The sequence below is a fragment of the Rutidosis leptorrhynchoides genome, chromosome 2 (genome assembly GCF_046630445.1).
Source record: "Rutidosis leptorrhynchoides isolate AG116_Rl617_1_P2 chromosome 2, CSIRO_AGI_Rlap_v1, whole genome shotgun sequence".
Lineage (NCBI taxonomy): Eukaryota > Viridiplantae > Streptophyta > Magnoliopsida > Asterales > Asteraceae > Rutidosis > Rutidosis leptorrhynchoides.
This window is the reverse complement of record NC_092334.1, coordinates 660,511,606-660,583,694: the sequence shown is the minus strand read 5'-3', so window position 1 is coordinate 660,583,694 and position 72,089 is coordinate 660,511,606. Positions and strand designations below refer to the sequence as shown.

The 72,089-nt window shown below is 35.7% G+C and overlaps 3 protein-coding genes and 1 pseudogene across 3 annotated transcripts; 2 read left to right on the top strand and 2 right to left on the bottom strand.

Moving 5' to 3' along the window:
- The first annotated feature begins 29,287 nt into the window (after positions 1-29,287).
- On the top strand, positions 29,288-48,440 carry LOC139893846 (cytochrome P450 CYP72A219-like; annotated as a pseudogene).
- A 2,513-nt stretch (positions 48,441-50,953) lies between these two features.
- On the top strand, positions 50,954-52,202 carry LOC139893845 (uncharacterized). Its single transcript, XM_071877029.1, has one exon. The coding sequence runs from the start codon at positions 51,016-51,018 to the stop codon at positions 52,048-52,050; it is 1,035 nt and encodes a 344-aa protein (XP_071733130.1). The 5' UTR covers positions 50,954-51,015; the 3' UTR covers positions 52,051-52,202.
- Positions 52,203-53,729: 1,527 nt separating this feature from the next.
- On the bottom strand, positions 53,730-56,234 carry LOC139890204 (G-type lectin S-receptor-like serine/threonine-protein kinase SD2-5). The gene has a single exon (XM_071873100.1). It carries the CDS (start codon positions 56,232-56,234, stop codon positions 53,748-53,750), a length of 2,487 nt encoding a protein of 828 aa, XP_071729201.1. The 3' UTR covers positions 53,730-53,747.
- A 7,262-nt stretch (positions 56,235-63,496) lies between these two features.
- On the bottom strand, positions 63,497-65,787 carry LOC139890203 (G-type lectin S-receptor-like serine/threonine-protein kinase SD2-5). Its single transcript, XM_071873099.1, has 2 exons — positions 65,096-65,787; positions 63,497-65,039 (listed from the first exon to the last, which is right to left on the bottom strand). Exons 1-2 carry the CDS (start codon positions 65,785-65,787, stop codon positions 63,647-63,649), a joined length of 2,085 nt encoding a protein of 694 aa, XP_071729200.1. The 3' UTR covers positions 63,497-63,646.
- Positions 65,788-72,089: the final 6,302 nt, after the last annotated feature.

The following is a 72,089-nucleotide window of genomic DNA, read 5'->3' as shown; positions in this document are numbered from 1 at the left end:
ATAGTTTTTACAAGTTTTAACGTTCGTGAATCACATGTCAACTTGGGTGGTCAATTGTCTATATGAAACCTATTTCAATTAATCAAGTCTTAACAAGTTTGATTGCTTAACATGTTGGAAACACTTAATCATGTAAATAACAATTTCATTTAATATATATATAAACATGGAAAAGTTCGGGTCACTACAGTACCTACCCGTTAAATAAATTTCGTCCCGAAATTTTAAGCAGTTGGAGGTGTTGACGTATCTTCTGGAAATAAATGCGGGTATTTCTTCTTCATCTGATCTTCACGCTCCCAGGTGAACTCGGGTCCTCTACGAGCATTCCATCGAACCTTAACAATCGGTATCTTATTTTGTTTAAGTCTCTTAACCTCACGATCCATTATTTCGACGGGTTCTTCAATGAATTGAAGTTTTTCATTGATTTGGATTTCGTCCAACGGAATAGTGAGATCTTCTTTAGCAAAACATTTCTTCAAATTTGAGATGTGGAAAGTGTCATGTACAGCCGCGAGTTGTTGAGGTAGCTCCAGTTGGTAAGCTACTGGTCCGACACGATCTATAATCTTGAATGGTCCAATGTACCTTGGATTTAGTTTCTCCCGTTTACCAAATCGAACAACGCCTTTCCAAGGTGAAACCTTAAGCATGACCATTTCTCCAATTTCAAACTCTATATCTTTTCTTTTACTGTCCGCGTAGCTCTTTCGTCGACTCTGGGCGGTTTTCAATCTTTGTTGAATTTGGATGATTTTCTCGGTAGTTTCTTGTATTATCTCCGGACCCGTAATCTGTCTATCCCCCACTTCACTCCAACAAATCGGAGACCTGCACTTTCTACCATAAAGTGCTTCAAACGGCGCCATCTCAATGCTTGAATGGTAGCTGTTGTTGTAGGAAAATTCTGCTAACGGTAGATGTCGATCCCAACTGTTTTCGAAATCAATAACACAAGCTCGTAGCATGTCTTCAAGCGTTTGTATCGTCCTTTCGCTCTACCCATCAATTTGTGGATGATAGGCAGTACTCATATCTAGACGAGTTCCCAATGCTTGCTGTAATGTCTGCCAGAATCTTGAAATAAATCTGCCATCCCTATCAGAGATAATAGAGATTGGTATTCCATGTCTGGAGACGACTTCCTTCAAATACAGTCGTGCTAACTTCTCCATCTTGTCATCTTCTCTTATTGGCAGGAAGTGTGCTAACTTGGTGAGACGATCAACTATTACCCAAATAGTATCATAACTACTTGCAGTCCTTGGCAATTTAGTAATGAAATCCATGGTAATGTTTTCCCATTTCCATTCCGGGATTTCAGGTTGTTGTAGTAGACCTGATGGTTTCTGATGTTCAGCTTTGACCTTAGAACACGTCAAACATTCTCCTACATATTTAGCAATATCGGCTTTCATACCTGGCCACCAAAAATGTTTCTTAAGATCCTTGTACATCTTCCCCGTTCCAGGATGTATTGAGTATCTGGTTTTATGAGCTTCTCTAAGTACCATTTCTCTCATATCTCCAAATTTTGGTACCCAAATTCTTTCAGCCCTATACCGGGTTCCGTCTTCCCGAATATTAAGATGCTTCTCCGATCCTTTGGGTATTTCATCCTTTAAATTTCCCACTTTTAAAACTCCTTGTTGCGCCTCCTTTATTTGAGTAGTAAGGTTAGTGTGAATCATTATATTCATAGATTTTACTCGAATGGGTTCTCTGTCCTTTCTGCTCAAGGCGTCGGCTACCACATTTGCCTTCCCCGGGTGGTAACGAATCTCAAAGTCGTAATCATTCAACAATTCAATCCACCTACGCTGCCTCATATTCAGTTGTTTCTGATTAAATATGTGTTGAAGACTTTTGTGGTCGGTATATATAATACTTTTGACCCCATATAAGTAGTGCCTCCAAGTCTTTAATGCAAAAACAACCGCGCCTAATTCCAAATCATGCGTCGTATAATTTTTCTCATGAATCTTCAATTGTCTAGACGCATAAGCAATCACCTTCGTCCGTTGCATTAATACACAACCGAGACCTTGCTTTGATGCGTCACAATAAATCACAAAATCATCATTCCCTTCAGGCAATGACAATATAGGTGCCGTAGTTAGCTTTTTCTTCAATAATTGAAACGCCTTCTCTTGTTCATCCTTCCATTCAAATTTCTTCCCTTTATGCGTTAATGCAGTCAAGGGTTTTGCTATTTTGGAGAAATCTTGGATGAATCTTCTGTAGTAACCAGCCAATCCTAAAAATTGACGTATATGCTTCGGAGTTTTTGGGGTTTCCCACTTTTCAACAGTTTCGATCTTTGCCGGTCCACCTGGATACCTTCTTTGTTCACTATGTGACCGAGGAATTGAACTTCTTCCAACCAAAATGCACACTTTGAAAACTTAGCGTACAGTTTTTCTTTCCTCAATACTTCTAGCACTTTTCTCAAATGTTCTTCGTGCTCTTGATCATTCTTTGAGTAAATAAGTATGTCATCGATGAAAACAATGACAAACTTGTCAAGATATGGCCCACACACTCGGTTCATAAGGTCCATGAACACAGCTGGTGCGTTAGTCAATCCAAACGGCATAACCATAAACTCGTAATGACCATAACGCGTCCTAAAAGCAGTTTTTGGAATATCATCCTCCTTTACTCGCATTTGATGATATCCAGAACGTAAATCGATCTTCGAATAAACCGACGAGCCTTGTAGTTGATCAAATAAGTCGTCAATTCTCGGCAGTGGATAACGGCTTTTGATGGTAAGTTTGTTCAACTCTCTGTAGTCAATACACAACCTAAATGTACCATCCTTCTTCTTGACAAACAAAATAGGAGCTCCCCATGGTGATGTGCTTGGTCGAATGAAACCACGTTCTAATAGTTCTTGCAGTTGGCTTTGCAGTTCTTTCATCTCACTGGGTGCGAGTCTATAAGGAGCACGAGCTATTGGTGCAGCTCCTGGTACAAGATCTATTTGAAATTCAACAGATCGATGTGGAGGTAGTCCCGGTAATTCTTTCGGAAATACATCAGGAAATTCTTTTGCGACGGGAACATCATTGATGCTCTTTTCTTCAGTTTGTACTTTCTCGACGTGTGCTAGAACAGCATAGCAACCTTTTCTTATTAGTTTTTGTGCCTTCAAATTACTAATAAGATGTAGCTTCATGTTGCCCTTTTCTCCGTACACCATTAAGGGTTCTCCTTCTTCTCGTACAATGCGAATTGCATTTTTATAACATACGATCTCTGCTTTCACCTTCTTCAGCCAGTCCATGACAACTATTACATCAAAACTCCCTAACTCTACTGGTATCAAATCAATCTTAAATATTTCGCTACCCAGTTTAATTTCTCGATTCCGGCATATATTATCTGCTGAAATTAATTTACCGTTTACTAATTCGAGTAAAAATTTACTATCCAACGGCGTCAATGGACAACTTAATTTAGCACAAAAATCTCTACTCATATAGCTTCTATCCGCACCCGAATCAAATAAAACGTAAGCAGATTTATTGTCAATAAGAAACGTACCCGTAACAAGCTCCGGGTCTTCCTGTGCCTCTGCCGCATTAATATTGAAAACTCTTCCGCGGCCTTGTCCATTCGTGTTCTCCTGGTTCGGGCAATTTCTAATAATGTGGCCCGGTTTTCCACATTTATAACAAACTACATTGGCATAACTTGCTCCGACACTACTTGCTCCGCCATTACTCGTTCCGACACCATTTGTTCCTTTCGTTCTGTTAACCCCTGGTCCGTAGACCTCACACTTCACCGCGCTATGACCATTTCTTTTACACTTGTTGCAAAATTTGGTGCAGAACCCCGAGTGATACTTTTTACACCTTTGGCATAGCTGCTTCTGATTGTTGTTGTTGTTGCGGTTGTTATTGTTGTTGGGATGATTGTTGTAGTTGATGTTGTTGTTGTTGTTGTTGTTGTTGGACCGTTTGTTGTAGTTGCGATTGATGTTGCGATTGTTGGGATAATTGTTGCGATTATTATTGTAATTGTTGTTGTTGTTGTATTGGTGATTCTTATCACCGTTTTCCTCTCACTTTCTTTTGACTTGCTTCACATTGGCCTCTTCAGCCATCTATTCTTTAATTCTTTCCTCAATCTGGTTCACTAGTTTGTGAGCCATTCTACATGCCTGTTGTATGGAGGTGGGCTCGTGTGAACTTATATCTTCTTGAATTCTTTCCGGTAATCCTTTCACAAACGCGTCGATCTTCTCTTCCTCATCTTCGAACGCTCCCGGACACAATAGGCACAATTCTGTGAATCGTCTTTCGTACGTGGTAATATCAAATCCTTGGGTTCGTAACCCTCTAAGTTCTGTCTTGAGCTTATTGACCTCGGTTCTGGGACGGTACTTCTCGTTCATCAAGTGCTTGAATGCTGACCACGGTAGTGCGTACGCATCATCTTGTCCCACTTGCTCTAGATAGGTATTCCACCATGTTAACGCAGAACCTGTGAAGGTATGCATAGTGTACTTCACTTTGTCCTCTTCAGTACACTTACTTATGGCAAACACCGATTTGACCTTCTCGGTCCACCGTTTCAATCCGATCGGTCCTTCGGTTCCATCAAATTCCAAAGGTTTGCAGGCAGTGAATTCTTTGTAGGTGCATCCTACACGATTTCCTGTACTGCTAGATCCAAGGTTATTATTGGTATGTAGCGCAGCCTGTACTGCGGCTATGTTTGAAGCTAGAAAAGTACGGAATTCCTCTTCATTCATATTCACGGTGTGTCGAGTAGTCGGTGCCATTTCCTTCAAAATAGTCAAATGGAACAAGTTAATCATACAGAATATTAAGAGTAGTTAATAGTATTTCGTAGCATAATATGAACTCATTTATAAAATCTTTTTCTTCATATTAGCGTTTTATAAGTTTAAATTCGGGTAGTACCTACCCGTTAAGTTCATACTTAGTAGCTAATATACAATTCAACTACTACAATTCTATATGAAAAACTGATTATAATAATATTTCGCGTTCAAACTTTTATACAATATTTTACAAACTTACAATACCGCTTATTTTACATAAAGCATGAAATATAGCACACAATAACTTTGATACAAGATAGTTGTGAAGATAATTCTAGCTAGTACACAAGTCGTTCAGCAAAGGCAATAAAGACACGTAATTCATACGTCCAGAAACAAGTCATGCATTCTGGTTTTACTAGGACTACTTCCCATCCTTGGTCTTGTGGAACATAACCGTTATGGCCGTTGATAAGACAGCGTGTTGTAACGTCGTCAAAGGGACGAGGGTTACGTAATGACCAACAGTCTCGTAATAACCTAAAAACCTCATTTCTTACCCCAATTACCGACTCCGTCACTTGTGGGAATGTTTTGTTTAATAGTTGTAGCCCGATGTTCTTTTTCTCACTTTGGTGAGAAGATAACATTACTAACCCGTAAGCATAGCATGCTTCTTTATGTTGCATGTTAGCCGCTTTTTCTAAATCATGAAGTCCTATATTCGGATACATTGAGTCAAGATAATTTCTTAACCCGTTGCGTAAAATAGCATTTGGGTTCCCCGCAATATATGCGTCAAAGTAAACACATCGTAACTTATGGGTTTCCCAATGTGATATCCCCCATCTTTCAAACGAAATTCTCTTATAAACCAAGACATTCTTGGAACGTTCTTCGAATGTCTTACAAACTGATTTCGCCGTAAATAGTTGTGCTGAAGAATTCTGACCGACTCTAGACAAGGTTTCATCAATCATGTCTCCGGGTAGGTCTCTTAAAATATTGGGTTGTCTATCCATTTTGTGTTTTTATACTGTAAAATAGACAAGAGTTAGATTCATAAAAAAAAATACTTATTAATACAAGCAATTTTTACATATATCATAAAGCATAAGCACACTATATTACATATATTACACCACACGAATACAACTATCTTATTCCGACTCGCTCGTTTCTTCTTCTTCGGTTTTGGTTCGTTTTGCCAAGTTTCTAGGGATATATGATGTTCCCCTAATACGAGCTGTCGTTTTCCACAACGGTTTAGAAAAACCTGGTGGTTTAGAGGTTCCCGGGTCATTGTTACAACTTAAGGGCTTCGGGGGTTGACGATACATATAAAGTTCATCGGGGTTGGAATTAGATTTCTCTATTTTTATGCCCTTTCCCTTATTATTTTCTTTTGCCTTTTTAAATTCAGTTGGGGTAATTTCTATAACATCATCGGAATTCTCGTCGGAATCCGATTCATCGGAGAATTGGTAATCCTCCCAATATTTTGCTTCCTTGGCGGAAACACCATTGACCATAATTAACCTTGGTCGGTTGGTTGAGGATTTTCTTTTACTTAACCATTTTATTATTTCCCCCACCGGTTCTATTTCCTCCTCCGGTTCCTCCTCTTCCGGTTCTGATTCTTCTTCCGGTTCTGATTCTTCTTCCGGTTCTTCTTCGGGAACTTGTGAATCAGTCCAATATATATTCGACTCTTCGTTATTATTAGGTGAGTCAATGGGATTTGTGCTAAAGGTAGACATCTATCACACAATATCAAACATGTTAAGAGATTAATATATCACATAATATATACATGTTAATAATATATAGTTTCCAACAAAAATGTTAAGCAATCATTTTTAAAGAAAACACTGTCGAAGTCCAGACTCACTAATACATCCTAACAAACTCGATAAGACACACCAATGCAAATTTTCTGGTTCTCTAAGACCAACGCTCGGATACCAACTGAAATGTCCCATTCTTATTGATTAAAAACGTTCCATATTAATTGATTTCGTTGCGAGGTTTTGACCTCTATATGAGATGTTTTTCAAAGACTGCATTCATTTTTAAAACAAACCATAACCTTTATTTCATAAATAAAGGTTTAAAAAGCTTTACATAGATTATCAAATAATGATAATCTAAAATATCCTGTTTACACACGACCATTACATAATGGTTTACAATACAAGTATGTTACATCGAAATCAGTTTCTTAAATGCAGTTTTTACACAATATCATACAAACATGGACTCCAAATCTTGTCCTTATTTTAGTATGCAACAGCGGAAGCTCTTAGTATTCACCTGAGAATAAACATGCTTTAAACGTCAACAAAAATGTTGGTGAGTTATAGGTTTAACCTATATATATCAAATCGTAACAATAGACCACAAGATTTCATATTTCAATACATATCCCATACATAGAGATAAAAATCATTCATATGGTGAACACCTGGTAACCGACATTAACAAGATGCATATATAAGAATATCCCCATCATTCCGGGACACCCTTCGGATATGATATAAATTTCGAAGTACTAAAGCATCCGGTACTTTGGATGGGGTTTGTTAGGCCCAATAGATCTATCTTTAGGATTCGCGTCAATTAGGGGCATATTCGATTTTGATAATTCAACCATAGTATGTAGTTTCACGTACTTGTGTCTATTTTGTAAATCATTTATAAAACCTGCATGTATTCTCATCCCAAAAATATTAGATTTTAAAAGTGAGACTATAACTCACTTTCGCAGATTTTTACTTCATCGGGAAGTAAGACTTGGCCACTGGTTGATTCACGAACCTATAACAATATATACATATATATCAAAGTATGTTCAAAATATATTTACAACACTTTTAATATATTTTGATGTTTTAAGTTTATTAAGTCAGCTGTCCTCGTTAGTAACCTACAACTAGTTGTCCACAGTTAGATGTACAGAAATAAATTGATAAATATTATCTTGAATCAATCTACGACCCAGTGTATACGTATCTCAGTATTGATCACAACTCAAACTATATATATTTTGGAATCAACCTCAACCCTGTATAGCTAACTCCAACATTCACATATAGAGTGTCTATGGTTGTTCCGAAATATATATAGATGTGTCGACATGATAGGTCAAAAAATTGTATACGTGTCTATGGTATCTCAAGATTACATAATATACAATACAAGTTGATTAAGTTATGGTTGGAATAGATATGTTACCAATTTTCACTTAGCTAAAATGAGAAAAATTATCCAATCTTGTTTTACCCATAACTTCTTCATTTTAAATCCGTTTTGAGTGAATCAAATTGCTATGGTTTCATATTGAACTCTATTTTATGAATCTAAACAGAAAAAGTATAGGTTTATAGTCGGAAAAATAAGTTACAAGTCGTTTTTGTAAAGGTAGTCATTTCAGTCGAAAGAACGACGTCTAGATGACCATTTTAGAAAACATACTTCCACTTTGAGTTTAACCATAATTTTTGGATATAGTTTCATGTTCATAATAAAAATCATTTTCCCGGAATAAAAACTTTTATATCAAAGTTTATCATAGTTTTTAATTAACTAACCCAAAACAGCCCGCGGTGTTACTACGACGGCGTAAATCCGGTTTTACGGTGTTTTTCATGTTTCCAGGTTTTAAATCATTAAGTTAGCATATCATATAGATATAGAACATGTGTTTAGTTGATTTTAAAAGTCAAGTTAGAAGGATTAACTTTTATTTGCGAACAAGTTTAGAATTAACTAAACTATGTTCTAGTGATTACAAGTTTAAACCTTCGAATAAGATAGCTTTATATGTATGAATAGAATGATGTTATGAACATCATTACTACCTCAAGTTCCTTGGATAAACCTACTGAAAATGAGAAAAAATAGATCTAGCTTCAAAGGATCCTTGGATGGCTTGAAAGTTCTTGAAGCAGAATCATGACACGAAAACAATTTCAAGTAAGATTTCCACTCGAAATAAGATTGTTATAGTTATAGAAATTGAATTAAAGTTTGAATATGATTATTACCTTGTATTATAAAGATAACCTACTGTAAGTAACAAAGGTTTCTTGATCTTGGATGATTACTTGGAATGGATTTAGAAAACTTGGAAGTAAACTTGCAATCTTGGAAGTATTCTTGATTTTATGAAACTAGAACTTTTGGAATTTATGAAGAACACTTAGAACTTGAAGATAGAACTTGAGAGAGATCAATTAGATGAAGAAAATTGAAGAATGAAAGTGTTTATAAGTGTTTTTGGTCGTTGGTGTATGGATTAGATATAAAGGATATGTAATTTTGTTTTCATGTAAATAAGTCATGAATGATTACTCATATTTTTGTAATTTTATGAGATATTTTATGCTAGTTGCCAAATGATGATTCCCACATTTGTTTGGTGACTCACATGGGCTGCTAAGAGCTGATAATTGGAGTGTATATACCAATAGTACATACATCTAAAAGCTGTGTATTGTACGAGTACGAATACGGGTGCATACGAGTAGAATTGTTGATGAAACTGAGCGAGGATGTAATTGTAAGCATTTTTGTTAAGTAGAAGTATTTTGATAAGTGTCTTGAAGTCTTTCAAAAGTGTATGAATACATATTAAAACACTACATGTATATACATTTTAACTGAGTCGTTAAGTCATCGTTAGTCGTTACATGTAAATGTTGTTTTGAAACCTTTAGGTTAACGATCTTGTTGAATGTTGTTAACCCATTATTTATTATGACAAATGAGATGTTAAATTGTTATATTATCATGATATTATGATATATAATATATCTTAGTATGATATATATAGAGTTAAATATCGTTACAACGATAATCGTTACATATATGTCTCGTTTCGAAATCATTAAGTTAGTAGTCTTATTTTTACATATGTATTTCATTGTTAATACACTTAATAATATATTTACTTATCATTTAACATAATTAACCAAGTGTATCAATATCTTAATATGATTCATATGTACCTAGTAAGACGTTGTTATAACGATAATCGTTATATATATCGTTTTCGAGTTTCTTAAATTAATAGTCTCATTTTTATGTATATAACTCATTGTTAAAATACCTAATGAGATACATACTTATAATAAAATCATGTTAACTATATATATAACCATATATATGTCATTGTATAGTTTTTACAAGTTTTAACGTTCGTGAATCACCGGTCAACTTGGGTGGTCAATTGTCTATATGAAACCTATTTCAATTAATCAAGTCTTAACAAGTTTGATTGCTTAACATGTTGGAAACACTTAATCATGTAAATAACAATTTCATTTAATATATATATAAACATGGAAAAGTTCGGGTCACTACAGGTTACTCCGATAAGTCCTCGCATATCTCCTCCTCCGAGGATCAACTTTAGTGAGCGTGTAATCCGAGGGGTACTCTTTGTAGATTGCGTGAAGTAATGTTTTGATCTCTGGAACGGTGGAACAGTAGTAACAGGTGGATTACATCACTAGTCCTTAGGGTTAGACGAGTTGGAAAGGGTTCAGAAAAATATCTGAACTAGGAAGGATAAATTCTCCAAGTCGGTACAGCGAAAAGCAGACGGGTAGCAAGCATGTAATCAGGCTTAGTAACTACAGCAGCCTAGATCGTCTACAGCAGTACATAGCATGGTAGTAATATTAGTATGAACAGAAGTATCATGCAAAAAGCAGATAGTAGCATGCAGTAGCGAGAATAAGCAAAAGCATACAGCAAGTTTACATAGCAGTAAAAGGAAACAGTAGCATGCAGCAAGTTCATACAGCAGTAAAAGTAAACAGTAGCATGCAGTGAAATCATATAGCAGTAAAAGTAAACAGTAGCATGCAGTAAGTTCCGCAGAAACAAGTAAACAAGCAAGTTGTAGATTAGTCCTATTAGTAAATCCTACTCGGACTGGTCTAGACTCACTAATGCAACCTAATTCCCTACAACCAATGCTCTGATACCAAATATGATGCCCCGTACGAAACCATCGTGTACGGATCATCAACAACAGGATCATTACAAGGTCAAACACTATATGCTGTTTGAAAACCAGTTTTGCATTCATGAAAAGATAACGTTTTACAAAAGATAACGTGCTTCCTATGAATAGAAGCATAAACATAAGTATGTGACCCAAAGGTCGTTACGAAGACATTGTTTGAAAATAACATAAATTACGAATGCAAAAGAAAAGTTCCATGATTGAGACATCTCTAAGTAATCCAGTGGAAATATAACACAGCAGGTCCGTAACAGCAATTCTATAACAGCAAGTTTATAACACCAAGGCAGCAAGTCTAATAGTGGAAGCAACAACGTCTAATCACCTGAGAAATACATGCTTAAAAGTCAACACGAATGTTGGTGAGCTATAGTTTGTTTGTAATCAGTAATGTAATGTAGGCCACGAGATTTCAGTGCTTCAACCAGCATTTCAAATCAGTATTTCAAATCAGTATGATAACTTATATGCTTATCCGTGGGCACCCGGTAACTAACTTAACGTAATATCACCCCTAAAAGTACACTTGGCGAGTACGTAAGTTTACGAAGTATTAAACACCCGTTAAATGCTAGCGCGACTAGCCCGAGTGGGGATGTCAAACCCTATGGATCCATATCTAAGATTCGCGTTCACCGGTTCAAAAACCAATGACTAAACGTTACCGAGCTAAGGGGAAAGTTTATGCCGTTGTATAACCCACATATATATAAAGTTTAAGTACTCGTGCCTAGTAAGTAAAACATAAAAAGTGCAAGTATTCTCAGTCCCAAAAATAGTTTAAGTAAAAAGGGATGCTATAACTCACAGTGTATAATCAGTAAAAGTTGATACGGAAAGTATGCAAGTAGTAAGTCGGTCCGAAAGGTCGTCAACCTAAGTCAAAGGTCAATAGGTCAGTATGTTATTCTCATAATTTCTAATAGTGTATAAAATAAGTTTAAGTGTCATCATCATCATCATTCATCATCGTAAAAGCTAAGTAGGTTTAACAAGTGTAGAGATTGAAACAATAAGCTGACTTGGATCAGATGCTACGACCTCTACGTAAATCGAAAAGACGCGTAATCAGTGGCTATGGCTCCGTATGGGAGTCCTCTACTTGCTGACCAATTTTTAGAACCAAACTCGTCTTCGTTTGACCGTGGCGACGGTTTAAGTGCGAGTAGGTCAGAATTTTCAGCACAACGTTACAAGGGTGTAGTGATTTTGAAAAGGCCATAAATCCCAAACCGTAACTCGGATTGAGACGAGTCTTAAACGGAAAGTCATCTACTCGAACCAGGATATATGAAAATCAACTTTTACAGTAGCCCAGGAGCCTGATCAGATCCCGAAAACAGTAAGCAAGGTGCTCCGGTGGGGTTCTTAGTACTTGATGCTCATCACGGTTCTCATCCTTGATGCTTGTAGCCTCAAGTGTACAACTCGTTGATGGGTTAGCATCACCTTGACCAAGATTCTACCATAAACACACAATATGTTAAGACCAAGTAAGAACACAACTCATTTAAGAGTCTTAGATGGATGATGAACCAAGGTTACATCATATCCTTAGTCTTAACACAATTACAAGTTACATTTACAACTAAAGCTACAAACTTTACTTCAATCAAATAAGTATGAACATAATATAAATTAAATAAAGTGATGGAACCCTAAGCTAGAGAGCTTGGATCCCTTTCACACAAGTTATAAGGTCACAAAGCTAGAAAGCTTGAACCTTTGGTGTTCTTGAAGACCTTGAAGCATAAAGCTTAGATCTTTAAGTTATATGAAGACCATAAACACAAGTTTTGATCTTTTTAACAAAATAATGAGATCATAAGTTAGAAAACTTAGATTCAACAAAAGATATGAAGATTCAAGCTAGAAAGCTTGCATCTTAGTTGTTCTTGAAGATCTTGAAGCATAAAGCTTGGATCTTTAAGTTACATGAAGATTACAAACACAAGTTTGAATCTTTATAACAAAATAGCAAGATTAAAGTTAAAAGATTTAGATCTACAAAGTAGGTGAAGATTCAAAGCTAGAAAGCTTGAATCTTCCATGTTCTTGAAAGATTCAAATCCAAGCTTGAATCTACAAGATATAACAAGATCAAAAGCTAAAGAGCTTGATCCTTTAATGATGATGATGAACACGTGAATGATGAAGGAGGAAGAAGAAGAAATATCAAAACTTACAAGTTTTAGAGTGAGAAAGACCAGAGAGGAAATAAGAGAGTAAGTGTGTGTGAAATAAAAATGAGAGCAAATGTAAAATGGATGAGCTAAGGCTTGTATTTATAGTGAAAATGGGTGTGGTAAGGCTCCTTGGTCGTTGGTTTTGGTGGGGGGGACAAGGGTGACAAACTTTTGCTTTTTGGTTAATGGTTGTCTAAAGTTGGTGCTTATGTTAGGATCTCATGCAACATTAAGAATAATACTTGACAAAAATGCTAGCATATTCCCTCTAATAAATGGGCATTTGTCTTACTTATTAATGGGTCACTAGTTACTTATAATTGGACTAATTAAATAGTCCACTAACTAGTGTAGGGTGGGCTAAAGTCTAACAAGGTAGAAAGTCCAACAAGACTAACTAGTAAGCATAATTAAATTACTAAGCGTAATTAAGCATCCAAAAACCCAAGTAATTGCTAATATAAAATAACAATTAATATTTCGTAGTCATAATATTCCGATTACGACAAAAGTTAAACGTGTACGCAGTACGCAGTTTGTTCGAAACGTCAAGTGACACTAACGGTCATAAAGGCTTCCGGTGATCAAGTTAAATAACCTACGTACTTAAAGGCACGTTTTAACATATAAATGAAAGTAATCCACGTGTAGTAAGATTCCAGAGTAAAAATAGCACAGTACGCACAAATACGCAGTTTCACGAAAGCACAAAGCACAAAAGCAAGTCGAAAAAGCCGGGTCGTTACATTTTTAGTATAAATTTAGATATATAAATAAATCTATGCATATTTATATGCATTATTACGAGATTTTACAAAAAAAAATACGAGAAAAAAGTGAGAAAGTCTCAGAAATTACGAGATCTTACGAGAAAATCTGATAAATGAGCAAAAAAAATTCGAGAAATCGTGGCTTTGACCAAGTTTGACCCCGTTGACTGAAAAATCTCGGGAGATGGACATATCGTCTCGGTTGCCTACCAACACATTTTTTAGTGCGAACTATGAGTCTTAAACATCATGATCAAGTTTGTAACATCCCGCGTTTTTCCGTTAAATTTATTTTAACACCGTCTTTTTTTTTTGTAATATCTTTCGTTACCTAAATTCGTATCCTTCGTTAACTAACGTTCATAATATTCCCGTTATTTAATTATAACATCACTCGTTTACTCGAGCGTTTTTAAAATATTCGTTTGGTTAATTCCCGCACCCGCTTTCAAACTTGAGGGACCAAAGTTGCAAAGGGGCCAAACTAGTTGACTAGGTCAACTAGTCAAACCCCACTCTCCACCATTCATTCACTCCATCCTCCACCTCCCCATTTTCTCTCTAGTTCCATTTTATGAACTCAAACACCCAACTCACAAAATCATCATCTAAATTCGAATCAAGAAGCAAACATCAAAACAAATTACATTTTCGTGATCCTCTCTTCATCCTCTACATTTTGGTACCAATTTCATCACATTTGGGTAACATTTCTAAAACTCTAGATTTCTATAAATTCGTGTTTTTGACTTGAAATGGTGTTAGTTAGTGTCTATGGCTCGTGTCTAGCATGAATATATGTTTTGTTTGCTCGATTTATTGTTTTTGGTGTAACTAGCTTGGACATGAAAAGTGCTTGCTTAATCTTTGATTTTGGATGAGTTAATGTTGTTTAAATGTTAAAGTTCATGTATTAAAAGTGTTACTAGCATCATTAGCTTCAAATTGATGTATAGGTTGATTTAGAAAAGCTTCATTTAAAAAATTGTTGAATTCATGATTTTGATTAGGGTTTGATGAACTTTAAAATGGGATTTTGATGCATTGAATGCTTGTTAATGTTGTTAGTAAGTGTTTAATTGTATTATATGTTTCATTACCTTCAAAACGATGTATCGTATGTGTAAATTGGATTCCCGAGTCAAGAAATGCGTTTTGTGAACTTGAAACTTTCATTTTGAACGTTTAATGATCATTTGATGAGGTTTTCATTGTTGTTAGTGATGGATTTGATTCATGAAATGTGTTTAGTTGTATTCCTCTTTAATTACCTTTCCAACGATATAAGATACGTGTTTTGAATGTTAACGAGTCAAAAGTTATGGTTGTTTGAAGTTGAAATCGTATAAGTGAAAACTGCCCCAGAATTGCTGATACAGCTGCAGATGCGGCGCATCTGCCTCAGATGCGGCGCATCTGAGGCAGACTGCCCATTTTGGTCAATTTTTGTTCAATTCTAAGCATGCTACACACCCCCGATCAACATGAAACTTGGACAACATGCTCATATATGATTTCTAAGCTCAGGAAAATAGTTCGGGACCCGACCCGACCCCGTTGACTTTTTCGTTGACTTTGACCAAGTTTGACTTTTAGTCAAACTTAACAAAACACTTATGCAATCGTTCTAATCTTATTTTATACTTGATTCTTGCATGAAACTTGACAACGTGATTCACATGCTACATAATCGAGTCGTAACGAGCCATAGGACTAATTGAACACATTTCGCCCGACCTTGTGTCGTAACCGGTTAATTGATACAACTTACTTATTTAGGTCAAGACTAAGCAACTTTCATGCACACGTTTACTTTGTGAAGTACATTTATACTCGTGCACTCGAGGTGAGATCATAGTCCCACCTTCTCAACAACTTTTTATACTTTTAAATTGTGGGCTGAGAAACATATACTTTGTTACATTTTGTACTACTTACTTTTATACTTTGAACACAAGTACGATGAAACAAACATTCCACATTGAGTTAGAACAAAAATCCTCAATTCGATTATCATTAGTTACACTTGCAGGGTGTAAGCGAGAACTTATATTGTGTGGCCATACGGGTTTGACAAACCCTCATTTCGGACGGTTCGCTACCGTCTACGGATGAAATATATTTTCGAGAAACAGTGTATGTTCTAACACTATTGTGATGGGGTTCTATGGAAGGAAACGTTAAGTCTTGATAATTGGGTGCTCGCGAACAAACTTTTGGAATGCAAACGATTTGGATAATCAATATATTGGAAATACTAAATCTTGTGGTTCAAAATATAACGTTTACAAATACACCTATGATTTCACCAACGTTTTTCGTTGACAGTTTTCTATATGTTTCTCAGGTTCATACTCAGCTACTTGATACATGCTTCCGCACACTTTGATTACTTGCTTGAGGTCAAGCATACATGCATACGCTAGTGATAGCACTTTTGGATTCAAACTTAAAGCATACATACTTACGCTATTTATAGCAACTGTGATTTTCAACTTATATTATGTCGCAAGTTATTTCATTTATACTCTACAACTTTTGTAAACTTAAACTTGTTTGTCGAACCGTTTGGTAAACTAAACTTTGTAAGTCTTGTACGTTTCAAATGAATGCGACATAATTTTGGTCAAACGCGTCTCATATAGGGACTATGACCACGCAACGGGACCTAAGTTAACGGCGCCGTCAATGACGATTTTGCCGGGTCGTTACAGATGGTATCAGAGCGTTGGTTGTAGGGAACTAGGATATGCATTAGTGTGTCTGACAGAGTCGTTAGGACGCATTAGTGAATCTAGACTACAACCGGATAGTTAATCATTGCATTCTGACATACATTTGCTATAGATAGCACTTACTTGACTACTTGTGCATTATACTTGAATCATTCTTAGGCAAACTTTTTAATGGTACCAAGTTTTCATCATACGAACTCGTATTCTGCAACTTTCTGGTAACACGCGTAAATTCAAGATTCATACATGTATGGATGACGACGACTTCATTAGTCACACTTGTTGGGGAACTCTGTCTCCCGGATTGTTATTCGCCACCGTTTTAACTTACTATCGGTTTCCCACCGGTGTTTCTTACTATCTACTATTTCGTGTTACTACCATCACTACTCTAGGTGAGTATCGTCGTCACTACTTATCACTACGGTTGCGTACTATTCGTTATCATGATGCATTACTCTTTTAGTACCTAAATGCATTATTGTTTGACTTGAACCACATTGACGTGAACAATCATTTATACACTTCCCTTGGGGAACGCTTCTTTAGAGTTGCACTAATTCTTTCGATTCAATACGAATCACGTTAGAGACGTCGTTACACTTTGTTTATTTTAAATTTTCACGATTACACGAACTTGATTCTATGGAGTGATGTGGGAATGGAGGTATGAGTTAGCGTAATATAACGTCATTTGATCAACGTAGTTATATTACGGTAAGTCATACCAAAGTTCTAATGACACGTGATGGTGGTTGGACTCGATCAACCTAATCACCACCATGTGCCATGTACATGACTTCACTTTTCTTGTTTGGATATCCGAAAACTCTGAGAATATTGATAACAACCATACCCGGGACACATCTTCGATTATTGTTGAACCATATTTATGCTTCCGAATGAATGGAAAATTCTTTCAACTTCAAACATATGTTATACGCGTATACTATCTCGTCTTCGCACGGTTTCATCGAAGAACTACAATATGCTTGATATGCCCACATCGAGGCGGAAATTTCTCTCGTATTACACTCGTACTTCCGTTTAAGGAAAATATTTTATCTAAATTCTCAATGGAGGGAGAGACTCTTCACGTTATACTAGTATTCGCCACGAGGGTGAATAGTCCTAATGAACGTTTTCGGAAACCGATAAATCTTTCGCGGCGTGAAATTCTCGAGAAACAGAAACTTGTTCTAACAAATGTTTTTAAGTCCTAACAAACTTGTTCGAATATACCTTACAGAAATGTACCTCGTCTCGGATCGAGATTCTCGTTTCACTTCTAGATTTTGGAGTGCCTTACAAAAAAAAAAAGCCTCGGGACCACGTTTAGACATGAGCACCGCGTATCACCCACAAACCGACGAACAAAGCAAATCTTATGTGACCGGAAACGTCATTCTCCTTTTGTAGAACCAAGTAAATGATAATCGAATCACCAGACCCGCACTCATTCATGAAATAACAGTTAAAATCGTTCAAATCCAAGAAAGACTCAAGACGGCTCGTAGTCGCCAAAAGAGCTATGCAGATGTTAGACGCAAACCTCTCAAATTCCAAGTGGGTAACCGCGTAACGTTGAAAGTCGCACCTTATAAAGGTGTAATCCGTTTTGGGAAACGTAGAAAGCTAAATCCGTGATATTTTGATCCTTTTAAAAATCTTGGGGTGTTTTGGACCCATTGCTAGCCATTTAGATTTTCCGATTCATTTGAGCTCCGTTCATCCTACATTCTATGCATCAAACTTGAAGAAGTGTCTTGCCGAACAAGAACTTGCTATTCCTTTTGATGAACATACTATCGATGACAAACTTCACTTCCTAGGAGAACCGGTTGAAATTTTGAATCATGGAACCAAACTCTGAAACAACGTAAAACCCCGACTGTCAAAGTTCGTTGAAATGCCCGAGGAAGTACCTTCACTTATTCGTAGAATTACGCAAGGTTTCGAAGAAGAAACAACGACTACTACTTCCAACTAAATTTCGGGACGAAATTTCTTTTAAGGTGTAGGTAATGTAACATCCCGCGTTTTTCCGTTAAATTTATTTTAACACCGTCTTTTTTTTTTTTGTAATATCTTTCGTTACCTAAATTCGTATCCTTCGTTGACTAACGTTCATAATATTCCCGTTATTTAATTATAACATCACTCATTTACTCGAGCATTTTTAAAATATTCGTTTGGTTAATTCCCGCACCCGCTTTCAAACTTGAGGGACCAAAGTTGCAAAGGGGCCAAACTAGTTGACTAGGTCAACTAGTCAAACCCCACTCTCCACCATTCATTCACTCCATCCTCCACCTCCCCATTTTCTCTCTAGTTCCATTTTATGAACTCAAACACCCAACTCACAAAATCATCATCTAAATTCGAATCAAGAAGCAAACATCAAAACAAATTACATTTTCGTGATCCTCTCTTCATCCTCTACATTTTGGTACCAATTTCATCACATTTGGGTAACATTTCTAAAACTCTTGATTTCTATAAATTCGTGTTTTTGACTTGAAATGGTGTTAGTTAGTGTCTATGGCTCGTGTCTAGCATGAATATATGTTTTGTTTGCTCGATTTATTGTTTTTGGTGTAACTAGCTTGGACATGAAAAGTGCTTGCTTAATCTTTGATTTTGGATGATTTAATGTTGTTTAAATGTTAAAGTTCATGTATTAAAAGTGTTACTAGCATCATTAGCTTCAAATTGATGTATAGGTTGATTTAGAAAAGCTTCATTTAAAAAATTGTTGAATTCATGATTTTGATTAGGGTTTGATGAACTTTAAAATGGGATTTTGATGCATTGAATGCTTGTTAATGTTGTTAGTAAGTGTTTAATTGTATTATATGTTTCATTACCTTCAAAACGATGTATCGTATGTGTAAATTGGATTCCCGAGTCAAGAAATGCGTTTTGTGAACTTGAAACTTTCATTTTGAACGTTTAATGATCATTTGATGAGGTTTTCATTGTTGTTAGTGATGGATTTGATTCATGAAATGTGTTTAGTTGTATTCCTCTTTAATTACCTTTCCAACGATATAAGATACGTGTTTTGAATGTTAACGAGTCAAAAGTTATGGTTGTTTGAAGTTGAAATCGTATAAGTGAAAACTGCCCCAGAATTACTGATACAGCTGCAGATGCGGCGCATCTGCCTCAGATGCGGCGCATCTGAGGCAGACTGCCCATTTTGGTCAATTTTCGTTCAATTCTAAGCATGCTACACACCCCCGATCAACATGAAACTTGGACAACATGCTCATATATGATTTCTAAGCTCAGGAAAATAGTTCGGGACCCGACCCGACCCCGTTGACTTTTTCGTTGACTTTGACCAAGTTTGACTTTTAGTCAAACTTAACAAAACACTTATGCAATCGTTCTAATCTTATTTTATACTTGATTCTTGCATGAAACTTGACAACGTGATTCACATGCTACATAATCGAGTCGTAACGAGCCATAGGACTAATTGAACACATTTCGCCCGACCTTGTGTCGTAACCGGTTAATTGATACAACTTACTTATTTAGGTCAAGACTAAGCAACTTTCATGCACACGTTTACTTTGTGAAGTACATTTATACTCGTGCACTCGAGGTGAGATCATAGTCCCACCTTCTCAACAACTTTTTATACTTTTAAATTGTGGGCTGAGAAACATATACTTTGTTACATTTTGTACTACTTACTTTTATACTTTGAACACAAGTACGATGAAACAAACATTCCACATTGAGTTAGAACAAAAATCCTCAATTCGATTATCATTAGTTACACTTGCAGGGTGTAAGCGAGAACTTATATTGTGTGGCCATACGGGTTTGACAAACCCTCATTTCGGACGGTTCGCTACCGTCTACGGATGAAATATATTTTCGAGAAACAGTGTATGTTCTAACACTATTGTGATGGGGTTCTATGGAAGGAAACGTTAAGTCTTGATAATTGGGTGCTCGCGAACAAACTTTTGGAATGCAAACGATTTGGATAATCAATATATTGGAAATACTAAATCTTGTGGTTCAAAATATAACGTTTACAAATACACCTATGATTTCACCAACGTTTTTCGTTGACAGTTTTCTATATGTTTCTCAGGTTCATACTCAGCTACTTGATACATGCTTCCGCACACTTTGATTACTTGCTTGAGGTCAAGCATACATGCATACGCTAGTGATAGCACTTTTGGATTCAAACTTAAAGCATACATACTTACGCTATTTATAGCAACTGTGATTTTCAACTTATATTATGTCGCAAGTTATTTCATTTATACTCTACAACTTTTGTAAACTTAAACTTGTTTGTCGAACCGTTTGGTAAACTAAACTTTGTAAGTCTTGTACGTTTCAAATGAATGCGACATAATTTTGGTCAAACGCGTCTCATATAGGGACTATGACCACGCAACGGGACCTAAGTTAACGGCGCCGTCAATGACGATTTTGCCGGGTCGTTACAAAGTTGAGCGATAAATGTTTGGAGAAGACAACAGACTACGTCATGTAGGATAGTGGATCTATTTGTAGGGAACAAAAATCAATAACCTAAATTACTTATATTGCTGCTCTAAGTAATTTCAAATTTTAGGTTTTTATGAGGCCTGGGCCTTGGTGAGTACCATATTACTTTTAGATGGATGGATTAATCCGTATAATAAATTTAAGGGACTAATTTAAAGGATGGTACATAAGAAAACCAAATTAGGAGACTTGTTTAATTTGTTTAAGGCTTAGGGAACAAATAAGGCTATTTGATAGACGATCGGCGGGTGATACCTAATAAGCTTTTGGTTGATTACATTAAGGAGGAACTGAATCTTGCTTTTGCGTAGCATGAAATGACGAGTTTGCAGTCCACTTGTGATCATCCTCGTTTTAACCTTGAGTGCCGTTTGAGGGCATCATGAATATTGGTAATGTACTAATCTTAGTCATTGTTGTGTTATTTATATTAATATTAATAAAAACTGTGTTACATAAATAAAAGCCGTGTTAATCAATTTCACTATTTGATTGATTAATACTTTTTCAATTCAAGAAAATTTGTCCACCTCCTATTTTTGTTGATCCTAAAATCATTGTCTCTTAATTTAAACTAATGAAATGACCCGTGGAAACACGGGTTTTTTAAACGAAACAGTTTAATGATATATTTGACGTATTAAGTGAATGTAAATGTTAAAGTCATTTAGTTTATTACCCCGTGGAGTCACGGATTCCGACTAACAAACTTGTCGTTGATTTTATCAACATAAAGTTCGATCAAAGTTAAGTATTTATATTTATATTTTTGATAATAATAATAATAATAAATGCCTTTTAAATTTTTTTAGAAAAAAAAAATTACACTTTAAGATAGATTATGTTATAAAATATCTAGATTGTGTTATAAAATATCTAGATTGGATGTTAATTTTATTATTATTATATTTCTTGCATAGTAATATTTTATACTATAAATAGACATGTATGGTAACCATTTAAGGTGCACCATTTCTCTTGAAATATCAATATCAATATTTCTTCTCTCCTTCTTCTCTCTTTTTCTCTCTTTGTTCTTATAACCATTAAAGGTAGTTATAAGCCTACTGAATTATAACACGTTATCAGCACGAAAAGCTTAGTGTAATTAAAAGATATCTCAAACGATCACGAATCACTAATCAAGGTATGAAATTATTAATAATTTTCAGACTCGAATATATCAAATTTTGGACTACTAACATTTATATTTATGTTATTTAAGTTATATATGGTCGGTTATACCACCTGAATTATATTTCTGTAATCTAACTTTTACTAACTTCACTAACATTTATATTTATGTTATTTAAGTTATATATGGTCGGTTATACCACCTGAATTATATTTCTGTAATCTAACTTTTACTAACTTCACTAACATTTATATTTATGTTATTTAAGTTATATATGGTCGGTTATACCACCTGAATTATATTTTCTGTAATCTAACTCTTATTAACTTCACTAACATTTATATTTATTTTAATAAGACCTCATGATTGTACGCAACACGTCATTTGACAACACGGTACATTACGTACGCAACACGTCATTTGACAACACGGTACCATGGGTCGAGATTAATTCCGATCAATACGAATACGACGGGGTCTTTATATGTTAACTAACATTTATGATTACTTATGCAATTAATCATTATTTATTTCATGCATACTAATGTTTATTCTTAAATTTATAATTTTAAAAGTTAAAATAAAAAAATAGTTTGTATTTTTATTAAAAGTAAATCTTAAAAGTTAAAATAAGAAAAAGTAGTTTGTACTTTTATTAAAAGTAAATCTTAAAAGTTAAAATACAAAAAGTAGTTTGTATTTTAATTAAAAGTAAATCTTAAAAGTTAAAATAAGAAAAAGTAGTTTGTATTTTTATTAAAAGTATATCTTAAAAGTTAAAGTAAGAAAAAAAAGGGGATGGTAAAATGGAATAGTTTTTTGTCAAAAATGAAGTATTGAAAATGAAGTGGTCTCCTTCTATAACTAAAAAATATATATATACTTTTATCAAATGAATTTTTTTGTGGCCGACAATTTCAAACACGAGTCCGTGTTTAGTTTATCAAGAATATCTCTTGCTTTGGTGAAAGGTCACGATCACGATATCAGGTGTTGTGAAAGAATTAAAAAATTGGTCAAGTGGCCTTTTAAAAACTAGAAAAAAAATTTAAACAAAAAGTTTTTTTTATATATTTATAATTTACGGGTAACGTAAAAAAAAGGAAGTTTTTAAAAAAAAAAATAAATAAAGAAAGTGTTTAAATGAGTTTTACAGAAAGGGGGAAAGCAAAGTAAAAAAAAACTTTTTTCCAAACAAAGGTAAATGAAAGTAGGACTTAATACAAGAAAAAAGTAAACATCTCCTAGACGTGATAAAATCTATCAATGATAAGTATTAGACTTGATGAGCTAAATGTGACAAAAATGTTTCAACATGTCTTATGTTAATTTTCTAAAATAAGTTATTATTATTCCGAGTTTAACACATATACATATGTTAATTAAAAACAACCTTTTTGTTCTTATGTAGTGTTGGGTTGCAATTTTGGTTGTATGCCATAATTCCATCCAGTAGAGTGACAATAGAAAACTTTTGATGATAATCAATAAAAAACTTTTTTCCAAACTTGCCAAATGTTTTGTTAAAAACGTGACCGTTGAAAAAAGGAGGTTGAATAATAAAACTTAAAAAACAAATTATTTTTTTAAGAGTGTGCATCAAAATGGCCCGTTTAATAATGGGGAGTAAAAATATAGTCAAATTGTTTCAACGAACAAGGGTTCAATTGGATGTCTCTTAAAAAAAATCCGCGGGTACGGGTGATGGATCTAATGGATCCGCATCCACGACCCGCGGGTGCTATCCCTAATTGTGACAAGTACAAATCAACTAAAAGTCTAAAAAATAAATGCTCTTATAGGGACCAAATGTTCACAATAATTGCCTAAGCTAGATATGAAACAAATAGTTCATAAAAAAAAAAAAAAGGTCGTTGTGCGTTTTCGGGATGATAGCCGAAATACACTTACAAAAGTAGGTCAGCCGTTAATTCTTTATGGCCATATCAACGTAGATCAATAAAATCATTTATGGTTTTGATAAAAGATTAATTAAAAATTAATTGTTTTTTGGTCTTGGATTCTCGGTAACAAAAGCAAAGGTTGTTTTTGGTTGCCACAACAAACAAGACAGAGGTTGTTGACTTTTGTTGTTAAACATGGCACAAGTGAACAATAACAATAGATTATTGTTTTTGAAAAGAATAATGATGCGTTAATTTTATTGTATAAAATAAAATTAAAGAAAATGGTTTTCATTGATGACTATGAACAAACGCAAACAAAGTGTTTGTGGTATTTGGTGATTAAAAAAAAGTGCATCTAAAGCTTCTACTGAAAATAATATGCATCTAAAGCTTCTACTGAAAATTAATGTGCAAGGTACAACGTATAACTATATGGTCAAATTCATTTGAGCCTTCGGAGTCACAAGTATATGATGTATATATATATATTACTCAATTAACAAAATAGTAAATCTAAATTAATTCATATGAATAGTAAAACGAAATTAATTAATTTACTATTCACATAAAAAAGCGCATATGATAAAAAGCGCATCGCATATGATAAGCGCATATGATAAAAAGCGAATATGATGAAAAGCACAACGCATATGATGAAAATCGCATATGATTAAAAGCGCATATGGTGAAAAACACAGCGCATATGATTAAAAGCGTATATGGTGAAAAGGATATATGATAAAAAAAAAACACACATATGGTGATTTATAAAATAAAAAAAAAACACATATGGTGATTAATGGAAAGCACATATGGTGATTAATGAAAAGTATATTGTGAAAAAGAATCACAAATGTTTCTTGAAAGAATTCAAGGTAAGATATATGAACCAATTCATCCATCATGTGAACCATTTTGATATTTCATGGTTCTAATAGACGCATCTAGCGGATGGTCTCATATTTGTATGTTATCAAGCCGTAATATGGCATTTGCAAAGTTTCTTGCACAAATTATTAAATTGAGAACACATTATTCTGATTACACCATTAAAAGGATGAGACTTGATAATGCTGGTGAGTTAACATCTCAAGCATTTAATGATCATTATATATCTACAGGGATTGTTGTTGAACATCCAGTTGCTCATGTGCATACACAAAATTGGTTTAGCTGAATCAATAGATAAACGCTTACAGCTAATAACTAGACAATTGATAATGAATACAAATCTCTCAATATTTATATGTGGACATGTAAATTTACATGCTGCGACATTAATTCGCATTATACCATGTGGAAGTCGTAAATATTTTCACTTAATACTTGATTTTGGCCAAGAGCCAAATATTTTCTACCTTAAAACATTGGTTGTGCAGTGTATGTTCCAATTGTATCACCACAACACAATAAAATGGTTCTTCAAAGAAAGATGATAATATATTTTGGATATAAAACATCTTCAATCATAAGATATATTGAACCCATGATGGGTGATGTTTTTACAGCACGTTTTGCTGATTGTCATTTTAATAAAACATTGTTCCCTAGATTAGGGGGAGAAATAAAAATAAAAAATAAAATGATGCTTCATGATGTGAACATCAATTAAGGTATATTGAACTCGCACAAAAGAATGTGAAACGAAAGTTCAAAAATAATGCATATACAAGAACTTGCAAATTAATTACTTTATGCATTTACAGATATAAAAAAGTGACTAAATCATATATACCAGCGATAAATGCTCCAGCTCGAACTGAAATTCCAAAAGCTGGCAATAATGTCACTGTTGAGTCTTTGCCACGCATCAAACGTGGAAGATCAATTGGTTTCGAAGATAAAAATCCTCGAAAAAGAAAATCAGCTGATAATGAGGTAAGAGAAAGTGTTCAAGAAGAACCACAAATCAATATTCCTTCTGCAGAGGATATTGATAAATGTAAATACTAAAATTGCGATAAATTATGCAATATTATGGAACCGAAATGAAACTAAAATCTCTATGAGATATTTTCATATAATGTTACAATGACATCATGAATAAAGATGATGATCTGGAACTAAAATCTGTCATTGAATATACAAAATGGACATGATTGAGCTCAATGGAAAGGAGCAATAAGAGCTGAATTAGAATCGCTCGATAAAAGAAAAGTTTTCGGATCAATCGTTATCACTTTTAAAGATGTGAAACGTATGGGATACAAATGAATTTTTATCCGAAAAGAAATGTGCAAATGAAGTTACAAGGCAAAACTAGACTTGTAACTCAATATTTTCCACAAAGACCAGAAATGAATTAGGAGGAAAAATTATCCTCCTGTAATGGATACAATTACTTATTAGATACTTAATCAACCTGGTAGTTATTTAAATGCATCTCATGAATGTTGTTACTACTTATCTGTATGGATCACTTAATAGTGATATACATGAATATACCTAAAGGGTTAAGGTATCATAAGCATCTAATGTAAAACCCAAGGGAATATATTCCATTAAATCACAAAGATTTCTAAGTGGGTTTATACAAACGGGACGTATGTGGTATAACCGATTAAATGACTACTTGATAAAAAAAAGGGTATAAATATAAACTTATTTTGCACGTATGTTTTATAAAAACAATGTTCGGATATGAGATCGTAGTTGTTTATGTCAATGTTCTTAACATCATATGAACAAATAAAGAGATCTATGAAATCATTCAACTTCTAAAGAATTATTTTGAAATGAAAGATCTTGAAAAAACCAAGTATTACCTTGGATTGCAAATTGAGCATATGCCTAATGGTTTACTTGTACATCAAACAACTTATACCGAAAAGATTTTAAAACATTTTTTTTAAAGACAAACTCATTGTTGTTAGATCACTCAATATTGACACTGATCTATTTCATCCCTGCGAAGATCATGAAAATTTTAACAGATCGGAAGTTCTATATTTTAGTGCAATTGAGGTTCTTATGTATCTTATAGATTATACAAGATCTGACATTTCTTTTGCAGTTAATTTGTTGACAAGGTTCAGCTCAGCCCCTACCAAAAGACATTGGAATGGGATCAAACAAATAGTTTGATACCTTCGGGGAACTACTGATTTATAATTATTTTATTCTAACAACTCGAAACAAGATTTGTTTGGTTATACAGATGCAGATTATTTATCCGATCTACATAAAGCTAAATCTCAAACTGGATATGTATTCCTAAATGGAGGCACCGCAATATCATGACGTTCTCAAAACAAACACTTGTTGTAACATCATCAAATCATGCCGAAGTGATTGCATTACATGAAGCTACTCGGGAATGATTTTAGTTAAGATCAATGATACAAATCATTATTGATTCTTGTGGACTAGAACGCTATAAAAGCGTAACAACTATCTATGAAGATAATACAGCTTACATAATACAAATGAAAGAAGAGTATCAAAAATGACAGAACAAAACATAAATGCTGACGAGGCGCTAAAGCTATAAACGGTCTTAACGGTCATAAGTTTGATGGAAAAGAATGGTATATTGGTAAGGCTCAGAAAAAGACTGAAAGGAAATAGGAACTGAAACAACGGTTTGAACAAACCATGAAGGAGACTGTAGACAAATCACGAGGGCCAAACTTGTACATAAAAGATTTAGATGATACAGTTTCAGATGAAAACCTCAGATTTTTCTCATATACTCAAGATATCGTAAAAGACAACCAGATTAAAATGAGATACGTTCAATCAATAACTCTGCTGATCTTTATACCAAAGCACTGCTAACTGCTATTTTCAGAACACACGTTCATAATATTGGCATGAGGCATGTTCAGAAGATGTAACAACTCAGGCGTTGCCTACTTGAGGGGGAGTCAACTTTATGCTGCACTCTTTTTCCCTTAGCTAAAGTTTTATCCCAATGAGTTTTCTTTAGCAAGGTTTTTAACGAGGCAGTACTAGTTATTCTCTAATAAAATTGTCATCCAAGGGGGAGTGTTATAAAATATCTAGATTGTGTTATAAAATATCTAGATTGGATGTTAATTTTATTATTATTATATTTCTTGCATAGTAATATTTTATACTATAAATAGACATGTATGGTAACCATTTAAGGTGCACCATTTCTCTTGAAATATCAATATCAATATTTCTTCTCTCCTTCTTCTCTCTTTTTCTCTCTTTGTTCTTATAACCATTAAAGGTAGTTATAAGCCTACTGAATTATAACAGATTAATATTTCTTTTTATAAAAGATTTTGCATTTTTTTAAATTAAATTAATATATAATTATGAAATCATTATTATGAAAATTAAGCTTAATGATGACATCATTATTTTAGAGATTTATTAGACTATATAGATAATAATAAAATATCATTAAAGTTCAAACTATGTCTCTTTTATTATTGTAAATTTAACATTAAATATAACAACTAATTATTATTTACTCTTTATAATAACAATATTAAATGAAAGAAAAATTAAATACTTATTTAATATGTCTTAAATTCATTATCATTATCTTTCTTTTCAAAAAAAAAAAATTAAATTAAATTCATTAAAAAGTTCAACCAGACAGTTTTATGCAAAGCGATGTAGGGAGTATTTGTTTTTTTTTTAGGTAAGCAAGGAAACCCTCCTATAAACGAGCACATTGGCTCCCTCATAGAAGGTAAAACCTCGAGTAATCAAGCCTCCCGAGCGCGAGACCTGGTACCGGGTGAATTGCGTATTATGCGCACCCTCTAGTCATACTCCCTTTTTGAACAATTTGGCATAGATAAGGATTGAACCCGGGTGGTGTGCTTCATTGGGCAACTCGATGGCCACTCAGGCAAGCCTGCGCGGTGGTTATGTAGGGAGTATTTGTTTCAAAGCATTACACCGTGCAAGTGCTCTTTGATTTTTATTATTCTATTTTATTAAATTAAATTAAATGCGGTAAATTAAATATTGAATAGCAGTTATAATCATTAAAAATACATTAAAACCGTTTCCTTTTAAATGTGTAACTCCAACATTTTTAATATTTAAAAGATACTTTTTTCTTCTATACGGGAAAAAAATCATCCAGTTTTCATACAAGGACAGGAAGAATTGTTGTCCTCTAGTGGTAACATATTGTCCTCTAGTAATAACACTTGAGTTAGTATCAACACTGAAGAGCTAAATAAAAACTGATGAAAGTAAGTAGTGTGTCTTATGAAATGGGAGTGGAACTTATAGTTTTTGTGCTACTACTGGCGTTGACAGCATGGAGATTTCTGAATTTGTTGTGGTTTGAACCGAAAAGGATTGAAAAATCGTTAAGAGCTCAAGGTTTGAAAGGCAGCCGTTACAAGTTCATGTTTGGTGATATGAAAGAGAGGGTACGAATGACACGCTTATCCAAATCTAAACCCATTGGTCTCAACGATGATATCTGTTAGAGTATGGAGACATTTATACAAAACGAGAAAAGAAAAAAAAAATGTTTCAACTCTGATACCGTTAGGCTTCCTTTTGTTTAAGTTATTATTATCGTATTTATTCGAAGACTAGTTTTTTTTGCTTAGACAATAAACGATTAAAATTTCAAAAAACTTTCTTCGGGTTAAATTGCGCAGGTAAAATTTGTTTTACATGGATGGGGTCAAAACCTGTGGTGCACATAACTGAACCAACAATGGTAAGAGAGATATTGACTAATTATTCTACATTTCAAAAGTCAAGAGGAACTAATCCATTACCGAGGAAGCTAATTAAAGGGCTAATTGATGTTGAAGGCGAACAATGGGTTAAACATAGGAAAATCATCAATCCTGTGTTCCATGTTGAGAAGCTCAAGGTTCAGACATCTTGTCTTGTTAATTTAATTCAGTTAAAATACAATGATTAACTTACTAATATTTGATTGTCATTTCATTTTATTGTTTGGTGCGTTCATATAGCATGTTGTACCTGTATTCTATATGAGCTGCAATGAGATGATTGACAAATGGGGAGGGATGTTAACGGATAAAAGCTCGTGCGAAGTTGATGTGTGGCCCTATCTTCAAGATATGACCAATGATGTGATTTCGCGTGTAGTATTCGGTGATAATTTTGAAGAAGGGAAAAAGATAGTTGAACTTCAACAGAAAATGATACAGCTGGTTTTAAAGTTTGCCCAATCGGCTTACATTCCAGGATTAAGGTGAGCCTATCCATAAACAGACTTGTTCAAATAATTAAATTAAACAATGTGAAACACCCCCACGTCCTATTAACAATAATAAAATAAAATGCTAACTGGATAAGATTTTCTTGTTTTGGTTGCCCGGAGAGGGGAGTATCTTTTACTTGGATGTAAGCGACTTAACTGGGTTGCCCCGTGACCGTTTCCGACAACTTTCTGTGGCCACCTCAAGTTGTTATGGTGCCAGTGAGATTAAAGTTTAAACGTGAGACCTGATATGAGTACTAGACTATCTTGAAATAATCCTAGTAACCATAACAAAATCAAGTGATTTTGTAGGTTCTTGCCAACAGAGTGCAACAAAAAAATGTAAGAGTTGGACCAGAAGGTTACAGCCTCAATCAAGAGTATTATCGACAAGCGTTTACTTTTAATGAAAGCTGAGAAATGTGATACCGCTGATCTTTTGGGAACTCTATTAAAGTCCAATGACAATGAAATTAAACAAGACAAGGATAGGAACTCCGGGCTAAAAATTGAAGAAATCATCGAAGAATGTAAACTTTTCTACCTTGCGGGACAAGAGACTACACTAAATTTATTGGTTTGGACTATAGTTTTACTGAGTCAGCACACGGATTGGCAAACACGTGCTAGGGATGAAGTTTTACAAGTCTTCGGTGATAAACCACCGTATTATGAGGGACTGAGCCAGCTTAAAATTGTGAGTCGATCTTTCATTACTTGGATCATTACAAATCTGAATTTCACTACAACGAATTAAAAATAATATTAATAGATTATATTCACATAAGAGAAGCTATATATTTACTAGAATAATTTAATTTTGTTGTACAAAATATATAGGTAGCTGGTTTTATCTATTTAATCGATGTAAGATAATTCAAGACACTTGACCGTATCCTTTTTTAGTCTGACCCATTTAACCCGTTTAAAATAAAGATGAACCAAACTGACCCATATTTAGGTAAATGGGTCTGAATAATTGCATCTAATTATATTACTCTTCTTGTGTATCAGGTTAACATGATTTTCAGTGAAGTTCTTAGGCTATATCCACCGGTAATCCAATTAGGACGAATGGTACATAAGAAAACCAAATTAGGAGACATAACTTTACCTGCCGGAACTCTCCTCCAAATAAATGTTTTGCTTTTGCACCATGATCGTGATATATGGGGTGATGATGTGAACGAATTCAATCCCGAAAGGTTTTCTGAAGGCGTTGCAAAGGTGACAGGGGGACAAGCATGTTACGTCCCATTTTCAGGAGGACCACGTATATGCATTGGACAAAATTTTGCGATGTTGGAAGCAAAGATGACAATTGCTATGATTCTCCAACGATTTGTTTTTGAATTATCTGTTGGGTTTTTATTTGGTTTCCAAAATGAGGAAGTTATAGCCCAATGTTCAAAGCCCAACAAAATAGGCCCAAGATGCTAGTTGACTTAGTCAATCATTCTAGGGCATTTTAAACTTCAAGTGTGCAGCTATTTTGGTCATACGAGAGATCAGAGAGATCAAGAAAAAGAGTGAGATATTCCATTCCCGTTTTTGAAAATAGCAGGTCAGAACATAGACGATCCCCGGAGATCTAACCGTTGGATCTTCATCAAATTTGGGCTGTGTCTTCCTGACATCAGTGACAAGGTTTTCAACCATTGAATTCGTCTAAAGAGGTTTGTAGCTCGAGTTATAGCTTCTAGATCAGACTGCAGTTTTTGGGTGAAATCATTCCTCTTTTGTCTTTAATTGTTTCATATACTTGTTGATTGTTGTAGTTCAAGAGTATGATGATGTTGTATACCTCTAGTTGATCTAGAGAAGGATTATTTTATTGCTCTCTTGTTGAGATAGTGGAATTTAAGTGGCTTACGAGTCCCGTGGTTTTTACTCTTGATTTTGAGAGGTTTTCCACGTAAAAAGTCTCGTGTGTATTGTGTGTGCTTATTTATTTCATATTTGCTGATTTGGGACAGAATTGGGGCTGATTTGTGGTGATTGTGGTATACCTTATTTGTTAGTTTCCTCACGGGTTCATACGGGTCGGGAAATGTTTGTCAAATGGATGTTTGTTTCCGTTTTGTAGATTGCCAGTTGTGACTATTTTCTCATCAAATTGGTATCTAGAGCTTAAGGTTATTTGATTGACTTGTGTGAAAGATGGAAGTTAATACAAGTAAGATGGTTAGTTTAAATGGTTCAAATTATCATGTTTGGAAAGGTAAAATGGAGGATCTTCTTTATGTGAAAGATTATTATTTACCTGTTTTTACTGAGAGTATGCCTGAGGGTAAGTCTGAAGCTCAATGGAAAATTTTGCATAGACAGGTATGTGGGTATATTCGGCAGTGGGTTGATTATAATGTAGTGAACCATATTACTGGGGAGACTGATGCTAAAGCCTTATGAAAAAAGCTTGAGCAGTTATATGAGCGAAAGACTGGGAATAACAAATTGTTCTTAATTAAACAGATGATGGCTTTGAAGTATCATGATGGGACTCCTATTACAGATCACCTAAATGCATATCAGTGTATTATAAATCAGCTTGCAGGTATGGGTATCAAGTTTGAGGATGAGATTCAGGGTCTCTGGTTACTTGGTACATTACCGGACTCTTGGGAGACTTTTAGGACATCTTTGTCCAACTCTGCACCGAATGGTACTATCACCATGGAATTGACTAAGGGTAGTATTTTGAATGAAGAGATGAGAAGAAAGTCACAAGGTTCCTCTTCACAGTCAGATATCTTGGTCACAGAAACGCGGGGGAGAAGTCATAGTAGAGGTCAGGGTAAAAGAGGCAATCATCGTAGCAGCTCACGCAAAGGTAAATTTGCTAATGTTGAGTATTATAATTGTCATGAAAAGGGGCACACAAAGTGGTATTGTCCAAAGTTGAAGAATGAGAAGAAAAAGGTATATGACAAGAATAAACAAAAGAAAAGTGATGGTGATGATGATAAGGTTGAAGTTAACGCTATCACAGATGAGTTCTTTGTTTGTATTGATTATGATATAATCAATCTTACTCATGATGACACGAGTTGGATTGTTGATAGTGGTGCTACATGTCATGTTGCAATTTGTAGAGATCACTTCTCATCTTACACTCTAGGTGACTATGGATTTTCTAGGATGGGTAATGTCGGGTTATCAAAGATCGTTGGTATTGGAGATGTTTGTTTGAAATTTGACACGGGAATGGAGTTAGTTTTGCATAATGTAAAACATGTTCCGGATATGAGACTTAATGTTATTTCAACAGGCATTCTTGATGATGATGGTTATTATAACGGTTTTGGTAATGGTATTTGGAAACTAACTCTTGGTTCTATGATAGTGGGAAGAGGCAAGAAAGACTCAAGATTATACATCACGCGTCCGAAGATCATCCAGAACATTGTTAACGCAGTGGACAATGTTGATTCTACTGAGTTGTGGCATAAAAGACTTGGCCACATGAGTGAAAAGGGGATGTCTATCTTGTTTAAGAAAAATGTGTTGTCGGGTGTTAGTGATATTAATTTGAGTAAGTGTTCTCACTGTTTGGCAGGTAAACAGACCAGAGTTGCGTTTAAGAGTCATTCTGCTTTTCGAATGGAGAACATACTTGATCTAGTGCATTCGGATGTTTGTGGGCCTATGAAGACTAGGACACTTGGTGGATGTTTCTACTTTGTTACATTCATCGATGATCATTCCAGGAAGGTGTGGGTTTATACCTTAAAGTCAAAGGATCAAGTATATGAGAAGTTTAAGGAATTTCATACATTAGTTGAAAGGCAAACGGGGAAAAAACTCAAGTGTATTCAGACTGATAATGACAGTGAATACATTGGCAGATTTGATGCTTATTGTAAGGAGAATGGTATTCGGCATTAAAAGACTCCACCAAAGACACCTCAGTTGAATGGCTTAGCAGAGAGGATGAACAGAACTTTGGTTGAGAGAGTTAGATGTTTGCTTTCACATGCAGGGTTGTCCGATTCCTTTTGGGGTGAGGCTTTAAATACGGCAGTTCATATTATTAATCTAACCTCTTGTGTACCTTTGCGTTTTGATGTTCCTAACAGGGTTTGGAGCGGCAAAGATGTTTCTTACCATCATTTACAAGTCTTTGGATGTAAAGCATTTGTTCATGTTCCCAAAGATGAAAGGTCAAAGCTCGATATGAAGACTAAGCCATGTGTATTTCTCGGCTATGGTGAAGATGATTTTGGGTACAGGTTATATGATCCAGTTCAAAAGAAACTTGTACGAAGCCGAGATGTTATTTTTTCAGAAGATCAAATGTTGAAAGATGTAATGACCCGACTTTTTCAACTTGCTTTTATGCCTTGTGTTTTTGCGAAACTGTGTATTTGTGCTTACTGTGCTACTTTATACTCTGGAATCTTAATATACATGGTTTACTTTCATTTATACATTAAAACGTGCCTTAGAGTACGTAGGATACTTAACTTGTTCACCAGAAGCTTTTATGACCGTTAGTGTCACTTGACGTTTCGAATAAACTGCGTACTGCTTACACGTTTAACTTTTGTCGTAATCGGAATATTATGACTACGAAATCTTAATTATTATTTTATCATAATAATTACTTGGGTTTTTAGATGCTTAATTACGGGTAGTAATTTAATTATGCTTACTAGTTAGTCTTGTTGGACTTTCTACCTTGTTGGACCTAAGCCCACCCTACTCTAGCTAGTAGCCCATTTATTTAGCCCACTTATTAATTACTAGTGACACATTAATAAGTAAGACAAATGCCCATTTATTAGAGGGAACATGCTAGCATTTGTGTCAAGTATTATCCTTAATGTTGCATGGGATCCCAACATAAGCACCTACTTTAGACAACCATTAACCAAAAACCAAACTTTTTTCCCCCTTGTCCCCCCTCCAAATTCAAGGCCCAAACCCCCTCCCCTTACCCCATTCACCTATAAATACTAGCCTTATTCCATCCATTTTACACTTGCTTTCATTTTTAATTCACACACACACACTCTCTAATTCTCTCTAGTTCTTTCTCTCTCTAAAAGTGTAAGTATTTTGAATTCTTCTTCTTCTTCTCCTTCTCATCATCATAAATTCATCATCATCATCATCATGGGTCTAGCTTTTTAGCTTTTGATCTTGATTACATCTTGTAGATTCAAACATGGATTTGAATCTTTCAAGAACATGGAAGATTCAAGCTTTCTAGCTTTGAATCTTCACCCACTTTGTAGATCTATATCTTTTAACTTTAAATCTTGTTATTTTGTTATAAAGATTCAAACTTGTGTTTGTAATCTACATGTAACTTAAAGATCCAAGTTTATGCTTCAAGATCTTCAAGAACAATCAAGATGCAAGCTTTCTAGCTTGGATATTCATATCTTTTGTTGGATCTAAGTTTTCTAACTTATGATCTCATTATTTTGTTATAAAGATCAAAACTTGTGTTTATGGTCTTCATGTAACTTAAAGATCCAAGCTTTATGCTTCAAGATCTTCAAGAACACTAAAGGTTCAAGCTTTCTAGCTTTGTAACCTTATAACTTGTGTGAAAGGGATCCAAGCTCTCTAGCTTAGGGTTTCATCACCCCATTTGAATTAGATTATGTTCATACTTGTTTGATTGATGTAAAGTTTGTAGCTTTATTTGTAAATGAAACTTGTAATTGTGTTAAGACTAAGGATATGATGTAACTTTGGTTCATCATCCATCTAAGACTCTTAATTGAGTTGTCTTCTTACTTGGTCTTAACATATTGTGTATTGATGGTAGAATATTGGTCAAAATTGATGCTAAACCATCAACGAGTTGTACACTTGAAGCTACAAGCATCAAGGATGAGAACCGTGATGAGCATCAAGTACTAAGAACCCCACCGGAGCACCTTACCTACTATTTTTCGTATCTGATCAGACCACCTGGGCTACTGGAAAGTTAATTTTCAATTATTTTGGTTCGAGTAGATGATTTTCCGTTTAGGTCTCGTCTTAATCCGAGCTACGGTTTAGGATTTACGGCCCTCCGAAAGTCACTACGCCGTTGTAACGTTGTGCTGAAATTTCTGACCTACTCGCACTTAAACCGTTGCACGGTCAAACAAAGACTAGTTAGGTTCTGAAAATTGGTCAGAGGTTAGGGGACTCATATACGGAGCTATAGCCACTGACTACGTGTCTTTTCGATTTACGTAGAGGTCGTAACAGCTGACCGAAATCAGCCTATTGTTTCCATCTCTATTCTTGTCAAACTTACTTAGCTTTTATGATGATGAATGATGATGATGATGACACTTAAACTTATTCTATGCACTAATAGAACTTATAAAGACAACCTACTGACCTAGTAACCTTTGATTTAGGTTGACGACCTTTCGGACCGACTTACTACTTGCACACTTTCGTATCGACTTGTATTGCTTATTCACTGCGAGTTATAGCTTTCCTTTTTATTTATATTATTTTTGGAACTGAGAATACATGCGCTTTTTATGTTTTACTTATTTGACACGAGTACTTAAACTTTACATATGTGTGGGTTATACAACGGCATAAAGATTCCCCTTAGCACGGTAACGTTTAACTATTGGTTTTTGAACCGGTAGACGCGAATATTAGATATGGATCCATAGGGCTTGACATCCCCACTCGGGCTAGTCGCGCTAGCACTTAACAGGTGTTTAATACTTCGAGGACATACGTACTCGCTAGGTGTACTTTTAGGGGGTGATATTTATATTTACGTTAAGTCTAGTTACCATGTGCCCGCGGTTATACATATACTTTTCATACTGTTTTGAAACATTGAAATCTCGTGGTCAATCTTATATTACTGTTACAATTTAAACTATAGCTCACCAACATTATTGTTGACATTTTTAAGCATGTTTTCTCAAGTGCTTAGAGGTTTGTTGCTTCCGCTGTTAGACTTGCTGTCATGCTGTTTAGACTTGCTGTTAAGGATTTGCTGTGTTAGATATCCGCTGCATAACTTAGAGATTTCTCAATTATGAAACTTTTCTTTTGCATTCGTAACTTATGTTATTTTAAAAAATAATGACTTTGTAACGACCTTTGTGTCACGTTATCTTTTGTAAACGCTATGTCTTTTTATGAATGCAAACTGGTTTTCAAACAGCATATAGTATTTGACCATGTAAAGATCCTGTTGTTGACGAATCGTACACGATGGTTTTGTACGGGGCGTCACATTTGGTATCAGAGCATTGGTTGTAGGGAATTAGGTTGCATTAGTGAGTCTAGACCGGACCAAGTAGGATTCACTAATAGGACTAATCTATAACTTGCTAGTTTACTTGTTTCTGCGAAAATTACTGCATGCTACTGATTACTTTTACTGCTATGTGATATTACTGTATGCCATTGCTTATCTTTACTGCCATGCGAACTTGCTGTATGCTTATTTCCGCTATTGCATGATTACTATCTGCTTTCACATGTTATTTCTGTTTAGCGTTGTTACTATTGCCATGCTGTATAATGTTTTAGACAACCTAGGTTGCTGTAGTGCCTAATACGTGCTTTCTTCATACCTGCTATCCGCTGTACCGACTTGGAAAACTTACCTTTCCTAGTTCAGATATTTTACTGAATCCTTTTTCCACCCGACTAACCCTAAGAACTAGTACCGTAATCTACCTGTTACTACCGTTTCACCATTCCAGGGATCGAAACGTTACTTCACGCAATCTAGGAAGAGTACCCCTCAGATTACACACCCACTAAATTTGATCCTTGGAGGAGGAGACATGTGAGGGCTTGTCGTAGTAACCGCACCCCGAGCTCACTCTAATTAGCCACGTACAACGTATGAACATTAGAAGGATGTTCAGTTTCCGCGAGTTGACCCGTATCCCGTAAGCTTTCATGACCGTCACTTATCTCTTTCATCCTACACCACTACTCGACGATCTAGCGACACTTCTGGACTTAGGTCCCCAACACTCTTAGGAATCGGAGAAATCGGGAGGACATCTCCTTTCACAAGGTCATAGTGTCTTCCACTGATGCTCAGCCATACCCAAAGACTTGGGAGTCGCCTTGAAACATATCGTATTACTACTTACTACATGTACAACTCAACGCGAGACCCACATTGAATTTCTAGAAAGGAACCTAACGACGTTACCTGAACCCGAACATTTTGAAGAAATTTCGGGACATTTAGGCATTGATGCATGACCTACGGAACCTATGCACCCACGCCGAGAAACCGTGAGATTAATTATGTAGATTTGGTTCTGAGATAGCATAGATAAAGCACCGTTAGATGAAATTGATTAGAACTTGGAGTGATCACGCTACATTGACCATATGGAGTGATATTGGAATGAACGTACGATTTAGTACAATATAATGACGCCAGGACAGCGTGGTTATATTGAAGTAAATCATGCAAAAGTTCCAATGTTACTATATAAGGAATATGAAGCGATTCAAGAGAAATTTTGGTAGGAACCACTTGAGTATACGCATTATGGTCTGTTAGAGGTAGGGAAAGAATAACCACGTAGCTCAGATATTGTACAAGGAAGGCCTTTATTGCAGAATTGATAACTCGAAAATTTGTTATAGATATAGACACCCTGGATACTTAAGGAAAAAGTTCTGAAATAGGAAAAACTTTGGACTTACTTGCGGTAGAGCGATCATTATGGAAACTCGCATGGATCCTGATTATAGTTAGGGGACGATTCGTCACAACGTTTTATTGTCTCGAGGTTGTTTAATACCAGAGCGATAGAAACCTTATATCTAAGAACCTTAGTGTTATGATTGATAAGCCATTAACAACCATGAGCGTTAAGTATTCTATAGGATAAGCTAATGGTAAGCTGGCAGAGATAGAGGAGTAATTTAAGGTAGTACCTTAAAATTAACAGGTGGGTCATTTGGAGATGACCTCATGCCAACAAAACTTGGAAGTTTTATAGTAGTAGTTGGAAGAGATTAGTTACCTACGCATAAGCAGATGTTATTTGAGAAGATTGATAAAAATTTTCACGGCAGTATAATAAGATTTGGTTGGAATGAACCTTAAGATTAACCTATTATACTCATCAAGTTAGGAAGCTTGATGTAAAAGTTGGAATGAACTTTAGGGTTAACCTAATACTCATCGAGTTAGGAAGCTTTGATGAAATAGTTGGAATGGACTGGCTTTCAAGGATGAAAGCGAAAGTTATTTATAGTAAGAAGATTATTCGTATACCTCGCGAGAATGGTGAGCCAAAAGCCATCTGGATTACTTCAACAACCCGAGATCCCACAATGAAAATGGGAAGGGATGACGATGGATTTCATCCCGAAGCAACCGAAAACAATAGGCAGTTATGACACTATCGGGATTATCATTGACCGCCTCACCAAATCTGCTCACTTTCTAGCCATGAAAGGAAACCGATGTAATGGACAAACTTCGATACATAAAGGAAATTGTGCCCCGTCACTTCATCAATTCAAATTCTATATTTAGGACTACCCAAGAATCTTATTTGATACTCATTCTTACGCAACTCTAAATCCTAACTTATTCCGAGAGATTCCTTGTTCGGTGATAATCACACCATCATCCTTCTTACTCTGATATTAGTTATACCAGTTCAAAATTTTCCGAATCAATGGGAGGTTAATTCTCATCCTCATACTCTCCCTTTCGTATCTCACTTATAAGCAACAACTTCACACTTAAGCATTTTTGGTCAAAGAACTTATGCCCTACTAATAGTCATCAACCACATTTACATGCAATAGTTTTCATTACCTCAAAAAAAAAAAAAATCACCCGAAATTTTCAAAAATCTTTTACTCATGAAGCTTTTTCCAACTTGTAGTCTCTGAAATATGAAAATTTTGTTGCCGAAATTTTACACACATTATTTTACTGTGCGATCCTCTCAAAGTTTTATAAAAATAAATTTATTGTCATTCGTACAAATTTTAGAAACCGTATATGTTAAAGTAAATAATTACTTATTTTTACGAGTACACATGAAATTTTACTTTCACTTTTACAAATCCATTCTTTTATTCGAAAGATATGTTACATAGAACAGTACATGTTGTACATAACCCTAGTTACTAAGAACTTCGTTTCATTTCTTACATTGTCACCTTAAACGATTTCTATAAAATTTTCGTTGCTTACTATATAAAATTTTTCGTTGCTTATTCGTATCCAAGTCATCATGAAGACCTTACAACCGTCGAAACCGAGAGATTCATGTATGTATGTATGTGATGAAGGCACTTACTACCACGTCATGCAGACCTTCGGGCATCCACTAACACTTATACCATTCAAAGTTATTACGTTACCCTAGGGATCTCATTTGCCACACCTGTCGGAGCGATGCTCTTTCTTACACAACTCGAAGTCCTGACTTGTTCCAAGAGATTCTCATCTAGCGATACTAACACCATCAGTATTCCGACTTTAATATTAGCCATAACCTATTTGGCATTTTGCAAAGTCAAGAAGTGATTAACTTCTCATCCTCATGCTCTATCCTTCATACCTCACTTTTTAGCAACGAATTCGCACATGAACATTTTGGGCCAAAGACTTAGGTCCTGATAATTATTAAAATTACATTTAATTCATTAGTTTTCATTACCTAGTAACATTTCAACCGATGATTCAAAGATTTTTCACTCGATCTTTTTCAACTCGTAACCTCTGAAATACGAAAAACTATGTTTATTAAAATTTTTACACGTTGCGTATTTGTGCGGCCCTCACAAGATTTATGGACAAATGAAAGAAATAAAGTTTTTCTGTCACTTATGCGATTTATAAAATCATATATGTATAAATTTACCCTTACTTATTTTGGTTAGTACATACCAAGTTATACCTCCAAACTATTTAAAAAAAATCACTCCTTTGTTGAGTTGTTTAACTTAAGACAAACAGTTTTGTGCAAAACGGTGCACGTTGTACATACTTCTAAGATTACTAGAAACTTCGTTCTGTTTATGTTGTCACATCAAACGTTTAAAGGTTTTTCAAAACTTCCTCGGTTGATTTTATTAAAGGTTTTCGTATTAGACTACACCATGTAGGGATCACACTTTTTCTCTCCCTCCGTTAGGGATGAAGCTTACTATTAAAATCTTTGTTAAAAACTCTTGAGCCACTTTGAGTGGCAGTCTTATAAAATTTGTTAGAAGATCTTTGCACTCATAAAATGTTCCTTTTAAGGATAGACTTGCCAAAAACGCGGGCCGATAAATCATTTTTCTGAGGTACACTCGGTGGTCACCCTATCGTAGGAAAGGCACTAAGCGAATTTCTACTCTCAATAATTCACAGCTAATCGCAACACCCTCGTAAACATCATCTTTATGAATCAGTATATTGAGGTACAAGAAATCATTTTTGGAGATTCTTTTCACTTGGAGTAAACCATTCTTTAGGACCAAGAGTTCACGTATCTTCTCATCCGCGCATCCCCTTAAGTATAAGGATATATTCAGATCAACTTGTTCATTGTACGAAGAGTTCACTCTCGTTCAAAAATCACACCTTTCGTACGATTTTCTTTCGAAAATGTAATATTAAATACTTTAAGAATCTATGAATCTTGTTATCCCCTTGGAAGGGACTGCTTAAAACGTCTATAACACAGATACACATTCCTTCCTTCGTTGGTTGCAACTATAAGTTGTTCTAGTTAATGATAACCCTAACTTCAACATGTAACTGAATGGATAAAGTTATATTATGGAACTGTGCTTTCTTTCCATCCAAGGATAAGTTCACCTGCAGTATGGTAAACTGGGCGATATCCTTCATTGTTCGTTCAGACCGTCCTGAAGACACTATAAATAATTATGGCTTGCATTTCATATAAGTCCGATTAGTCACTTCCGGCTAAAATTTCAATTCATTTATTCAAATGAAACGTTTCTTAAATATCGGGTTCTTTATGCCTATGGTCTCCTTCTGAAATTAAGAGATTAGTACAAAATCCGTGGCTAACACTATCCAGACATCAAATCGCATGGTTATGATCACCATGTTTTCCATTCTACCTGTCAGCTTGTATTGCAACATAAGCGCTCAATGTTTTAGATGAGTTTAGAAACATTCATGATGTATTTCATGTATCCGGCTTACTGAAGATGCCTGTAGGGCTAAAAACATCATCTTTCCTTTTGTAGATATATATTCGGATGACATAATCGTATTAGCAAGAAACAAAATCAATTTGTTGATCTCTTAGGACAAGAGACTTAATTAATGTCATATATCTATTCTTACTTTTATACGCCCAAGTACCTTTCGAGGTAAATAACTCACTTCTGAGCCCACGAATCTCACGGAACCTTGATACGCTACTTCTTATTTAAATACGGTACCATTTTTAGTCACTCCTCAAATTTCGGGACGAAATTTCCATTAACAGGTGGGTAATGTAACGACCCGACTTTTTTGACTTGCTTTTATGCCTTGTGTTTTTGCGAAACTGCGTATTTGTGCGTACTGTGCTACTTTATACTCTGGAATCTTAATATACATGGTTTACTTTCATTTATACATTAAAACGTGCCTTAGAGTATGTATGATACTTAACTTGTTCACCGGAAACTTTTATGACCGTTAGTGTCACTTGACGTTTCGAATAAACTGCGTACTGCGTACACGTTTAACTTTTGTCGTAATTGGAATATTATGACTACGAAATCTTAATTATTATTTTATAATAATAATTACTTGGGTTTTAGATGCTTAATTACGCGTAGTAATTTAATTATGCTTACTAGTTAGTCTTGTTAGACTTTCTACCTTGTTGGACCTAAGCCCGCCCTACTCTAGCTAGTAGCCCATTTATTTAGCCCACTTATTAATTACTAGTGACCCATTAATAAGTAAGACAAATGCTCATTTATTAGAGGGAACATGCTAGCATTTGTGTCAAGTATTATCTTTAATGTTGCATGGGATCCCAACATAAGCACCTACTTTAGACAACCATTAACCAAAAAGCAAACTTTTGTCTCCCTTGTCCCCCCTCCAAATTCAAGGCCCAAACCCCCTCCCCTTACCCCATTCACCTATAAATACTAGCCTTATTCCATCCATTTTACACTTACTTTCATTTGTAATTCACACACACACACACACTCTCTAATTCTCTCTAGTTCTTTCTCTCTCTAAAAGTGTAAGTATTTTGAATTCTTCTTCTTCTTCTTCTCCTTCTCATCATCACGAATTCATCATCATCATCATCATGGGTCTAGCTTTTTAGCTTTTGATCTTGATTACATCTTGTAGATTCAAACATGGATTTGAATCTTTTAAGAACATGGAAGATTCAAGCTTTCTAGCTTTGAATCTTCACCCACTTTGTAGATCTATATCTTTTAACTTTAAATCTTGTTATTTTGTTATAAAGATTCAAACTTGTGTTTGTAATCTTCATGTAACTTAAAGATCCAAGCTTTATGCTTCAAGATCTTCAAGAACAATCAAGATGCAAGCTTTCTAGCTTGGATCTTCATATCTTTTGTTGGATCTAAGTTTTCTAACTTATGATCTCATTATTTTGTTATAAAGATCAAAACTTGTGTTTATGATCTTCATATAACTTAAAGATCCAAGCTTTATGCTTCAAGATCTTCAAGAACACTAAAGGTTCAAACTTTCTAGCTTTGTAACCTTATAACTTGTGTGAAAGGGATCCAAGCTCTCTAGCTTAGGGTTTCATCACCCCATTTGACTTAGATTATTTTCATACTTGTTTGATTGATGTAAAGTTTGTAGCTTTAGTTGTAAATAAAACTTGTAATTGTGTTAAGACTAAGGATATGATGTAACTTTGGTTCATCATCCATCTAAGACTCTTAATTGAGTTGTCTTCGTACTTGGTCTTAACATATTGTGTATTAATGGTAGAATCTTGGTCAAAAGTGATGCTAAACCATCAACGAGTTGTACACTTGAAGCTACAAGCATCAAGGATGAGAACCGTGATGAGCATCAAGTACTAAGAACCCCACCGGAGCACCTTACCTACTGTTTTTCGTATCTGATCAGACCATCTGGGCTACTATAAAGTTAATTTTCAATTAGTTCGGTTCGAGTAGATAATTTTCGTTTAGGCCTCGTCTTAATCCGAGCTACGGTTTAGGATTTACGGCCCTCCGAAAGTCACTACGCCGTTGTAACGTTGTGCTGAAATTTTTGACCTACTCGCACTTAAACCGTCGCCACGGTCAAACGAAGACGAGTTAGGTTCTGAAAATTGGTCAGAGGTTAGGGGACTCATATACGGAGCCATATCCACTGACTACGCATCTTTTCGATTTACGTAGTGGTCGTAACAGCTGACCGAAGTCAGCCTATTGTTTCGATCTCTATTCTTGTCAAACTTACTTAGCTTTTATGATGATGAATGATGATGATGATGATGACACTTAAACTTATTTTATGCACTAATAGAACTTATAAAGACAACCTACTGACCTAGTAACCTTTGATTTAGGTTGACGACCTTTCAGACCGACTTACTACTTGCACACTTTCGTATCGACTTGTATTGCTTATTCACTGTGAGTTATAGCTTCCCTTTATACTTATACTATTTTTGGGACTGAGAATACATGCGCTTTTTATGTTTTACTTATTTGACACGAGTACTTAAACTTTACATATGTGTGGGTTATACAACGGCATAACGATTCCCCTTAGCACGTTAACGTTTAACTATTAGTTTTTGAACCGGTAGACGCGAATATTAGATATGGATCCATAGGGTTTGACATCCCCTCTCGGGCTAGTCGCGCTAGCACTTAACGGGTGTTTAATACTTCGAGGACATACGCACTCGCCAGGTGTACTTTTAGGGGGTGATATTTATATTTACGTTAAGTCTAGTTACCATGTGCCCGCGGTTATACATATACTTTTCATACTGTTTTGAAACATTGAAATCTCGTGGTCAATCTTATATTACTGTTACAATTTAAACTATAGCTCACCAACATTATTGTTGACTTTTTTAAGCATGTTTTCTCAGGTGCTTAGAGGTTTGTTGCTTTCGCTGTTAGACTTACTGTCATGCTGTTTAGACTTGCTGTTAAGGATCTGCTGTGTTAGATATCCGCTGCATAACTTAGAGATGTCTCAATTATGAAACTTTTCTTTTGCATTCGTAACTTATGTTATTTTCAAAAATAATGACTTTGTAACGACCTTTGTGTCACGTTATCTTTTGTAAACGCTATGTCTTTTTATGAATGCAAACTGGTTTTCAAACAGCATATAGTATTTGACCGTGTAAAGATCCTGTTGTTGACGAATTGTACACGATGGTTTTGTACGGGGCGTCACAAAAGATGTTGATAAGACAGATTCAGTTCTTCAACCTAGTGCTGATCTTGTTGATTTGGATCCAGTTACTCCACAACATGTTGGATGGTTTTGTACGGGGCGTCACAAAAGATGTTGATAAGACAGATTCAGTTCTTCAACCTAGTGCTGATCTTGTTGATTTAGATCCAGTTACTCCACAACATGTTGGAAATGATGTTCATAATGATGAACATGGTACTGATGATGATTATGCTCCGGAGCAGGTAGAGATTCCAGTACCAGATATTCCCTCATTTGTCCCACTTAGGCGGTCTACCCGAGATCGTCATCCTTCTGTCAGATATTCTGCTGATGAGTATGTATTACTCACTGATGGGGGAGAACCAGAGTGTTATGCAGAAGCTATAAAAGATGAGCATAAGAAAGAGTGGGGTGAAGCCATGCAATATGAGATGAATTCCTTATATGAGAACAATACTTATGAGCTGGTGAAGTTACCCAAAGGCAAGAGAGCTTTGAAAAACAAATGGGTATTCAAAGTGAAGATAGATGAGCTTACTTCACAACCAAGGTACAAAGCTAGGTTAGTCGTTAAAGGATTCAGCCATAAAAAGGGTATTGATTTTGATGAGATTTTCTCACCGGTTGTGAAGATGGGATCTATTCGAGTGGTTCTTGGGTTAGCTGCTAGTCTTGATCTTGAGGTTGAACAGATGGATGTCAAGACTGCTTTTCTTCACGGTGATTTGGATAAGGAAATCTACATGATGCAACCTGAAGGTTTTCGGGTTAAGGGTAAAGAAAATTATGTTTGCAGACTTCAGAAAAGTCTATATGGGTTGAAGCAAGCACCGAGACAGTGGTATAAGAAGTTTGAGTCGGTTATAGGAAAGCAAGACTACCGAAAGACAACTTCAGATCATTGTGTTTTCTTTCAGAGGTTTGGTGATGATGATTTCATCATATTGTTGTTATACGTTGATGATATGTTGATTGTTGGTAAAAATATTAAAAGAATTGCACAGTTGAAGCGAGAATTGAGCAAGTCTTTTGCTATGAAAGGCTTGGGGCCAGCAAAACAGATTCTTGGCATTCGGATTTCTAGAGATAGAGGTGCTAAGACGTTACATATATCACAAGAGCAATACATTGAAAAGGTGCTTAGTAAGTTCAACATGAAGAATGCTAAAGTGGTTAGTTCCCCTCTTACTAACAACTTTAAGCTAACAGATAGAGATTGCCCTACTTCAAAGGAGGATGTTGAGGAGATGGACAAAGTTCCATATGCTTCAGCTGTTGGTAGCTTGATGTATGCTATGGTGTGTACTAGGCCTGATATAGCTCATGCGGTAGGTGTTGTTAGTCGGTTTATGTCAAATCCGGGTAAGAAGCATTGGGAAGCAGTTAAATGGATTATGAGATACTTACGAGGTACTTCAAAGTTGGGTATCACATTTGGAAATGGAGAGCCGATGCTTGTTGGTTATACAGACTCAGATATGGCAGGAAACAAAGATAACATGAAATCCACTTCTGGATATTTGATGACTTTCGCAGGGGGAGCAGTTTCATGGCAATCAAGGTTACAAAAGTGTGTTGCATTGTCTACAACCGAGGCTGAGTATATGACAGCAACATAAGTATGCAAAGAACTATTGTGGATGAAAAGGTTTCTACAAGACCTTGGGTTTAAGCAATCACGATATGTGGTTCTTTGTGATAATGAGAGTGCGATTCATTTGGCTAGAAATTCTATGTATCATAAGCGGACAAAACATATAGATGTACGGTATCATTGGATTAGAGAACGTCTTGAAGATGGTTCGTTTGAACTTGATAAAGTTCACACCGATGATAATGGTTCCGACATGTTCACAAAGGCTTTAGCAAGTGAGAAGCTTAAGGTATGTTGCTCGATCGTCGGGATGGCGATCCCTTCCTCATAATTGGAAAGGGGGAGATTTGTTGAGTTTTTATTTGGTTTTCAAAATGAGGAAGTTATAGCCCAATGTTCAAAGCCCAACAAAATAGGCCCAAGATGCTAGTTGACTTAGTCAATCATTCTAGGGCATTTTAAACTTCAAGTGTGCAGCTATTTTGGTCATACGAGAGATCAGAGAGATCAAGAAAAAGAGTGAGATATTCCATTCCCGTTTTTGAAAATAGCAGGTCAGAACATAGACGATCCCCGGAGATCTAACCGTTGGATCTTCATCAAATTTGAGCTGTGTCTTTCTGACATCAGTTCCAAGGTTTTCAACCGTTGAATTCGTCTAAAGAGGTCTGTAGCTCGAGTTATAGCTTCTAGATCAGACTGCAGTTTTTGGGTGAAATCATTCCTCTTTTGTCTTTAATTGTTTCATATACTTGTTGATTGTTGTAGTTCAAGAGTATGATGATGTTGTATACCTCTAGTTGATCTAGAGAAGGATTATTTTATTGCTCTCTTGTTGATGATAGTGGAATTTAAGTGGCTTACGAGTCCCGTGGTTTTTACTCTCGATTTTGAGAGGTTTTCCACGTAAAAAGTCTCGTGTGTATTGTGTGTGCTTATTTATTTCGTATTTGCTGATTTGGGACAGAATTGGGGCTGATTTGTGGTGATTGTGGTATACCTTATTTGTTAGTTTCCTCACGGTTCATACGGGTCGGAAAATGTTTGTCAAACGGATGTTTGTTTTCGTTTTGTAGATTGCCCGTTGTGACTATTTTTCCATCATTATCACCATTGTATTCACATGCTCCACATGTTGTCCTGTCACTTCAACCTCAGTTGGGTGCTTACTTGAGCTTACGCAAACTTTAACTGCGCAATTTACTTTGAGTATTACATGTTGTTGCTTATTAAGTATGTTAGATCTATATATTCAAGAACTATAATATAAATTTGCATTCAATATTTTCTATGAAAGTTGTTTCTCGGATCATCAATTATATTTTCTAACTTATAACATCAAAGCACCTCAAGCTTAGACCACAAACATGATGATTAGGGATGGGCAGAAACTGGCCCATCAGGGCCGGATATTAGGGCGTGCAAGGCGTGCGGCAGCATATGGCCCAATATATTTAGGGGCCCAAAATTTTTAGCCCAATGTTACATATCTAGATTCATTTGTTAATTAAAAGGGTAAAATTTTAAAAAATAGAAAACATAATCAACCTAGAATTCAAAGGGCCCACTTTTATTTATTGAATTCAGTAAAATACAGAAAAATTTCGTATATAAAGGGCCCAAGTTTATTTATCGAACAGGGCCCATAAAATTGACAGGACGGCCCTGTGGCCCATAAAAAATAAAAAAGGAGGATAAAAGTTGTTGTTATGAGTCCAACCCTTCACATGTGCCAAACTTACGGGTATAACTGAGAGAACAGATTGGAAGCCATGGTGTCTATACAGAATCAGTTTGTAGTAGTTATTTCTTGAGTAGTATAAATACTAGATCAAATCATTGTATTACAGCTTACGAAATTGTAAGTGTGTAAACTCAATTCTCTCCCTCTTTTCTTGTAATATTGAACTATCATTTGATTAATATCAATATAGTTCCATTTTGATTTAATTTCGCAGCTGAGTCTCTGTTTGACGCTTTCAGGTTGTTTCGAAGAACTTTCTCGATTCATTTGAATTCAGTAAGTTCATAACAATTACATAAATTAGGATGCTAAGATACACACGTGGTAAAATCATATTCGGTAGAGAGCTTTTTTTACGGCGGATCTATGAGCCTTAAACATCTTTATCAAGTTAGTTGAGAATAAGATGATTTGGACATGTTAGGAGGAGGATTTTGCCCTTTAGGATAGTGGATCTAATTGAAGGAAATAAAAGTAATAACCAACTTTACTTCAAAACGGAATGTGAGAACTAAACGAGAACATGATCATATCGATGCTCTAAGTAATTTCAAATTTAAGGGTGTGTTTGATAAATTTGAATGATTCAAAGAAACTTAGTTTTGAATGACAATTAACTATTTGATAATTATTTTGAATAAATAATATGAATGAATTAAAATTATCTTTTAACTTTTACATAATTAAAAATTTGATATACTTGTTTGATAATAAACGTTTTGAATATAATTTTAGTACGATGTTAAAGGAATTTATGCACTTAATGATTAAGAGAGTGTTTCAAACTTGAATGGTTTAAAAATAAATGTTAAGTCATCAAGTATCATATGTCATTTGGATATTAGAAATAAACTAGTTGTGGAGCCCTCGCTTCGCGTCGGGGGCTCCGTTTTCAATACGAGTTAAAAAAAAAAGTCGATCTATTTTGTAAAAAAGAATTTTTTTTCGACATCTAACATTGAAGGGTTGTTCCTTTTGTGAAAGTTGCTTCTTTTAGCGTTAAAGTTAGTTGATCTATTTTGTAAAAAAGAATGTTTTTCGACATCTTTTGGTAGGATTAAAGGGTTGTTCCTTTTAAGAAAGTTGTTTCTTTTATCGTTGGAGAAAAAAAAAATGTAGCGCAGTAGTGGCCTATGTGGGTCCTACTGTTTGAGCGCAATGTACAAGTCGGTAAAGCTTGGTGGGTGTTATTATTCAGTATTTTTGGTGGTAGTGATGGGATAAATAATAAGTTAGAATATAGCTATAAAGTGGGAGTTCAATTTGTATTTTAATGAAAGGTAGAGGGTTAGATTTGTAAAAAGTAAAAAATTAAATAGTACTATTTATAACAAGCAAGACAAATTTTGTCTATTAGTTATATTGGTAATAATATGCTAAATAAAAATGATTTAATATTACGCTTAACGCTGAAGAGATGCCTAAGTTTTGATGAGACATGGGCCTATCGAGTACCATATTACTTTTAGATGGATTAATCCGTATAACAACTTTAAAGAACTGATTTAACATGTGAAACAACACTATGGTTTCTTCAACTACTAAATTCTTGAACGGTTAAATCAAACGTTCACTATGTACTAGCATAGTAGCAGGCTGCGAACTTATGAAGGGGTATGGCGGGGCCGCCTCCACTGGATTTGTAATTTTTAATGCAAATTTTTTCGATTCTTTAATTTTGTCCTCGGTGAATTTTTTTTTGCCCAAACCCTTTATATTATCTCCAAAACTTTCATATTTGGCCTCAAAACTTTCGTATTTTGTTCAAAAAACTTTCAAATTTATTCAAAAAAACTCTATATTTTGGTACAAAATCTTAAAAAAATTCCCGTGTTTAAAAAAAAAAAATTAGCCCCAGTGAAAATTTCCATATTTGCACTTTATAGAACACTACTGTATAATATAATAACAGTTCATCGCTCTCAATTTTACGATCAGTTACTACACAAATCGAAGCGAAATCACCATTCACCGTCACACAAGGGACAAGGCTACCAAAAAAATCATTTTTTGAATACAGGTATGTATAACAGAGATAGTATCAAATGGCATAAACGATTCACTAAATTACCTAATTTTCAGTTACCTTTTCTCATTACTGTTACTACTTTACTATTTGTAATACTACTAATTCTTGGAAATGATAAACACAAGCCCACTTCACAATTAGGTTTAATCAATCAAAAACAGACTGATCTGATTCAATTTGACCCAAAAGTTGAAATCTTGAATGAGACTGAAGTGATTTGGCAAATACCCAATTCCCCCAAATCGGTTCTGTTTTTAGCTCATGGGTGTAATGGTAGGGCTGCTAATTTTTGGGATAAATCTATAAATTGTGATCATTGTGTTGGTTTGCCTGAAGAAAGACTAATTGTTCTCGAAGCTCTTGCTCGAAACTTTGCTGTTGTTGCGGTTTCGAGTAAAGGTAAATGTTGGTCAATGATGAAGGAACCGGTTGTTGTGGAACGAATTATTAAGTTTTGGATCAAGAAACAAAATCTTGAAAATTTGCCAATTGTAGCTTTAGGGGCGTCATCTGGTGGTTATTTTGTATCAATGCTTGCGAACAGGATGAAGTTTAGTAGTACTGTTATTATGATTGCTGAAGGCGTTTTTGATCGAATTGACGTTTCAAAAGATTACCCGCCTACACTTTTTGTTCACATGCCGAAAGATGAAGTTAGGAAGAAGATAATCGATGTGAATCTTGAAATGTTGAAAAGGGAAGGTGTAGATGTTGCTGAAGTTCAATGCAAAGAGTTGGCTTTATCACCGAATTTTCTTGCTGATAGGGTTCCGGGACTTGACGTTAAGATTTCGGTAGAGTTGTTTAATTTGTTTAATGATAAAGGATTTATTAACAAAAAAGGTTATTTGATAGACGATGGGCGGGTGATACCTTGGAAAGAAGCCATGAACGAGAGGAACATTAGTTTACCTAATAAGCTCTATGTTGATTACATTCAAGAAGAACTGAATCTTGCTTTTGCGTACCATGAAATGACGAGTTTGCAATCCGAACAAATGCTTGATTGGTTCGAATCTCACTTGTGATTATACTCGTTTTAACCTTGAGTACTGTTTGAGGGAATCATGAATACTGGTAATGTACTGATCTTAGTCATTGTTGTGTTATGTGAATGAAAGTTGTGTTAATTAATTCCACTATTTGATTGATTACTACCCGTTTTCATGCACTCTTTGATTACTGGTAATATACTAATCTTAGTCCTTGTGTTATATGAACAGTTTTTGGCTGATTTAGAAGTGTTGTTCATGAAAGCTTAAAAATGTAATGTGTTCATTGTGTTCTAACATGCTGTATACATGAAGCTGTAAGTTGTACATAGATAAATATCATAAGTTTAAGGGCAAATGGCCCGAAAAGGTCACCTAAGTTAATTTGACAATCAAGGTAACCCCCAAATTGCCTAAGCTCGAAAAGAATTTCGATTTTTAATTTGCTCAAGAAAAGGACTACGATTTGATAAAAGTGTTAAGAGGTTGTATGCATCAGATACAGACTTTCGGCACTTCTAATCAATTTGACCCATTCCCCTTATCACTAATTTAATTTTAATTTCACCCATTCCTCTTTATAACTAATTTTTATTTTAATTTGGCATGTTTACACCACTTGAAAAATAATAGAATCCAAATCAACCCATCTTAAGAATGTCGAATTTTTCAACTCTTGTTGTAAAGACAGAAGACATAGTGAAGTGATGAAATTACATACTTTGTCTTCATCTGATGAATCACTGCCCAAACACTCGACATCATCTTCTACGCATCTCTGATCAACTGATATTGTACTTGAGCATATAACAATATTATATGCGAGTGTGACACTGTGACATATATCCATAAAGCAAGCAGCTCTCGAAGAACAATATCAGAATCACGAAGAACATAAACTTCAAATCGAATTTCAAGGTGTTTCAGATAAGGATTTCTTCATGAAACATGTTGAAAATACTCCACATAACACTCAACATACGAATTCATAGCCTGCAACATCACTCAATACGCGAATTTGAATCATAAGAATGCAGTTGACTTTTTAATTCGAAGTTTGACCTTGAAATTCGAACTCGATTCATGTTGTTAGGATCTGATACTTTCCGGAAAGCTTCATGAGATCATTTAGAACACAACTGCATTTTTAGTTTTCGCTATATCAGTCTGAATCGTCCTGGAGCTCAAATCAGTATTGTTTTTGGTTGAAGATGAACACGATCAGATTCGACACGTCAGTTTGGGGACTACTGGACTAGCCCGTCCCGACTCGCCTAAAAACGCTATAAAATTCAGTGAAGGTTACAAAGCCACTAATTAAAGAAAGACACAACTCTAGCCACAAAGCCAGAGGAGGATGGAGATAATTCTACTATATCCAAGGAAGTTACACAAGCAAATATGCTATCACAACAACATATTTATCAAAGGAAGAACAAAGACAAAACCAGGAGAAGACACTCATCACAACGATTAACACATAAATAATGTTCATTTGTTGATCCTAAACACAGTCCCAAACACATAATTTGGTAATCAATACCAAATTACAATTGTTAGATCCTAAACACAGTCCCAATAGGAGCCAATCAGCATTATGATTCCCATCTGATTGGCTATTGGTTGAGCTAGATTTACACATAAATAACTAACAGTTCATTTGATCCGGATAAGAATTATTAAAACGGAAATAATGTTCATAAACGTCGTGCACAATTACACTAACCGCGTGTTCATCTTGGCCCAGATAGAATGGAAGGAAACAATGGTGTTTCATCTTTCTCATCTTCAACTATTGATCTATGGAGTCTTACATCTGTGAAGTTGTAGTTCAAGTTGGACTCAACTTGCAACGTCCCCTCTAGTACCTTAATAACCATTGACATGGATGGCCTTTTTGTAAAATCAGTTTGCAAACACCATGAAGCCACCTTCATCATCTCCGCGACCTTTGTAGCGTGCACCTGCATATCTTCACTCTGCTTGTCAACAATCTCTAATAATGTCTCTTGTTCCCAACATTTTTGAAAGACTTCAAGTAAGTGATAACTTTCTTCCGGCTGAGATCTGTCAACATTCTTCCTCCCACATAAGATCTCTAATAGAACGATCCCAAAGCTATAAACGTCAACTTTTGCAGTTATAACCGAGCTCAACCATTCTGGAGCCAAATAACCAAGGGTTCCTCTCATTGTAGTAATCACTTCAGTCTCATTTCTGTCTATGAGCTTAGCCAACCCGAAATCAGAAACTTTTGCGTTGAAATCTTGGTCGAGTAGTATGTTTTGAGGTTTAATATCAAGGTGGATAATTTTTTGCCTACAATCTTCGTGAAGATACGCTAAACCTTTTGCTACGTCAAGAATAATTTTCTTTCTGCATTCCCAATCAAGTATGTGATCTCGATCTCCAGGGTAGATCCATCGATCTAATGATCCATTACTCATGAAATCATACGCGAGAAATCGTTCTGTTTTCCATGCACAAAATCCTCGAAGTCTTACCAAGTTCACATGGTGAATGCTTCCAATGGATTCAACCTCAGCCAAAAATGACTTGTTAACCTGCCCAAGACATTTTACGGCAATTTTTGAACCATCTTCAAGTGTCCCTTCAAACACTGATCCAAATCCTCCTTGACCGAGCTTTTTACTGAAATTCTCTGTTGCAGTTTTCAGTTCTTCATATGAAAACCGTGTGGGCATTCCTGGTACTATATCTATATACTCTTCCCCCATTTTATCATTTTTTTTCAGCTTGCGTATTCTAGCAGCTGCGATTCCTACAACCACTATCAGAGACAACACACTTGCAGTGCCTAAAATGACTATTGTTGTTGCTTGACTTATTCCCTTTCGTATTTGTACTTTCTGGACCTTTACAAAAGCCGAAGCATTGTAGTTTGAATCACGGTCGACAGTATTCATGGTAAAAAGATCAGACGGTAAATAACACTCTCCGTCCGAAGAATTAGAACCATACCGAAACATAGCCGCTTTACACGAACAATTTTTGAGACATGCTTGTTTACAAGTCTCCACATTCACCTTTTCCATGTCTGCATTTGCGATAAACGTGAAGTACTTCACATTCTCAAGGTCAACAAAAACATGGTCTTGCGTCGCATCACACGTAAGAGGAGTAATCTCAGAGCATCCAAGGTTCGGTTGTCGATCATTCACAGCCCTAAAATATTCTGTGCTGGGACAACTACATTGCTGATTAGTCGAGCAAAGGACATTTCGTCCACAGGCTAAAGGATAATCACATTCTCCAAGAAAAGGGCTGAATAATTCAGCCACTTCTATCCACCTTTGTTGCCAATCAAATAGTTTCAAATGCCCATCTGGCATTAGTTTCATAAACTGAGCTGACGATGCATTGGGTAATTTAATCCCATCGCCTGAATCGCTTGGCTCAGCGGTCTCAATGAATAACGACAAAATCCCGTTTGACAACTTTACGTAGCTCTTATCTATACTTGCGTTTGAATAACGTACTGAGTAACCCCAATAGCTGCGAGGCGGGTTTGATCCAATATAAGCATTCAAACCTGTTTTACTGACTTGAAAAGAATACAAACCTTTTTGAGTCGTCCAATTAGTTGATGAAACGCTTGGTACCAACTTTTTTCCATGAAATAGTCTTTGCCCCAGGACCAAACTATCAGTTGGGTAATCAAAAGATTGCCAAATAATTGATCGGTTGACGTCATACAACACTAAATTACCAACATCAGTTATGTTCATACCAGCAACAGATTTTCCAGTAGTGTTGGTAGTCCAAACTGTGCTTCCATCGACATCTCGTAGTACTAATTCTCCCTTTGAAGTTAAATTCAGTGTTGCGCCATCACTAACTGGATCGTCTCGATTAGCAGACCAAACTACTTGAGGCTCTGTACCAAATTGGGATATACCTTCCTCACTGTCCGTTTCAACGATAAAGACTGCAAAGAGATACGACGTGCAGTCTCCGTTGCAGTAGAAACCGCAAGCGAAACTTGGCCCGAATGTTCCTCTAAACAGGATGACTCGGATCTTTGACCCACCATAGAAGTTAACAGAATGAGGTGCAGAATCAATGTTAGTCCATGTAGTGGAAAGGTTTGCAATTGGGTTTGGGTAATCAAAGGGCTGTGCTGTGACTGAGTAGTTATTTAAGTTTAAGATGATAAATAAGGCAAAACTATAACAAGAAATCATCCTTGGTTCACTCATAACTAACAAAACACATAAGAACCTTTGAATTGATGAAGATGCTTCATGACTTCAAATATAATACTCCGTATCAGATATAAGATCTACTTTTTTTTTTCGGAAAAAAACGGAGAACTAATATAAAACAATAGAAGGTTCATCAAAAAAATGAAACCTCCTAGAAAGATACAAACCGAAAATGCGGAGCAAAACTAAACTAACCAAAAGAAAGCTTGCCAAACCAACTATAAAAGATGAAAATCTATGTAATAATATAAGATCTACTATTATATTATATTTTATATTTATATTTTTATATATGTAATAATATTATAAGTTAAAGTTATGTGAAAGCTGACTGAAGTAAGTTGAAGTTTTCTTGTTCTTGTTATATTTAATATTCATTATTCATTGTTCATATTCATAAGACCACGTGCTGAGCTTCCCAATATCATTTTCAAACATGCCCACTATACATTTCTCTGTATTAATAACAATAACAAAATCATGTGATTTTGTAGGTTCTTGCCAACAGAGTGCAACAAAAAAATGAAAGATTTGGACCAGAAGGTGAGAGCCTCGATCAAGAGTATTATCGACAAGCGTTTACTTTTGATGAAAGCTGGGAAATGTGATAACGATGATCTTTTGGGAACTCTTTTGAAGACCAACGATGGTGAAACTAAACAAGACAAGAATAGGAACTACGGGCTAAAATTAGAAGGAATCGTTGAAGAATGTAAACTTTTCTACTATATTATGAGGGACTGAGCCAACTGAAAATTGTGAGCCAGTCTTTCATTATTATTATTATTATTATTATTATTATTATTATTATTATTATTATTATTATTATATTATACTATATACTAAATATGGACACCACCCTCCAACCATAACCCGCCACATACTCAAAAACACTGTAGCTACTGTAGCGCACTGTAGCTACAGTAGTTTTTATTTTTTATTATTTTTTTTTTTGAGATAATTTATTTAATCTTCTAATTTTATACAACGACCACCAGTTAATATTCGTCTTTTTACATATATTCAAAAAAAAAAAGAAAAAAAAAACCATGAACTTATTAATTTTTGGGTCTCTTTTCCATCTACACCAGTATTCCATGTCCACCAACCACCTGCAACCGCCACCATCAGCCACTTCACGGCCGGCTACGACCGTCACCGTCCACAACTTTCAACCACCATCAAATCTGATCTAAAGAAAAAACATCCAGATCCACACATGAGACAAACTTCCGGAACAAAGGGCAATTTAGTGTTTGATGAAATATATAAACATACCTGAAAACTTAAAAGACACCCAGCAAATCAAATACCTCACGAGTCCACCCAATTGTCTGATTTAGGGGGGGGGGGGGGAACGATAAACATATATATTAAAGGAACAAAAACAAATCTAAAAATCAACCGATCAATACTATATACTAAATATGGACAACACCCTTCAATCATAACCCGCCACATACCCAAAAACACTGTAGCTACTGTAGCGCACTGTAGCTACAGTAGTTTTTTTTTTTTTTTTTGAGATAATTTATTTAATCTTCTAATTTTATACAACGACCACCAGTTAATATTCGTCTTTTTACATATATTCAAAAAAAAAAGAAAAAAAAACCATGAACTTATTAATTTTTGGGTCTCTTTTCCATCTACACCAGTATTCCATGTCCACCAACCACCTGCAACCGCCACCATCAGCCACTTCATGGCCGGCTACGACCGTCACCGTCCACAACTTTCAACCACCATCAAATCTGATCTAAAGAAAAAACATCCAGATCCACACATGAGACAAACTTCCGGAACAAAGGGCAATTTAGTGTTTGATGAAATATATAAACATACCTGAAAACTTAAAAGACACCCAGCATATCAAATACCTCACAAGTCCACCCAATTGTCTGATTTGGGGGGGGGGGGGAACGATAAACATATATATTAAAGGAACAAAAACAAATCTAAAAAATCAACCGATTAATAAGCAAATCTGAACATAGGACGGTTTGGTAGTGGTTAGAAAAAACACATACCTGAAAAGTCAAGTTTTTGAGTCGGGTTTTTCACGACCGTGGCTCTGATAAATGTCAAGCGCTGGACCTCCTGTAGAAAAACAACTACAATAGCCCAACACACCACGAGAGTGGCGGTGGAAAGCTACTTCCGGCAACAGTTATGATCACAACAGCCGACGCCGCCGTCGACCTTCACCGTCGGCATACACCTTACTATTATAAAAAAACATCAAAAATAATAATTTTTTTCTTACCTGCATTCTTGAGTACAACTAGCTATTCACATATATATTACAACTAAATATGCACACGGTACAACTAACCATACAAATAGTACAACTCTATTGAGAGTGGGGTGTTAGAAAAACCCAAAAACTAAATCGAGTTCAGGTGGTCGGAACTACTGCAAACCACCGAGTCAACCGCAACCATCGATATAATTTTTCTTGATTTTTTTTTTTATGATTTTAGTGTAAGATATTATAATGGTAGTGAAAATGAGAATGGAAAATTGGGGAAGATCGGTGGAGAGGATAATAAGCTGTTAAAGGAGAGAATACGGAGTACTAAAGATAGGGTATGATGGATATGTGGATGAAATCAACCCATTTTACTTTCTTTTTTTTATTTACACCCCCATTTACGATGAAAATAACAAACTGAACCTCTAAGTTATAAACATTACCACTTTAAATTCTTTTTTTTAGCTTCAATATGTGTTACACAAAACATTGAACCTACATAAAATTATAAAGATTTATATTTCGAACATTAATTAAATTAAATTCTTATATTATACTCTATATAAACTTTAGAGTATGTTAATATTACCGGTAACCGTTTTCCTTTTACGTATAATTAACTTATCGTTAACCGATCAAAATCATCCCGCAGCGAAATATGATATCGGGTTGGAAAACTAATTTTTTATCTCACGACCGAAACCACCTATTCGATTAATCGAGAGTAAAGGGGTAAGACAAAGTAGTAAAGTAATTGTTGACCAAATCATGTGGCTACCAAATACGAAGTCCAGTTGGCCGTTGCATCTTCCAACTTTTTTTAATCAAAAAAATACTGCAATATTACGGAGTATAAATCCTTTAATTTTTCATATATTTTGCTCTCAAAAATATAATAAAAATAAATGTCTATAAATTTATAGTGGGGATAAATGAGTAAATAATCAATGCTAAATGCGTACAACAAATGTTTAGTCAAAACACGTTATTGCAAAAACGTTATGACAAAAACATTGAGAACCGCAGCAACGCGCGGGCTTCCGAATCTAGTTATTTTTTTAAAGCCGGTTAGGAGTCACTGACAAGAGTCCAAACGCGATGTCGGAACTCACCACCCGATCAATTTGTTGGACGAACTATTAGAATCTCACCGCCCCTCACGAGGAAACCCCCACGACGAATCCATACGGGCATTGCGTGTGGTAAAACCCCCTTGGGTGAGTCTCGAACACAAGACATTTGCAACCTCCGAGGCCATGAAATGGACGGGTAACAACAAAGTAAGTTTTGCAGCGAGTGGGAGTCGAACCCCTAATCTCGTAAGGGACACCAGATCACCACCACTAAGCCAACTCCCAACTCCTTGAAGTTCGGTCTTTTATTAACTGGATCTTTACAAATAGAATTTCACTAAAACGAATTAAGAAAAAATTTAATAGATAATATACGCATAACAGAAACTATATATTTACAAGATTAATTTAAATTTGCTGTACAAGATAACTTCTTAGCTGGTTTTATGTATCTATTTAATTTAATCAGTATACGATAAGTCAACCTGTATGATCTGCTTATACACTTGACTGTATCCCTTTCTATCGTTCACGGAAATCTGAATACATATCAAACATGTCCACAGCCCAGACACACAATTTGCATCTTAATTTCATTCCTCCGTATGAATCAAAATCGCCTGCCTTCAAAACCAGGCTAAAAATTCCAATTTTTTCATCTTCTTTTCATGGTATTGAATATACTGAATATTACTGATAACAGTTACTTTATAACTCCGATCAGTCAAACAGTTCCCGATCAAATATACTTACTTAAAATATATCATCCTTATTGAATGTGTAATTGTTGCAGCATAAGGCCCTTTGGTTGTTAGTACATTATATTTGCACACCAACTGTTTGATGAAATGTTTGTATGACAGTTTGTGAATAAGATACTTGACGAACAAGTTGAAGATTTAGCAGAAAACATTTAGTTCCTGTTTCAATCTCTGCAACAAGGATGATTTCTAGAAATTACCATTACCAATATAACTAATATACAAAATTTGTCTTATTTGTTATGAATAGTTCTATTTCATTTTTCACTTTTCACAAATTCAACCCCTAACTTTCATTAAAATACAAATCGAACCCCCTACTTTATATCTATATTCTAAATTATTATTTATCCTTTCACTAACACCAAAAATACTGAATAATAACACCCACCACGTTTTACCGACTTGTATATTGCGTTCAAACAATAGGACCCACATAAGCCACTATTGTGCTACATTTTTTTTTGTCTCCAACGATAAAAGAAGCAACTTTCTTAAAAGGAACAACCCTTCAATGCTACTAAAAGATGTCAAAAAACATTCTTTTTTACAAAATAGATCAACTAACTTTAACACTAGAAGAAACAACTTTCACAAAATGAACAATCCTTCAATGTTAGATGTCGGAAAAAAATTCTTTTTTACAAAATAGATCAAGACTTTTTTTTTTTAACTCGCATTCAAAACGGAGCCCCCGGCGCGAAGCGAGGGCTCCACAACTAGTTTATATCAATTACAAAGATTATCAAGAACCAGTGGTTTTCTTGTTAATTATTCAAGTAACAATTGCAAACATGGAGTTGTTGCTACTTTACAGCCATCTCTTCAGAATAGGTCTTATGTGAATAACCATCAACCAGATGTTTCTGCTTCTGCGTCTTCTTTGAATCAAACTGATCTTAATATATTGCAGCTATAGCTGATAGTTTGTAAGCACAATTACTTTTGTTTATATAGGTAGTAGTGCAAACTTCGGTAGTCAGCTAGTCTAATTATCGCTATCGGTATTAATAAAATTAATTTTATATCTCGTGTTTAATATCTGAAGTTTGCAAAGCAAGTGGGGAAATATAACTACCTAGGAATCTTAGTTAATTGTATAGTTAAGTGTTCAATCAAGAAGACATTTTTTTTTTTTTTTTGTGGGCAGGTGGGATGCTGAAGGGCCTTTTTAAACCATTGCATAACATGAATCCTACAAGGCTTGCTTTTATTCGGTCTACTCTTTGCAGACATTTTGGGTATTAATTTTATTTCATTTGCCTTCTTATTAATAAATCCTGTTGGTATATTTATAACTGGCAAAACGGGTGGGTGGGGTGTTTTGTTATCTCAGCTACATACCCGAGCTATTAAATTGCAAAACTATTATTCTGAGGAAATATGTTGAATTTTTCGTTTATTTCTAAGAAGGCTGATTTTATAAATTAAGACTTGTGATAACCTATGAAATCCACATTGCACATCTTCATCGTGTTTATAAAGATAAAACACACAAAGATGTAACGACCGGTATCCATGTAATTGGAAGAAATGTCATTCACCCTATGAGAAATACAAAGACATAATGTTCAATGACCAAACATATGTAACTCAGATGGAATTTTGTCCTAGTTTCCTACTTTTTACATATTGTAGCAACAATCTTCAATTGCATGAGACCACCTAAAAACACTCGCATTTCCCATATGAGTGTACATAATAGACGGATATACTTTTCCCTTTTCAAGATACCCGAGAGCGGTAGTATTTTTACTGTACGCGCCCTAACCACACTGTCCCATGATTGATTTTGACTCTTTCCCTGACCACCCCAAGATGTTTGAACCCAAGACCCTCTTATGAGGATATCATGACCCCAACCACTAGGCTATTTTAGGATGGTTTTATATGAGTTTACCACTATAACTTGTACCCCATATCTACGCACCCAGAAAAGTATAATGAAACATTAATTGGAAAGTGACATGGGTCCATATGGGCAAACGAATAACCAAGTTCTGAATGAAGGTCAACAAATGGTTAATTATTTGACTATATTTCGAAACCCTGATAAAATTTCCTAGTTGGTACCTTGAGAGCAAGGTCCAAGTGTTGTTGTTTCTATACTGTAATTCAACGAAAGCAATTTGAAATTGAATTCTCGATCAAGTTGTCATGATTTTTGGCAGCTGATTTGAGTGATTGGATATTGATTCTGAGCTTTAATTCCAAGTTTTATTTGTCTTTGGTTCAAACAAGCAGGGTCAGCAGCGCGTTGCGGCGGCCACTCCTAATTTACGTAAAACCTTTTTGTAGCAAAACAGTTAACGTAGCCTATAAGACCATAATTCGTTTTAACATATTAAACATATAATACAATTGCAAAGAAACATATTATTGCAAAGAAACATATTGTTATATATTACTATATGGGTTGTAATAAATTAATTATCCTGAGCTGTCCAAATTATGTTGTATAATATTTTTTTTTAGATGTATCAAATTAATTGTTATAAATGATGACCTATGTGTGTGGCGTGTGGCAGTGCGTTTCAGACCGATTGCTGGTAAAAATTGTACGTTCGAAAATATGATGCGAGTTAATTTGTGTAGGTAGTGTCTTTTTATTCGCTATGAAAATGAAAGCATTTGCGTTCAAAGTTGGGGTGAGTTTATGAGGTTTTTTAGGTATAAAAGCTATGTGCGTAGGTTCTAAAAGCTGCATTGCCGGAAGTATGGAGGTTAGAGTTGGTGGAACAAAGACGAAAATAGTTTGGAAAAAAAATAATACAAAAGGACAAAGGAGTTACTATTACTATTGAGGAATAGTAACCCCTTTGGCTCAATTGTATATAGTATTAGTATTAGTATTAATATTAATATTAATATTAATATTAATATTAATATTAATTAATAATTTATTTTAGTTCGCTTATTGCGTTTAGTTTGTGATGCAACTGGCTTATCATGTAATCATTTTTTTCTCTTCTGCCAGAGTTGCGTTAGTTACTTACACATTATGCATAGATATGAATGCTTATTAATCTTACTGACTTACTTCTACGATAGTTTGTTGAAAGTAGGTTATAACTTATAATAAGTAATACTCCATAAAATCGATGTTCCAAATCAAAGAGCTCAAAAGAAACAAACAAGGCCTGTGCCTTTACAATGACATAACCCCCAACAAATAATACACCTATCCATTAAATCATCATCAATTTTGTACAGGTTAACAGTATACATGACGTGAAACAAAACACATAACATTTGATTTAGATAAGAATACCAAAACGGTTCTAAATTTCATAGAAGACATGCAAAAGAACTTCATGGTCATCTTGGCCCGGATAGAACCGAAGGAAACAATGGTGTTTCATCTTTCTCATCTTCAACTGTTGTTCTCTGCAGTCTTGGATCTGTGAAGTTGTAGTCCAAGTTTGACTCAACTTTCAACATCCCCTCTAATACCTTAATAACAGTCGACATTGATGGCCTTTTTGTAAAATCAGTTTGCAAACACCATGAAGCCACCTTCATCATCTCCGTGACCTCTGTGCCATGCACTTGCATATCTTCACTTTGCTTGTCAACAATCTCTAACAACGTCTCTTTTTCCCAACATTTTTGAAATACACCGAGTAAGTGCCAATTTTCTTCTGCTTGAGATTTGTCAAAATTCTTCCTCCCGCATAAGATCTCTAACAGAACGATCCCAAAGCTATATACGTCAACTTTTTCAGTGATAGACGAGCTCAACCATTCTGGGGCCAGATAACCGGGGGTTCCTCTCATCGTAGTAATCACTTCCGTCTCGTTTCTGTCAATGAGCTTAGACAACCCGAAATCGGAAACTTTTGCGTTGAAATCTTGGTCGAGAAGTATGTTTTGAGGTTTAATATCAAGATGGATAATCTTTTGCCTACAATCTTCGTGAAGATACGATAAACCTTTGGCTACGTCAAGAATAATTTTCTTTCTGCGTTCCCATTCGAGTACATGCTCTCGATCTCCATGGTAGATCCATCGATCTAATGAACCGTTACTCATGAAATCATACACGAGAAATCGTTCTGATTCCCTTGCACCAAATCCACGAAGTCTTACCAAATTCACATGGTGAATGCTTCCAATGGATTCAACCTCTGCCAAAAATGACTTGTTAACATGCCCAATACCCTCGAGACATTTAACGGCAATTTTTGAACCATCTTCAAGTGTCCCTTCAAAAACTGATCCAAATCCTCCTTGACCGAGCTTTTTACTGAAATTTTCCGTTGCAGTTTTCAGCTCTGCATACGAAAACCGTGTGGGCATTCCTGGTACTATTTCAATATACTCTTCCTCCATTTTAGCATCTCGTCTTCGCTTGCGAATTCTAGCTACTATTATACCTACTATCACTATCAAAGACAAAAGACTTCCAATGACAGAAACGACTATTGTAGTAACCTGACTTTTTCCCTTTCGTGTTTCGGATGTAGAGGAAGGAGGTGATGTTACATTTTGGACCTTTACAAAAGCCGATGCATTGTAATGAATTACATTAGGGTCAACATTCCTCATGGTAAAAAGATTAGACGGTAAATAACAATCTCCATTTGAAGAATTTGAACCATACTGAAACATAGCCGCTTTACACGAGCAATTGTTAAGACATGCTTGTTTACAAGTCTCCATGTTCACATTTTCCATGTCTGCGTTTGCAATAAACGTATAAAAACATGCTCTTGCATCGCATCACACGTAAGAGGAGTAATCTCAGAGCATCCAAGGTTCGGTTGCCGATCATTCACAGCCCTAAAATAATCTATCCTGGGAGAACTCGATACAGGACAACTACATTGCTGGTTTGTCCCGCAAAGGCCATTTCGACCACAAGCTAAAGGATAATCACATTCGTCAAGAGACTTGCTAAATAAATCAGCAACTTCTACCCATGATCCTTGCCATTCGAATACTTTCAAATGCCCATCTGGCATTAGTTTCATAAACTGAGCCGGCATCATAAACTGAGCCGATGATGCCGGGGGTATTGTAATCACATCCCCTGGATCGCTCGGCTCAGCCAAATTAATGAATAACGACAAACTCCCATTTAACAACCTTATGTAACTCCTTTCTATACTTGCGTTTGAATCACGTACTATGTTACTATAATACACTTGAGGCGGGTTTGATTCAATATAACCAAACAAACCTGTTTTACTAATTACTTGAAGAGAATACAAACCTTTTTGAGCCGTCCAATTAGTTGAAGAAACGCTAGGTACCAACTGTTGACCTTGAAAGAGTCTTTGTCCCAGGACCAAACTATCGGTTGGGTAATCAAAAGATTGCCAAACGATCGATCGGTTAACATCAAACAACACCAAATTACCATCATCAGTTATATTCATACCAGCAACTGATTTTCCTGTAGTGTTGGTACTCCAAACTCTGCTTTCATCAACATCTCGTAGGACTAATTGTAACATCCCGCATTTTTCCGTTAAATTATTTTAACGCCCGTCTTTTTCTTTTTAAATAGTACCCTTCATATCTAGATTCGTATCCTTTGTTAAGTAACATTTTAAATATTCTCGTTATCGGAATTTAATATCTCCCGTACTCCCGTGAAATTTAAAATAATTCGTTCGGGTAATTCCCGCACCCGATTCATAGTTGAGGGACCAAACTTGCCAAGGGTTCAAACCTTTGACTAGGTCAAAGGGTCAAACCCTTTCCACCCTTTCATTATCATCTCCTCCATTTTTATTACTTCCTCCATTTTCTCTCTAACTCCAAACACAAAGATTCATCATCCATTTATGATCTAGCGGGTATTTTGCAAAACAAATTACATATTTGAGCTCCTTACAACTTCCTCTTCGTTTTGGTACCAACTTCATCTCATTTGGGTAACATTTCTAAAACACTAGATTTCTTTAAATTCGTGTTCTTGACTTATAAAGTTGTTAATTAGCGTCTATGGCTCATTGTGATGTCGTGTATGTAATTTGTATGCTCGATTCGTTGTTTTTGGTGTAACTAGTTCAATATGAAAATTACTTGCTAAATCCTTGATTTTGGATGATCAAATGTTGTTAGATTGTTAAAGTGCATGTTTTAAAAGTGTTACTAGTATCTTTAGCTTCGTTTTGATGTATAGGTTGATTAAGGAAACTCCAAGAACACGATTAATGATTTTGTGAACTTGGATTAGGGTTTGATGAGCTTTACATGAACTTTTGATGCGTCAAATGCTATGAGATATTGTTGTTAAGTGTTTTGTTGCAATGTGTGTTTGATTATCTTCGAAACGGCATAACATACATGTAAATTGGTTGCCCGAATCATAAAATGCGTTTTTGGAACTTGAACTTTGATTATGAATGTTTAATTGTGGTTTTTGGTTGTTATAAGTGGAAGTTTGATTGATGATATGTGTTTAGTTGCATTCCTCGTCAAAATACCTTTCCAACGATGTATGATAGGCGTTATAAGTGTTTGCGGGTCAAGAGTTGTGTTAGAATTGGTTTTGACTCGTGCATAGTTTGAAAGACAGAAAAATAGCTGAACTACAGGTCGCGCGGCGCGCACCCTACCCCGCGCGGCGCGCCAAATGGTCTGGACAGATTCTGACCTCCATGTCCCTTTTAACGTGAAATGTTTGACTAGCTACCGACCTCCGATTCACATGAAACTTGTTTTAATACACTTGTATATGAATAATTAGCATAGAAAAATAGTCCGGGACCCGACCCGAACATGTTGACTTTTTCGTTGACTTTGACCCGACCAAGTTTGACTTTTTGTCAAACTTAATCAATTAATTATGCAATCTTCCTAACATGCTTTTATACTTGTATCTTGCATGAAACTTGACAACTTGCTTCACATGCTATATTAATCGAGTCGTATTGAGCCATAGGACTAATTGAACATCTTTGACCCTTCGTGACTATCGTTATTGATACAACCTAATTGTTTAGGTCGAGACTAGCATTGTTCTTTGCACGTTTACTTGTTGAAGTACTATTTCACTCTTGCAATCAAAGGTGAGATCATAGTCCCACCTTTTCAACAACTTTTATACTTTTAAATCGTGGGCTGAGAAAACATATACTTTGTTACATCTTGTACTACTTACTTTTATGTTTTGAACACAAGTGTGAAAACAAACATTCCACGTGCGAGTTAGAACAAAAATGCCTCAATTCGATTATCATTAGTTACACTTGCAGGGTGTAAGCGAGAACTTATATTGTGTGGCCATACGGGTTTAACAAACCCTCATTCGGACGGTTCGCTACCGTTATGCGGATGAAATATATTTTTGTGTTTTAGTGCGGGTTCTAGCACTGTGTGATGGGGTAACGTTGGTTAAGTTTTGATAATTGAGTGCTCGCGTATAACAACACTTTTGGAATGCAAATGATTTGGATAATCTACGTTATGGACATACAAAATCTTGTGGTTCAAAAACAACGTTTAATACTTACTAAACCTATGATTTCACCAACGTTTTTCGTTGACAGATTCTTCTATGTTTTCTCAGGTTTTGAATGCTTAGTGATACATGCTTCCGCACTCTTTTGATACTTGCTTGGATGTCGAGTATACATGCATTTTGGAGCATCTTTTGAACTTATTTAAACTGTGTCGCATAGTTTTCATTTGTACTTATAACGTTGTAATTTAACTTGTGGTCAATTATCTTTGTAAACTTTGAAACAATCTTTACACTTGAATGGATGCGACATATTTTGGGTCAAACGTCTGTTTTAAAGACTTATGACCAGGTAATGGGACCTACGTAGTCGACGCCGTCACTTGACGATTTGTCGGGGTCGCTACAAGTGGTATCAGAGCCTTGGTTGTAGGGATTTAGAGTTCATTTGTGTCCACCTCGAGTCATAGGGTACATAGGTGAATCTAGACTACAACCGGCATATAGACTGAAGTAGGAATTACTTGACTATTTGTGCATTTATACTCGAACTCTTCTATCATATCTAACTCGTATTCGATCTTGATCTTACGTTGATAAATTTTGTTGACGCGCCACCTTGACTTTATGAAGTAATGTTAAATGCACATGAGAATCAGGGTAATATAATTTCCGGGATTATATTACGGTGATTCATATGGACATTCCGACATTATGACATAAAGAATTTAAGGCGAGTCAAGGAAAATTTTCTCTACATCATCATTCCCTATCATGATTAGTATTATTGAGAATACTAATCAACGATATTCTTGTGTCTTGAAGGAACAATGCCTCCCCGTCGCGGACCACGTAATGAAACTTCCGAACAAGCTTTTCAACGCATGATAGCCACCGCCATAGGTGCGGCTATGGCTAGTATCTCCTCCGACATCAATAACAACCACAACCACAACAACCATGGAGCCGGTAATTCAAACGAGGGTTGCTCCTACAAAACTTTCATGGGGTGCAAACCTCACACCTTCGATGGGACCGGAGGACCGGTTGTGCTCACCCGATGGTTTGAGCAAACAGAAGCCGTTTTTAGCATAAGCGGTTGTCGGGACCAAGACAAAGTCAAATATTCCACCCACACTTTTGCCGGTATCGCCCTCACATGGTGGAATACGTATGTGCTGTCGGTGGGTATCGATGAAGCCCACACACTCTCATGGGCCGACTTAAAGAAAAAGATGATCACCGAATACTTCCCGCGCGAAGAGACCCGTAAGCTCGAACACGAACTAAGAACTTTAAAAGCGGTCGGGAATGACCTAAAGGCATATAATCAACGATTTTCTGAGCTATCCTTGATGTGCCCAAACCTCGTGACCCCCGAACCTCTAAGGGTTGAACTTTACATGGATGGTCTTCCCAAGGGCATCAAACAAGGAGTAATGTCATCCAAACCCAGTAATCACCAAGAGGCCCTGAATATGGCCCGTCAATTGATCGAAACGGTAGACGAGATTGAAGTGCCGGCACCTAAAGCCGAGGATGAGTCGGGTGACAACAAAAGAAAATGGGAAGCCCCCCAATCGAGTAACTACAACAACAACTTTTCCAAGGAACCTCTCACCCCCGTCGGCAAGAAAAGTTATGCCGGGACACGACCTTTTTGCAACAAATGCCACAAGCATCATTTTGGTGAATGTGGCAAGCTAATTTGCCATCGGTGCCAAGGTAGTGGTCATATTGCCAAGTATTGTGGAAGTACCGCCCCCGTCACTCAAAAGGGGCCCGACGCACCAAAGCCGAGTATTTGCTACAAATGTGGCCAATCGGGTCATTTTAGGAATGAATGTCCAAAGAATAAAGCAAAAACCAACGCGCGCCGTTGAACTTACAACATCGACACCTAGGATGCCCGAGACGATGATGGACTAGTCACGGGTACGTTTCTTCACAACAAACCGTATATTTCATACTTATTCGATTCGAGTACCGTTAGACGTTTTATAACCAAGGATTTGACTCGTGCTCTTTATATTCCACCTCTTTCCCCCAGATACTACTTAGACGATTTAAGTGACCGACGGAAAATATTGTGTGCCTATAAATTTTATTGGAGGATATACGTTAAGACTTTTGACTTGACACCTATAGAACTAGGGAGCTCGGAACCTATTCGTTAAAAAAAAAAAAAAAAAAAAAAAAAAAAAAAAAAAAATGTTTCCCCATCATCTTGTATAGATTATTGTGAACTGAGTAATTTTCGGTTGGAAACCGATACCCTCTCCCTCGCATCCATGACCTCATGATTATTTGCACGAATCCCGTATGTTCCAAATCGACCTCCGTTCCGGTTATCATCAATTGGGGGTTAAGTGAGACGATGTCTCCTAAGCCACTTTCCGAACTCGCAACGTTAGTTGTAAAACTCTCTTAGTACCGTTTGATTTATTTAGGGCTCGCCCGTATCCATAAACCTCTTGAACCGCGTATGCAAATTCATATAGACTAATCTGTTATCGTATTTATAGATGACATCTTAACTTATTTAAGTAAAGAAGGAAAACGAACAACATCACCATCTTACGCTCGAACTTTTGAGAAAAGAGCAACTTTATACCAAATTCTCCGAGTGAGAATTTCTGTTGAACGAAGTCCAATTTTCTAGACCATGATGTTAATGGTCAAGGCATTACAATCAATCTCGAAATCAAGCCACATGTAATCAGGAAACTCTCCCAACTCAGACTTGTATTCGTAAAAATCTTAGATCTCACCGGTTGTTACCGAAGATTCATTTCTGACTTTTCTCGTGTTACACAACTTTAAACCTCTTCATGTCTGAGCCTTGAACGTGATTCTTCACACCAACCTTCCTAGCTAAATTCGTATAGCACTAGATGGAACTCAAACATGGAAATATTTCTACTTGAACGCCGAAAGGCATACTCTCTCGACTCAAAAATCAACATAACTAAAATTCGTTATTTTGCACGAAGAATTCAAATACTAAATTGTGGATCCGATCAATATTCTCGTCATCACGTACCACACTACATACCTCTGTTATTTCACCGTTACCGTCTGATATTACTGGAAATTAAGATAACACACAATCCAACGATACTTCACTCTTCTTTGACTTAACGCCCTTGTGTTTCTGATAATCGGTCAACTATTATTCAACCCCGAACTATACAACTACGTGTACTACCTCGTTTCTCTTTCAGACTTCAACTTTTGACAACTAGAGGCACGTTATGGCAACCTCGAGATGTAAACTCATCCTATTCTAAGTCCTCATTTCACTACTATCTTTACCGTTCGCATTTCCGTTTAAAGAAACTCCTTGTAACATTTCTCCATGGATAGAGAAACTCCTCATATTACATAAGTATTCGCCACGAGGGTGAATAGTCCTAACGAACATTTTTCGAACCCTAACTAACTTGTTCAAACGTATCTTAAGAGATTCTATTCCAACACGGTGTATCTTTGTCAATTATTCTGTATCGAAATACTCGTTTCACTTCTAGTTTTACAAGGAACCTTGGGAACCCGCTTAGACATGAGTACCGCGTACCACCCACAAACTGACAAACCGAGCAAACGAACGATTTACGTCTTGGAAAGACATGTCACAAACTCGTATTGTCACCTTTAGTAGATCACTCTTACAACAGTAGTTACCACTCGTGTGTTCACGCGCACTTTCCGAAACCCTATATGACCGCTAATGTCATACCCCTGTTCATTTAACCAAAGCATCAACCACCGAAATCTGAACTCCATCAAGAAACAACAATTGAAATCATTCAAATCCGAGGAGGGCTCGAGACGATCCGTAGTCGCCAAAAGAGTTATACCAAACTTAGATGAAAACCTCACAAATCCCAGTGTGTAACCGCGTAATATTGAGAACCCGCACCTTGGAAGGGTGTAATCCGTTTCGGGAATCAGGGAAAGTTAAACCCGCGACATGTTAACCCTTTTGAAACCTTGGGGCGTATTGGAACCGCTCCCTACCGTTTAGAACTTCCGACTCAATTAAGTTTCCGTTTACCCTACATTTCGTGTAACAAACTTAGAAACGTGTCCTGCGGAACAGGAACGTGCAATCCTGCTGGATACATCAACTATCGATGACAAACTTCTCTTCATAGGAAAACCAGTTGAAACCGGGGATCGTAAAAACCGAACCTTAATGCAACGTAAAACCCTGACTATCCAAATTCATGAGAACCCTCAAGAACGTACTTTCACTTATTCATAGCATTGACAACGTAAAGTCTCGAGTAAGAGATATCGACTACTACTTCCAACTAAATTTCGGGACGAAATTTCTTTTGAGGT

What these genes read in the sequence shown, in the direction of transcription:
- LOC139893845 (XM_071877029.1), top strand. Translation starts at nt 51,016, where the DNA reads ATGTATAACAGAGATAGTATCAAATGGCATAAACGATTCACTAAATTA.
- LOC139890204 (XM_071873100.1), bottom strand. Translation starts at nt 56,234, where the DNA reads ATGAGTGAACCAAGGATGATTTCTTGTTATAGTTTTGCCTTATTTATC.
- LOC139890203 (XM_071873099.1), bottom strand. Translation starts at nt 65,787, where the DNA reads ATGTTACAATTAGTCCTACGAGATGTTGATGAAAGCAGAGTTTGGAGT. An exon ending in TTTAGGGCTGTGAATGATCG is followed by an intron (nt 65,040 to 65,095) that starts GCAACCGAACCT and finishes ATGCGATGCAAG; the next exon opens with AGCATGTTTTTATACGTTTA.